General features: G+C 35.7%; 1 protein-coding gene across 2 annotated transcripts; it reads left to right on the top strand.

Moving 5' to 3' along the window:
• The first annotated feature begins 5,085 nt into the window (after window positions 1-5,085).
• On the top strand, window positions 5,086-53,662 carry LOC131149659 (persulfide dioxygenase ETHE1 homolog, mitochondrial). 2 transcript variants are annotated; one of them, XM_058100300.1, is made up of 11 exons: window positions 5,086-5,302; window positions 5,393-5,655; window positions 32,345-32,473; window positions 32,641-32,748; window positions 45,274-45,408; window positions 45,496-45,537; window positions 45,633-45,692; window positions 45,783-45,836; window positions 46,589-46,613; window positions 46,774-46,890; window positions 53,416-53,662. In XM_058100300.1, exons 2-10 carry the CDS (start codon window positions 5,413-5,415, stop codon window positions 46,878-46,880), a joined length of 903 nt encoding a protein of 300 aa, XP_057956283.1. In that variant the 5' UTR covers window positions 5,086-5,302; window positions 5,393-5,412; the 3' UTR covers window positions 46,881-46,890; window positions 53,416-53,662. The 2 variants fall into 2 exon arrangements, with proteins under 2 accessions (XP_057956283.1, XP_057956282.1); XM_058100299.1 differs by having other exon boundaries at window positions 5,086-5,655.
• The last annotated feature ends 18,427 nt before the right edge of the window (window positions 53,663-72,089 follow it).

A 72,089-nucleotide genomic window follows, 5' to 3' on the forward strand; every position in this document is an offset into this window, starting at 1 on the left:
ACTACCTTATTTGTCTTCAAGTCAATACTATCCACATTTACTTTATTTTCATTACCTAGCTCTTATAGTTTCAAAGATTGCACCCCTTTCCCTGCAACTAAACCCCATCAATCGGATCTTCTATATGAAAAGCTCTATACTGATATGTGCCAGAAAACTCAAGGAAAAAGGTAATTAATTCAAGTCCTTGCCATTATATATAATTGAATTTTTTTTTTTGCCATTATATATATTTGAAATTTTTTAGTAATGTAAACATCAAAAGGTTTTTTTATTCTCATGAAACTTCACCTTCAATAATCAATTTTCTTTATTATGCAACTATATTATTTGTGTGTTTTTCCACCCTAACCATGTAAACTAAAATGTGCATTAACAATATTTTTTATGAAGAGTTAGTTCATACACTCACACACAACATAATTATATTACTATTTTTTCATCCTAGAGAAGGTGAAGCTCGAAACAAAAAAAAAAAGAGAAATATTACGTTAAAACTCTCCAAAGTGAGTGGTGCACAACTCCCAAGAGGTCACCAAAGAATAGAAGAAAAAGGGGTGGTTAAATGTCAACATATCTATAGGGAAGGAAAAAGAAAAGTTACAGATTGGCTATCTAACAACACCATTTATCTGGGTATTAATTAAGTTGCATATGCATCTAGCAGCCCCTGCAAAAAAAAAATAGCATATTAATTAGAATTACATGAATTTTTTTTTAAGACAATAAAAAAAATCCCTTTAACTAAAAGAAAAAAAAAATTCATCTACAAGAATCTTGGGACTTAGTAGGATATAACTTGAGGAGATATAACATATTTGATAGATGAGCTTTGCTTGTAAATTGATAGATAAGTTTTGCTCATAAAATGATAAATTAGCTTTACTTTTATAAATAATAGATGAGCTATGCTTATAATTAACAGATAATATTTGCTCATAATTTGATAGAAAAGCTTTGCAACATACAAGCTTTACTTATAATTCATTGGTGAACTCTACTTAAAATGATACATGAGCTCCGCTAATAATTGACATATGAGCTTTGTCATAAAATGATAGATGAGATCTGCTTATAATTGATAAATCGGTTATAAGGAGCAAACTTTTAGGGCCAAAAAGACCAAGATCTAAGGAAGTACCTTATAAAGCTATGATGACTAAGCTTTATAGGGTTGTCTTATAGGTATACGAAGGCTAAGACCCACCAATAACCCAAAAAAAATGTGGAAGCAACTCTCTAGATAAAGGAGCACCTAGGCTCAAAGGCCTAAAAGGCCCAACAACTAGAAAAAATATGGGAGTACCAATGGTTAAAGCCCCATAACAAAAGAAGTAAAAGGAAAAAAAAATTATGTATCTTGACTTTAGGGTCACACAATCATTTGCACCTAACCTCAAAAAGACTTTCTTTCAAGCTTAGGAGGGGGGAGCATCTAGTATACGTGAAAAATACTTTATGCTCCACGTAGATTGAAGGTCATTGATTATGGGAAACTAATTTTCCTTCTATTAAAGAGGAATATTAAAAGGTGCAACTTAAATACGTCCCCGTAATAGTATATAACCCTTGATTGATGGAGTATATAACCATGATGCGACATTTAACTCATTGGGCCTATAAAAGGTAGACAGCAAGTAAGAGACGTGTTTCAAAAGGATTTTGGAGGGTACTCCAACACACTTCTAACATATTTCATAAAAGATACTATGATTACATAACCTATACACTATCTTGAGATTGACTTGAATGTCGGAGATTGCTTGAACAAAGGCCACTAGAAGTATTCCAAGCTATGGGGTTTTTTTTTTCTTGGTTGTAGGTTATCGCTATATTTTTTGGATGCAAAAATTAGGTTCAATTTTTTATGTCAACAACTTCAATGCTATTAGTAATTATAAATAAGAAATATTTAAAGATAATCATATATTTATTACTCAGTTAATTGTCTGAAAGTAACCATTATACAATCAAATGTAAAAGATTTGATTTCAAAACTAAGTTTTTATAGTGACACATCCAATATATTTTTTAGTTTATTTAAATATAACCCGTAAAAAATGGCAAAATACACTAACCTCTCCTGAGGTTTGGAAAAAAGATAGAAACCTCCCCAGAGGTTTCAAAAATGGCACAAACCTCCTCAAAGTTTTAAAAATCTCAATGACCTCCCCTAAGGTTTGTTAAAAACATACAAACCTCCTCTTGTATTTTGCAAAAAGACAAGTTTTTTTTTAGGGGAGGTCTATGTCTTTTTGGCAAATCTCATGAGAGGTTTGTGACATTTTTGAAACCTCAGGGGAGGTCTCTATTTTTTTTTTGCCAAACCTCAGAAGAGGTGAGTGTCTTTTGCCCTAATTTAAATCCATTACTAAAATTACAAAATTATCATATTTTTAGTAAATATTTTGGAAGTAAATAAGTGAGAAAATATTCACTAAAAATGATATAAACTCCTCCAATAACGACATTATTTTTTTTATAATAAGAAAATTTTTTTGACCGAAAAAGTCATCCGCAAGAATCTTGGAACATTGTAGGCTATCTCTTAAGGTGATACAATATATTTAATAGATACGTTTTGCTCATAAAATGACATATTAGCTTTACTTTTACAATTAATAGATGAGCTCTACTCATAATTGATTAATAAGTTTTGCTCATAAATAGTCAGACAAATTTTACTCATATAAATAACAGGTGAGATTTGCTCATAATTCACACGTGAACTCTGCTTGTAAATGACTCATGAACTTTGCTCATAATTGGCAAATGAGCTTTGTGATAAAATGACAGATGAACTTTACTTATAATTGATGGAAGAGCTCTAAGGAGTAGCCTTGTAGGGTCAAAAAGACTAAGCTCTAAGGATTTTCCATGTTCGTCTATGATGGCTAAGACTTAAGGGGCCATCTTACAAGTACATGAAGACTAAGACCCCAACAATAACCAAAAAAATAAGTGGAGGGTGCATTGACTCTCTGGATAGAGGAGAACCTCGGTTCAAAGTCCTGAAAAGGTCCAACAACTAAAAAAAAAAAGGTGGAGTACCACAACTCTAGAGCCTAATAACAAAAGAAAGAAAGGGAAAAAAAGGTATATCTTGACTTTAGGGTTTCAACAATAGTTCACTCCTAAGTCCTAAGCTCGAAAGAGTTTCTTTTAAGCTTAAGAGTGGAGACATTTGATATGGGTGAAAATACTCTGTACTCCACATGGGCTAAGAGTCATTGATTTAGGGAGATTTATTTTCCTTATATTAAAGAGGAATATTAAGATGTGTAGCTTAAATGCCTCCCACAATAACATACAACCCCGATTAATGAAGCATAATCTTGATGGGGCATTTAACTCTTTGGGCATTAGGGGAGCCTATAAAAGGCACACACCAAGGTAAGAGGCGCTCTAAGAAGGTACTCCAATGCACTATAAGTTATTTTATCAAAAATAATAATAATAATAATAATAATACAAAGACTATGTGACCTATACATTGTCTTGAGATTGACTTGAGTCTTGGAGGCCACTCAAGAGTATTCCAAGCTATACATTTTTTCGATGGATGCAGGTTATTGTGTGTGCTTTTAGGATGCAATAATCAAATTAAATTTTTGGTGCCAATAACTTCGATGACATTTGTTATTGTAAACCTGAAATATTTAAAGATAAACATATAACTATTACTCCATTAATTGCCCGAAAGTAACCATTATACAATCAAATATAGAAGATATGATTTCAAAAAAATTATTAATAGTGACATGTCGAATATATTTTCAAATTCATGTAAATAAAACAATAAACCAACAATACTAAAATCAAGAAATTATCATACTTTTAGAAATATTTTGAAAGTAAAATGAGCTAGAAAAAAATTACAAAAGACTAAAAAACAAGAAGAGTTGCTTCCTTGAATAAAAGTCTATAAATACTCAAATATATATATTTTTTGGATAAAAGACTCAAATTTATTAATATCTATACCTATATATTAAAAGTGAGTTTGGTGCCTCTTTAGTGCGACACATGTCGTGTTACATTGTGCTTCATTTGTCGTGGAATTGGGAGACGCAAGTCAACTTCAATTTCTTTAGAAAGCATGTGTTGTTTTAGAGTTTGGGTATTTCGCGTTGTGTTTGGATGGGACAAATGTGAGAGTTGTATTTTTTTTTTTAAAGTATTGTAGTATGTGAGGGCTGGGAAAGAATGCATTTTATGCAATGTGACCCTATTTTTTCCTTTTTCTCCTTTTTCCCTTTTTAAAATTTTTTTTTTTTAAATATCTACATTTAAAAGCAAATATGGTGCATTTTTGCATGCCACATCTCTCTCTCTCTCTTTAAAGAATGGTTTCTCATTTTTTTTTTCTTTGAAGTTATTTTTAAGCTTTCCAACTGAATTTTGTGCATCTAAACCATACAACATGTTGAATCTGTGTCCTTCATTCATTATTTTTCTTTATTTTTGTATTTTTTTCATATAAAGATCTGCCTCATTTTTTTATTTCATTCGTACTTCTATTATTATTTGTATTATCAACTAAAATTATGAATAGACTTTATTTGATTAAATTACACTTCCATTTTATGTATTTTAATTAGTACATCTGTAAACTTGAAGTTCATGCATTCATACTTTAATTTATTCTACTCTTAATTGTTATTTGCTTGTATTATATTTGGGAACATAAATTTTAAAATTTAAATTTAAATTGAATAAAATTTTAAATATAATTTTATACTATATTTTACTTAAGTTTAATATAAAATTTAAAATTTAATATCTATACTATTGTATTTTTGTTGGGGAAACAACTCTTCATGTGACAGTTTGCTACGAAGGCCTCTCCGGTCCCGCTAGAAATATGGGATAGCGACAATCCGTTAGTGTTGATGCCAACACCATTACGTTGTTTCTGGAAAATAGAGTTGGTAAAACAAGAATTCGAGGACACACCAAAGTAGTTTGCATATAAATCTGTTGCAATTGAAAATTGAATAATTTTTACGAATCGATCTTTGATCACGACTACCTAAAAAGAGACAAATAAAAGTAATTTAAGGGACTTTTCCAATGCGTAAGTAAGAGATGAGCTTGAGAGGGTTTTCTGAAATAGGAAAGTATGTTAAGGTAAGATATCTTAATATCTTTCTCCAAATTTCTATTTATATTGACAAACGTCAAATCCGGGTGTAATACTATTTATTAGCAAGGTGCGGAAGTCAATAGCTCCGATTATCTTGTTGATGTGAATCGCTTTCCTTATTATAAAATTGCTTCGATCGGAGGGTTGATTTGGGTGGTAATTCCCTACACAATGCTACGCTCTAGTCTCTTCCAAGTAGTTGGGGTATATCAAAATCAATTCCTTCTGCCTGCATTTTTCCCACAGATTTGCCCATAGATGCGTCAATGATGTTTGGATTGCATCACTGCCTTCGATTCTCTATCTCCCAATCTTTACAAACCCTAACACTTTCTACCCGCTCGATATCAAGAACAGTGAACTCGAAGGCCGGATTTCGAACGGTGGTGAGTTATGGGGCCTCCTCCGATTGTTCGAAGAAGTTCCTGTTCCGTCAGCTTTTCGAGAAGGCGTCTTCTACGTACACTTATCTGCTTGCTGATGTCTCACACCCTGATAAACCAGCTCTGGTTAGGTTTTTCTCTGTCTCTGTCTTTCTCTCTCTCTCTCTGTTTGGTTGATGATTTATGACAGCTGAAAAAGGGTATATATGATGGTTAAAATTTTGAGTAAAAGACAATCTACCCTTTTGAGATTTGACAAAAAAATACATACTTTTATGGGATTTCCAAAATTCAATTTCCATTAAGGTTTCAAAAATTTCAAAATTTCTTGTGATTTTGTCAAAAATATATAGTCCTCATATTTGATAAAAAAACGAACTTTTTGAGGGCTGTAAGTATCTAAGAAATTGAATGTTAGGGGAATTTTGTGAGATTTTTAGAATCTAAAGGAGGTTTGTAGAATATTTGAAGTTTAGGAAGGTTCTTGTCTTTTTGTCAAAACTGAAGGGAGATCAATGTTTTTTATCAAATTTTTTTTTTCTATTTCATTTCCTTTGTTTTAAACAATGCTTGAGTTATTTTATTTTATTTTAATTATTGGTTCATATTTTTGAACTCTGAGTTTTTTAGTAAATTGAATTTCATGAGATCGTGTTTTTTAGGTTTAGCTCTGTTTAGAGCAATATTCTTCTTCTTCTTCTTCTCAGTCTGCAGGTGGCAGGTGAAACCCCTGCCTACTCCTAACTTTATTGTTATTATTAATGTGGAATCCAAGTGTTGGTTGACAATGTAGGAAAATATGAACGGTAGTCTCATTACTCTACTTTTTTAGGTTGAGCTCTGTTTAGAGCAATGTTCTTATTCTTCTTCTTATTCTTCTTTCTGCAGGTGGTAGGTGAAACCCCTGCCTACTCCTAACTTTGTTGTTATTATTAATGTGGAATCTAAGTCTTGGTTGACAGTATAGAAAAAGTTGAGCAATAGTCTTATTACTGTACTTGTACAAAATGCACAAATTTGATAGTGACACTGGGTTACCAAAAAACTTTGGAACTAGTAGATCACACACACAAAATAGGTAGCTTTAGTTGCCACTGAATGGAATCCACCAAAGAGATACAAAAGGAAACTCACCACTCCAAAAATACAAATAGCTCACCAATTTACTGATACAAATTTAAAAGAAAAAGTTTTTCACTCACAAAGGCGATACAAAACTAAAGAGAAACAAGGCAAAGGCCAAAGTCACAAACTTTCATTCGAAAACACTCTATATCCTTATACTTGACTGGGTATGCTTGTATAAACTTTGAAAATCCTCCAAGCATAGGAAAATGCTACTTCATGTTTTCCAGGTAGAAATGATTTTGACCGAAAATACTCAAAATATTCTCCTAACACATTTTCTTTTAATAAGGAATATAGATTCATAGAAAGGTTTAAATTGGCAGAATGCACACTTAAATTCAAATGACTATAACTTCTCGTAGAAGACTCCAATGAATGCATAATTTAATTTGTTAGAAAGATCACTGTTTCAGCTTGAAACTAACAATTAATGTGAATATTTTGAATTTCTTTGTTTCTGATTTTTGTTGTTATGTTTTTTTTTTTCTTTAAAGGATGCCTCATCCTCTTTTCTTTGTAATTTTTTTTTGGTTTTTCATTTCAATGAATTTTTTTGTTGTCTAAAAAAATAAATTACTTTCTAAGTGTAGAACTTTTTGAAAGTTGAGCTCCAAATTGGGCCAAAAACCTGCTGGTCTACACCTCTAAGAATCAAATTTGTTTGCATCATTAAGTCACATCCCAACAGCAGCCCAAATTCACTTGAACTCATTCATAACACTCACGTGTCATGCTTCCCAAGTTGAAGAAGACTCTTCCTTGGGTTTAGGTGCTATCATCACCATAATAAGGAACAACAACAACAACAACAACAACAACAACAACAAAAACAACAACAAGACTTAAGTCCCACTAGGTGGGGTTGGCTACATGAATTATTTTTTTCGTCAAGTCACCCATTTGAGAGCATTTTTCTCTACTAGACTAAGAGCCATTAAATCCTTTCTCACAATTTCATTTCAAGTTATTTTACCTCTAACCCTTTTCATGCCAGAAACAATAACTAACACAGTTGCGGTCATCACCATAATACGAAGATAAATCTAAAATTTGGAAAATTCTTGAAGTTGAATCTTGTATGCATTTTCACCATTCCGCTTGAGATATTTGAATATAAGCTCTTGGCATGAGCTTTCCAAACTGGGTGCAAGGGAGTCTCCCTTACCCAAAATGAATCTAGACCAGATCACCTTCTTTGAATTCAACAATCTTATGATATTTGTTAGCTTGAGCATGATATCTCTCATTTTGCTTTGCGATCGAAATTTATTTAGCTCTTTCTTCAGCTTCTCCACTAAAGTTCAGAGTAGTTGGAAGAGGAACCAAATCCAATGGATTCAATGGATTATGACCATAAACAGCTTGAGAAGGACCGAGCAAATTCAGCTTGTGACAAGATTCCAATCTTGATATTCTTCTTAACCAAGCTCCTTAAAAGACTTGCCAAACTCGTATTTACAACTTTTGTTTGACCATGGGATGGCAAGTGATGCTAAATTACGGATGAGTTGGAAGCTTTGGCCCAAGTGTACACAAAAACTGACTTATAAAAACTTGGAATCTCAATCTGAAGTGATTGTTTTGGAATGCTGTGAAGTTTGACAATCTCTCTAAATTTGTTATTAACAACCTTAGTAGCATCTAGAGTCTTGCTACATGGAACAAGGTATGCCATTTTGGAGAATGGACAACCTTTACCATGTCTGAATCTTTGTTCCTCGAGCTTCTAGGCAATCCAAGGAAAAAATCCATACGCACATCTTCCTATGGAGCTTTAGCTATTGGCAATGGATTGTACCATCCTGTGTTTTGACTATGGGTTTTGCTGGCTATATGGCAAGTTAACCTCATGAAATCTCTTTTCTTTTTTAGCCAATAATAATTTTATTGAACAATTGTAAGTGTTTTGTCTTTGTCAAATTGTCGAGTAAGACCTACAGTTTGAAATTCAAATATGATACCCTCCCTTAAAGAACCTTGTGGAATGCACAAACAATTGTCCTTGAAAAGAAAAGTGTCAAGCACTCGAAATTGCTTAGAAGGTTCATTTGCACCTTTTACCTATATCTCTAGCTTGTATAGATCTTTTAATGCTCCAAAACCCACAACTTTCACTTACATAGTAGCTAGCAAACAATGCCTGCAACTCAAAAAGTTAGCAACAAGATTTTGAACTCCATATTATGCTTAATAGAAAACCTATAAGTTTGAAGAAATTCAACTCATGGTGCATGACAACTACTAAATTTTGTATGAGAAAACTTCAATGCTTCACCATAAAAAAGGAGCACATATGGCTTAGGACAAAAATATCGACTTTGATGGTCCAAAGCACGAATAATGGATTACGATTCTTTGTCATAAATAGAATATTTTCTTCTAGAACCACTGAACATTTCACTACAAAAATCAATAGGTTTACCTCCATAGCCAAGGAGGTAAACCTATTGATTTTTATAGTGAAATGTTCAGTGGTTCTACAACAACAACAACAACAACAAACGTTAGGAGTGTAGGAGGAGATTCTAGACAGTTTCCAATCACATTAGGTGTACATCTAGGTTCTACTTTGAGTCCTTATCTTTTTACTTTAGTAATTGATGAACTAACTAGAAATATCCAAAATGAGATCCCTTGGTGTATGTTGTTTGCAGATAATATCGTGTTGACTGGTGATAGTAGAAGCGGAGTGGAATCTAAGCTAGAACTTTGGAGAGCCACATTAGAGTCTAAAGGGTTTAGGATAAGTAGGAATAAGATAGAATATATGAAATGTAATTTCTGTAATGTAAGGAGTAGCAATAGAGAATATTAAATTGAATAATCAAGAGATTAATAGCATTGATAGATTTAGATATCTTGGATCTATTATGCATGTTGAAGGGGAAATTGAAGAAGATGTAGTATATAAAATTAAGATAGGTTGGTTAAAATGGAGTAGTGCGTCAAGTGTGTTGTGTGATTGTGGAATACCCTAAAAATTAGAAGGAAAGTTTTATAAGACGGCTATAAGGCTAGCTATTTTTTAATGGTTTAGAAAGTTGGGCAACTAAGAAACAACATGTACAAAAAATGAAAGTTGCTGAGATGCGTATGTTAAGGTGGATGAGTGGTTAAACATTAAAAGATAAAGTAAGAAATGAGCATATACGTAATAATTTAGGTATAGCACTAGTCGAAATCTAGATAGGGGAGGGGTGACTTAGATGGTTTGGGCATTTGAAATACAGGCCTAGTAGAGCACCTATGAGGAGGAGCAAGTTGATTATTGTTTTTGGCATGAAAATGGGTAGGGGTAGGCCTAAAATAACTTGGAATGAGGTAGTGAGGAAGGATTTAGTAGCCTTTAATCTATTAGAGGAAAATGCTCTAGATCGGGTGAATTGCTGGGAAAGTGTTCATGTAGCCGACCCCACCTAATGGGACTTAAGGCTTGTTGTTGTTGTTGTTGAACCATTGAACATTTCACTATAAAAATCAATAGGTTTACCTCCTTGGCTATGGACTGCACCGATTCCCTTAGAAGCACCACATTCAACTCCAAAACTTGATTAAAATCAAGTAGAGAAAGAGCAGGTGCTTTTGACACCTTTTGCTTAATGAATTCAAAGCTCTTACTGGCTTCATTTGTCCACTTTAAATTGCATTCTTTCAAACATTTAGTCATTGGAGCAATAATGGTCTTGAAATTCTTTATAAATTGGCGATGAAGAGGCACAAAGCCATGAAAACTCTGAATGTCATGGAGTGATTGTGGAATAGGCGAGTTCAAAATTGCTTCAATCTTGCTAGGATCCATCGTCTCCCTTCACCGTAAACAACATAGCCTAAGAAAACCAAGCTGTTATTGAGGAATTGACACTTATTGTCATACATCGTTTGATCTCTAAAGGTCTGACACATTTATTGGAAACAATCAATATGCTCCTTTTTGCCTTTCAAAATAATGTCATAAAAATAAAGTAATAAACTGCAATTAATCTGCCAATAACTGGTTGAACACATCATTCATTGGTTGCATAAGTATTAGGAGCATTGGAAAGGCCAGATGGCATAACTAAGCATTGACCATCCCCCTTGTTTTGGAGACTGTCTTCCATTCATCTCTCTGTATAGTTCTGATTTGATGATAACTATTTTGAGATCAGTCTTTGAAAAGAATTAGTAGCACCATGTAGCTGATCTAGTAAATCATCAAGAGGAATAGGGAAGGAGCAACCAAATCTTGCCTCAATTCTTTGTGTTGTTTTGGACATATTCTATAGGTGGAAAGCATATAACTAGGAACTAATCAACGAGATGCTAACTGTCTCGTATTGGAGGGAGACCTGGGGTATCTCTTGGGAACAACATCATAAACTCATCAAGCAAAGGTTGCACTTCAGGTGGCAACTCACTTATTTCTTCAATTCTTCAAACAACAAGAACATATGCCATCTACATCTTTGAAGTCTGAACTACCCAAAAACTTTTCTAATTCATAACAAGTAATAAAATTAATGTCCTCCCCTTTAAAAGGCTGTGGATGGGCAGAACCTCTCCCTCTTGGTTTTTCTGAATGAGGATTAGGGACAAAACCCTATTGCTTACCTTGAAATTGGACAAGCTTGGTAGATTCTTATCCCTAATGGAGATCAACAGCGACGGTTGGAGACATTTGGTCTTCCTAGAGGGATTTGATTCAAAGGGATGGGAAAAAGTGTCCGATGCAGCTGCAGTCATTGGGCAACGCCTGCTCGCTCCCTCCTTCTGGAAGTCCAAGGTTCTGTACTTTCAGTCTCCTTTCCTGCAGCTCAAACCTGGATATCAAGAAGTGTTCAGTCCCTCCTCTAGCTCCTTCAACATTGGCGATTCCAACAGCTTACCATTTGTGCCCCCACTGCATCTGCCCTCACTGTGGTGCATCCTTTCAAATGCTCCTCAGAACCGACCAGCCTCAAGGGTCACTCCAAGCTGGGTTGAAGATTAGAGGCACTCTATCCTTTGCGAACATAGTTATGAAGAGCAGGAGCTCCTCTGATTTTGGTTTTTTTGGTCTAAAGCCAGCCAACCCCAAATGTTTTTTTCCTCCTTTGTTGACCTTGGGACGGACCAAAGAAGGGTTTTGACAATATGTTCGAGGGGGATCTTCTCTTTGGTCTCCCAGCTTTTAAACCTTCTCCAACAGCCAATGCCAAAGCTTTCAGTTCCTTCACTCTCCATGGCTGGTCGTGGGGTTGGTGGCTGATCTGTAGAACCCCATCTTGTAGGTCCATCCTTCCCCTCAATAAAAGCACCCTGAGATACTGAGGAGAACTTGCAGGTTGCAGTCGCTGATTTATCCCTGATCCAGCTCCCACCCCTCCTGTTGAGGCTGTGCATTACAGCCCCAGCCCTGCAGATGTGTAGGACAGTCCCAACTTCGTGGGTTGTTTGGTTCTGATCCGAAGAGAACGCAATTTAAAGAGCAGGTCTCTGATTGGGTGCTACGGAAGGTGAAATTGGTTAGCAAAACTATTGGGGTATCTTTTGAGGGGTTTGAAGATGGGCTTTGAGATTATTTGAGGAAATTGAAAGAAAAGAAGGGAGGAGGAGTCAATTCCCAATTCCAAAAACCCATGGGCAGGAATAGGAAATTGGAAACAAGTAGGGAGCTAAAGCGTCTAGAATGTTTAGTTAATTGATAAATCGGGAGTTTGTACAAACCTGGTGGAAACAAGCAGCAGCCAGGATTGCATGGTTAAACAATGTTAAAGAAAATTATCTCTTGGAACGTGAGGGAGTTGAATGAAAAATCCAAAAGAAGTGTAATAAGGTCCTTTCTCAAGGATTGGAGAAGTGACATTGTTTGCTTACAGGAGACCAAAGTGGAAAATATGGATCTTCTTCTAACTAGAGATCTCTAGGGATGGGAGACCTGTGGATGGGTCTCCATTGGTGCTGTGGGTAACGCTAGAGGCATCCTTATTATGTGGAATCTCAATGTGGGGGAGTTGCTAGATCATTCCATCAACTCGTTTTTAGTCTTGTGTTTTTTCGAAAACTTGGATGACCCCTAGGGTCTATAGCCTAGGTGAAGGATCCCTTAGATATCTTTTTTGGTAGAGCTCTTGGAAATTAAAATCCTTTGGGATGCTCCTTGGGTTATCGGTGGGGATTTCAACATGGTGCTTTTTCCATGTAAAAGAAGTGGAGGCGGAGCAAAAAAGTAGTTGCATGAGAGAGCTTTTGGACTTCATAAATGCGAATGCCCTCAATGATCTTTGCCCATGGGGGAAACTTTTACTTGGTCCAACACTAGAGAGACACCCTCTTTCTCAAGGATTGAAAAATTTCTTATCTCTTTAGATTGGGACATTCATTACTCCAAAGCCATTCTGGGACTCTTTCCCTAGCCCACATTGTATCACTTCCCTATTCTTATTGATATGGGAGGTGTTAAATGGGGGGCCAGCCCCTTTCCGCTTTGGGAACATTTGGTTAAAGCACAATGGTTTCAAAGACTTAGAATTGGTGGCCCTCACCTTAGGTTGAGGGGAATGCTAGCATCAAAACTAAAGGGGTTGAAAGAAAAGCTCAAGGTTTGGAATAAGAGCACCTTCAGTAAAATATTCAAGCAAAAAAGACTACCATTTTGAGTGATATCAATGTTCTTGATGAGCAAGAGATGGGGTCAAGGGCTCAATACTAAAGGAAGGGAAAAAAGGGTTTTGTTGAAGAAGGAATTGTTAGAGATCATTAGCCTTGAAGAGATCACATGGAGGCAGAAATCTAGAGCCTTATGGCTCAGAGAGGGTGATCGGACTAAAATTTTCCACTGGACTGCAAATGCTCACCGTAGGCTGAACACCATTTCGAGCATTGAAATCAGAGAGAACACCTTGGTTGAGGAGGCAAAAATCAAAACATGTTTCACAAAGCCCTTTATTAAACTGAAAACTTTGTGGATGGAATTAATTTTAAATCGCTTAGCCCCTTTACTATGGAGTGGCTAGGAAGACCCTTTGAAGAAGCTAAAATCCTCCAAAGCTATAAGAGATTGTAATGGTGACAAAGCACCTGGCCTAGATGGTTTCTCCTTATCTTTTTTTTTTTTAGTGTAATTGGGACATTCTCAAACAAGACCTCACCACACTTTTGAAGACATTCTCAAACTAGACCTTATCCACACTCTGGAAGACTTATTTAGATCAAGTAGATTTATGTGCAACAATAATGCCACATTTCTTACTTTGATTCCTAAAAAATTTGGGGCTTTAAACATCAAGGACTTTTGTCCAATCAGCCTGGTGGGGAGTAATGTATAAAATTCTTGCTAAAGTCCTTGCCAAAAGGATCAAAAGAGCCATTTTGGAAGTTATTAGGCATCACCAACATGCCTTTATGGTTGGAATATGGATCATGGATGCAACCTCATTGCTAATGAGGTGGTGGTTACCTATTAGAGAGGAAGGAGAAATGGTGTGGTGTGTGAAATAAACTTGATATGGAGAAGAAAAACTGATGGCTCTATTCGTCTCTTTCTCTCTCTCCCTCACAATATTATTCCTCTTCCCCTATTGTGTTTTTACTGCGATGAAGTTTGGTTTAGGGTATCAATTCTTCAATCTGTGTTTGGACAAAGGCGAGGGGTATGAAGAGCTGAGTGGTAGATCAAAGGAAAATCCTTTAATCTATTCTTGGACAAGGGCGGGGGGAGTTCATCTTTGCTCATAGGAGAAGAATGTTATTCGCGTTAGATTGGTGAGGTTATCGGAAGAGGTTGTTTCGTGATTCGTCGAAAGGTTGTTGGTTTTTGGTCGAATGGAGAGGGGTTTTTTGGAGTTTCTGCAAGGGTAGTACAAACTACCAGCTGTCAATTGGGTGGACGAAGGTGGGAAAGTTCTTGGAGTTGGGGTTGGGCTGTAATCATAGGAGGTTTTATGTGTAGGTTCTTGGCGGTGCAAAAGGTGAGAGATGGCAAAGCTTTGTGAGTGTTTTCTATGACTTGGCAAAGGAGATACGAAAATATTTGGGCGAAATAGTTGCAGAAAGTCAGCCACATTTCAAATCGTGGAGGCAGGTCGTGCTGGAAGGTAATATAGATGGAGGCAAGGGTCGAAGTCGGCAAGCCGTCTCTAGAGGTCGAGCTATGGCGGACGATAAGGAAGATAGGTGCTGTAGGTGTGGTATGAACAAGGCTGCGCTTCTGAAGTCAGCAATTGTCATTGTTAATCGGCCAGAAACCACAACTGTTTGATAAGAGAAGAATGTCCACACAGTGTAGGTATCTAGGGTTTCAGAAGAAGTGTGGAAGCTAGCGGAGGCGGCTAGGGTTGTGCTTGGGGCAGACGAGACAAAGAATATCGGGCTGATAAGTTTTGTTTTTGTCTTGGATCTTGGCTAGGTAATTAAGAAGGAGCAGTTTCTTTTTTAACTAAGTTGGGCCAACTTATTGAACATGCCCATAGTAAAAAAAAAATAGCCATTCTTTGGAAACAAAGGAGGTTTCTTCTGAGTTGGGTCATTCTTAGATAGACCATTCATTTAAACGTGCCCTTGGTATGTGGACCAAGCACAAGAGGCTAGTTTGAATGTTCAAGGAATTGTTCAGTTCTCAATTAGTGCCCAAGAGGTTCCTTCCAATGCAGTTTCTCAAGACCAAAAAATGTTTGGATGGGAGTGATGGATCAAAAAAGAGCACTTGTTAAGCTGTTACGGAAGGATCCTCTGAGCTAGAGCAGCAGTTATCAAAAATTGGAGGACAGGTTAAGGAAGATCATAAGTTTCTTGCATTTCAAAACCTAGAATTCTCCTATTAATTAGTGTAGGCAGACAAGGGACATAACATTTATGCTGTCTTCCTTGCAGATTTTAGGTAAAAATCATACCTTGCAATGTTTAGTTTCAAAGCAGATTCTTGATGGTCAAGGGGGTTTGCGATATTCATAAGAAAAAAGCAACAATATGAAATGGTCAAAGAGAAAAAGGTGATAAAGGAAAGTTTTGTTTCAAACAATTTTGAAGTTTTGGTCAATGATTGTGTTTTGGAGCAAGAGGATGTTGCAGAAAAAGTTTACAGCGGTGATGGTGCTTTGAGTTAGGATATCTGATGCCTCAAACCTTAAGGCAAAGGGATCTAAGGGTCCCAAGGTTTATACTCGTTGGAAGATTGCGTAGATGGGTGTGGATACGAAAAAATTTTTCGAAGAAAAAGTAGTTGTGAGGTAGTGCCAAAGATGGTAAAAAGAGGAATTTAAAAGAGTTAGTTATTGTGGAAGACATAAATGCTAAGAAAAATATGGGCAATTCTTGTGATGGGGTTACCTAAGGAAATGAGGTATTGAAATGGGGAGATTTATTAGATAATGAAAGCGATGGTCTAAGTGAGTTTGATTGTGGTGGGTGTTTACTATTGGATGAAATTAGGGAAAAATATGGATGTGTTTGTAACTCCAATGACGATTTAAGGGACTTATCATATGTACACCCATCCCCTTTGAAAGGATTGGAGGGGTCCTTTATATTTGAAAATGACAATTTGGTTAATGAGCTACAGCGCAAGGACGGTATTTTACCAACACTAGTGGAGGACATTCCAGGGAAGGATTTTAGAAGTTCAGGATCTCGTGGATAAATTGGATTTAAAGTTTTGTGATCTTGGGGGAAATGAAATGCATCTTGATGGGTGTAAAAACAAAGCTAAAAAGAGTCATAGGGAGTTGGCTAAGTTGAAGAGTTTGGTGAACTATGAAGGAAAACGATTGAAGAGGGGGTTCCTTGTTTAGTAGTTAACTTTTCTTTTTTCTCGTCTATTTTTATTTTTATTTTTTCATTTCATTTTACTTTATTTTATTTTATTTTTTGGGATGGACTTCTTGTCCTATTTCATTATAATTTCTCTTTCTTTGCCTAATATACCTTCTTTTATTATCAAAAAAATAAAAATGATATAGAGAAAGCTTTTGATCATGTCAATTAGAACTTTCTTCTTTATCTTCATAGAAAGATGGGTTTTGGGCAAGGTATTAAATTTCTATTTCAACTCAAATTTCGAAGCTCCAAAAGTACGGAAATTTTGACAGAAATTTTGATTTCGATTTGAAAAAATAACGGAAATTAGTAGTGAAGCATGGAATTCTTTGTGAAACTTTAGAAATGGTTAAGAAACATAATAATATAAGTTTTAGGACTAATATATTACAAATTAAATACATCTATGTTTTGTATGAGGTGGAAAAGTTGTAAAATAGTATGTGTATTAAACAAATTTGTAAGATAATATACATTAAACATGTTCAGTTAATACAAATGAAATTCATAAATCATTTAAATATTATTTATCATACAAATAATGATAATTTAGACATGAATGGTTAAATAAAATGTTACCGTAAGTTTATTTTTTCATATAATTTCAACAGCACTTGTAATAATCTTTTGTTTCGATAAAATAAATAAAATAAATTAAGATAGAAATTTCAATTCACTCCTAAATTTCTCATTTGAATTTTGACAAAATTTCAGCGTATAGTTAAAATTTCGACAAGTTTCGCTAAAATTTCAAGATTTCGATAAATTTTGGATGATTCGTTGAGATTTCGACGGAAATTATGCAATACGGAAATCGATTGCCATTTCGATTTCGAGGGTGACAGAAATCGGAAATTTAGACAGAAATTTAGACAATTTTGTGGAAATTTAAGACCATGGTTTTGAGGAGTGTTGGTGTAGTTGGATCGCCCATTGCATAAGTACACCAAGCTTCTTAGTGCTCATAAATGGGTGCCCGTATGACTTCTTTGGTTCCTTCAGAGGTTCAAGGCAAGGGGATTCTTTGTCTCCCTTCTTATTCATTGTGGTGATGGAAGTGCTAAGCCTCATGTTGGAAAATTCCATTGATAGACGACTCCTTGAAGGCCTTAGAGTTGGTAGTAATGGTAGATCCTTGGAGGTCTGTCACCTTTTATTCGTGGATGACCCCATCATTTTCTGTGAGGATAACCTTCTACACATTCTTAAACTATGTTGCATTTAAGTAGCATTTGAGGCCATTTTAGGCTTGAAAGTCATCATTTTGATTGGCAACAGTTCAAGAGGATCTCTCCTTGTGGGTCTCTTGGGGTGCAAATTAGGACCCTTCCTTATCAGCTACCTTGGGTTACCTCTTGGATCCAGATTTAAAGATAAACGAGTTTGGGACCCCATCATCGAGAAGTGTGAGAAAAAGGCTAGCACGATGGAAAAGGAACTTTTTGACAAAAGGAGGGAGACTCACTCTTACTAAAAGCACCTTGACAAACCTTCGGTTTACTTCATGTCTATATCCTCCCACTCCTGTGTTTTGTTGCCAAAAGATTGGAAAGGACTCAAAGGAGGTTCCTTTGGGGGAACTTGAGGGCAAAATTCGAATTCCACTTGGTCAAATATGGCTCGGTGAAACAACCAATCAGTTAGGAGCCCTACATTTAAAGTCCCTTCACATCTTCAATAAAGCCCTTCTTGGGAAATGGTTTTGGAGATTCATTACTGAGAAGGATCACCTTTGGTAGAAAATCGTTGCAATGAAATATGGGCTTGAGCACAATGGGTGGATCTCTCGGGTTGGCAAAGGACCATACGGGGCACGAGTGTGCAAATACATTAGGAAAGGCTGGAATGACTTTTTCTCCTTCATTTGATTTCAGGTGGAGGAGGGAGACAACATTTATTTTTGGCATGATGTGTGTGGACTTACTTGGAGACTCAGTGTCTCAACATTTATTTTTGGCATGATGTGTGGACTTACTCGAAGACTCAGTGTCTCATTTCCAGTAATTTACAACATAGCTTGGGATAAAGATGCTTGCATTAGTCAGCACCTTGAAGCATCAATTCAATGGTTATCTTGGAATATCCCTTATTAAGATTTGATTAAAATGAATGACCTAACTTGAAAATAGGCCTCTTCCTCTCTTTATAGTACAAATTAAATGCATTCTAATGACAATAATACCCTTACTAACTCTCACTAATCAACATACTAACACACTCAATAACAATAATTACCAAAAGACATAAACAACCTCTAACACTCCCTCTCAAGTTGGAGCATAAATGTCCTATTTTCTTGGCTTGTTATAAATGAATTTAACATAAGCACCCCCCAACGCTTTTTGTAAACAAATCAGCAAGCTGCATGTCCAACTTCACATAACGGTTGTAATGTGCTTCTGTACAAGTTTCTCCCGAACAAAGTGGCAATCAACCTCAAAGTGCTTCGTCTGCTCATGAAAGACCGAGTTGGAGGCAATATAAAAAGCAGCTTGATTATCACACATCAACTTCATAGGCCGAGAATGCAAAAAACCCAATTCTTCCAACATGCTCTTCAATTAGACAAGTTCACAAGCAGTGTGAGTAATAGCTATATATTTTGATTTAGCACTTGACCTTGCAACCACAGTTTGTTTCTTACTCTTCCAAGAACCAAGATGGTGGATCTCTGATCTGAAGGCGATCCAGCCCAATTTGCATTTGTATATCCATGGATATAAGTGTGACCCTGATCACGATATAAAAGACCTCTCACAGGTGCACCTTTGAGATATCTTAAGATGCGAATTACTGCGTCCCAATGACTTGTCCTTGGAGAATCTAGAAATTGACCCACAACACTTGTTGTTGCAAAAGATATATCCAATCGAGAGACTGTGAGATAATTTAGCTTTCGAACAAGTTTGCGGTATTATCCAAGATTAGGTAGCAAATAAACCATATCTGACATTAACTTGATGGTAGTATCCTTGCGTGTATCAACCAATTTAGATCCTAACAAGTTAGTTTCATCCAACAAATTAAGAACATACTTCCTCTATGACACAATAGTTGCGATATGAGATCTAGATACTTCTATACCAAAGAAGTATTTTAATTGTCCCAAATCTTTGATCTCAAACTTAGTCTATAGAAAACATTTGAGACTCTAAAGATCTTTTTCATCATCACTTGTAATGATAATATCATCCATATAAACAACAAGAAGGATCCTACTCGATGAAGTATAACGATAAAATATGGAATGATCCACAGTACAACGTCGAAAAGACCAAACTATAAGTACTACAGTAATGAAACAACCAAACATGCTCTGGAAGATTGTTTTAAACCATATAAAGACTTCATGAGTTGACACACTAAGCTTGACCCCCCTGAGTAACAAACCCATGTGGTTGCTGCATATAAACCTCGTCCCCAAGGTCACCATGCGAAAAGGCATTTTTCACAGCTAGCTGATGCAGTGACAAGTGACAAGTAGTAGCCAAGGAGACATACATACATGTTGATGTAAGTTTGGCAACTAGAGAAAAAGTATCAGAATAATCCAGACTATAAAACTAAGTGTATCCCTTAGCAATAAGATGGGCCTTTTAGATGAGCCACAGAACCATTAGTGTTGACTTTTAAATGTAATCCCAGCAACAACCAACCAAAGACTTGTCAGGAGGAAGAGGTACCAAGCCCCAAGTACCATTGTCATGTAAAGCATTCATCTCTTCAACCATAGCATCCCTCCACCGAGAATGGGCTAAGGCAAACAGATTTAGGAAGGGTAGTAGATGATAGAGCGGTAACAAAACAATAATAGGAGGTGATAAGGACTCATAAGAAACATAGTTGGAAATGGGGTGTTGAGTACATGTGCGTTTACCTTTACGAACAACAATAGGAGGATCAACATCATGGGAAGTATGATCATCAGATGAGGAAACCAAAGGCGTGGTAGTAGAAGCTAGAGGGTACTCTCTTCCTTGGTTTCGCCGTCGTGAATACATTTGCAAATTAGGATGATCAAGACAATAAGAAGGACTCGAACTACATGGAAACTCAGATGGTTGGTTGGACAAGGATAGTAATGTAGAATTTGGAAGATTAGGCAAAAGGAAGAGACTCGTTGAGCTTAGAAGTGCTTAGTGACTGGGTGTAGTAAGGTGTAGACTCAAACAAGGTAACATCGGGAGAAACAAAGAAGTGATGTAGCACATGACTATAACAACGATATCCTTTTTAAGTACATGAGTAGCCCAAAAAGAAACATTTTATAGCATGAGGATCCAACTTATCCACCCTAGGAGTTAGTTGATGAACAAAGGACACACACACGATCAAACATATGAGGAGGAAGAGAAAATAAAGGTGAATTAGGAAAGAGAATGGAGTAGGTAATTTTACCACTAAGAATAGAGGATGACATTGTATTGATAAGATAACAAGAAGTAAGTACAACATCACTCCAAAACACTTTAGGTACATGCATTTGATAAAGTAAGGTGCGAGTGATTTCAAGATGATGTATATTTTTCCGCTTTGCAACCCCATTTGTTGAGGAGTGTGAGCACAGGATGATTGATGAACAATACCAAACTGAGTCATATAAGTAGTGAATTGTGCAATGAAAAACTCTTTAGCATCATCACTTCAAAGTGTTTGATCTGGCTAATCAAATTGAGTCTTTATTTCATAACAAAAGGCACAAAATACGTGCAATAACTCAAAACAATTTTTATTAAATAATAAATATAACCAAGTCATTCTTGAATGATCATCTACAAAGGTTACAAAGTACCGGAAACCCAACTTAGACACAACTCTACTAGGACCCCAGACATCTGAATGAACTAATATAAAATGGCTTGCAGCTTGTTTATTGACTCAGGAAGTGAAAGAAGCATGATGGTGCTTTCCCAACTGACGAGACTCACAATTGAGACTAGACACAGAACTCAAACTAGGAACAAGATATTTCAACTTTTCCAATGAAGGATAACCCAGACGACAATGAATTTGGAAAGGTGTGGCGGAAGCAGTGCAGGCAGTAGAAGGAGACAGCAGCTCAAAGTGATAAGAGTCCACCAGCTTCACGCCCTCCGCCAATTGTCTTCCGTCTTCAAATCTTGAATAACCATAGAATCAGAGAAGAATGTCATTGAACAATTCATGGATTTAGTAATTTTTCTAGTGGACATAAGATTGAAAGGAAATTTGGGAATATATAAAATCGAAGGAAGAGAAATAGAAGTGGGATTTACAGTCCCAATTCCCTTGACTGTAGTAGTGGGTCCATCAACAAAAATAACACAAGGTAAATTTGCAGGATATTGAAGTGTGGAGAAAAAGCTAGGTATACTTGTGATATGATCAGTGGCAACAGAGTCTATGACCCAAGGACTAGGAAGAGAAGTATTGGATGACGGGCATACTGTGTGATTACCTGTTTGGGCAAGAGATGCAATAGGAAAAGAAGCTTGTTTTGATGATTGATACTGCTGGAACTTGGAATAGTCTTCCTCTGACGTAGATATAATACATTGCCCCCCACTTTACCCCAAAGGTAAGGAGTCAGTGGTGGCTGCACTGGTTGCCCCCAAAGGTGTGAAGTTTGTGGTGGCTGCATTGGCAACATGTGAAGGTCTGCTGTGAAGATTCCAACACTGCTCAATAGTATGATTATTTCGTGAGAATGTGTGCTAAAGGAAGCACGAAGGACATGAGAATAAACATCGGCAAATGATGGAAGCTTGACACTACTGAGTATCTAGGACCGAACTGCCTCAAACTCAGGTCTCAAGCCTGCTAGAACACGAAGAACTGTCATCTGCTCCCTCTGCTTCTACATCTCATGGATGTCGGTAATTATAGGTTGCATGATGTTAAGCTCCTTATGAATAGGCTTAATCTATCCAAAATAATCTGCAATACTCCTATCTCCTTGTAACTGAAAGTTCGCTTGAGATAAATCATACATATGTGTAATGATTCTGGATAAAAGTTAGACATAATCCAAAATCTCCTTGCACGTATCTAGATGCATAACATCCATGCAGTCTGTGGCTCCATCAAATTCCATAAAAGGGAAACAATCAAGGCATCTTCTTGAACCCACACGCCTTTCTTCTCTCATCAAAAAATCAGATTGGAGCTGGTGGTCAAATTTCTCTAATCCTGCTAAATAAATCCGAACAACTTTAGACCATTGAACATAGTTCTTTCCATCCAACTTTTGAGTCGTTATTTGTAACAGGGATGTAGGAAACAAATTTTTGGAATTCATAGATTCCATCTTAACACTCACAAATCAACAACCACACCAAAAACAAGAACAACAATCAAAACTAATCGGGACAATCACAAACAATGTGAAGCACCAACACAACGATGGACGAGGTGAACAACTCTCCAACGGATGTAGCACTGCAACAGCACTCATAAATCAGCAACCACACCAAAAGCAAGAATAACAATCAATAAATGAGACAATCACAAACTATGTGGAGCACTGACACAACCACGGACAAGGTGGACTACTCACTGACGGATATAGCACTGCCACGGCCTCACAACTGAATATACGATTGCTGCCACAGCTCGAAGAAACTCTCAAAGAAGCCTTCACAAACCCTGAACAGAAATTAACAGAATAATGCGAGTGTATGGTCGAAAAAGGTTTAATTTGTTAGCAAAGAACTGGCCTAATTTCTTGATAATATAGTCTAAAGAAGGAATCAGAGCATGACAGAGGAAAGAAAAAATGAAAAGAGAAAAAAGTGGCTGGAACTTCACTCATGCGCCGGCGTTGGGTTCTGCCCTGCTGGCATTTGGCTGGCGTGTGGAGTGTCCTTGGGCGATGGGGTTTTGCAGGGTGGGTCGTGGAGGGGGGGGGGGGGTGGTCTGTTTATGGGTATATGGTTGGTTTTGTGAAATAATATGGGATGGAGGTGGATTTGGGAAGGACAGCTGTGGGAATGGTGTTTTCCATCGACAGCTGAGGGGAATAGGGTTTGGGTGGGATCACACTCTGATGCCATGTTAAGATTTGATTAAAATGAACAACCAACTTGAAGATAGGTCTCTTCCTATATTTATTATACATATTAAATACATTATGATGACAAGAATACCCTTAATAACTCTCACTAATTAACATACTAACACACTCAATAATAATATTAAAAGACATATACAACCTCTAGCATCCCCTTTCATAGAAATGTGGAAGATTGAGAACTTCACAAACTCAATGATTTTTACCGTCATATTTACAAGACCCAGCCTCAAAACACTCATGACCTTCCTATATGGTCCTTGGACAAGAAGGGGTTCTTCACTCTCAAATCCTTTTACAGGAAACTATTTATCCTGGAGTCAACCAACACTTTCTCCCCTTGGTCTCAATTATGGACGACAGCTGCCCCAAATAAGGTTGCGTTTTTTACCTAGGAAGCAGCTCATGGTAAGATCTTGACCATGGACAACTTGCAGAGAAGGAGCTTCTCCATTGTTAACAGATGCACCCTTTGCATGGCTGAGGCTGAATCAGTTGACCATATCCTTCTCCATTGCCCCTGGACTAGAAATCCTTGGAACATGGGTTTGATTCTATCGGACAAAGGTGGGTTACTGCTAGATCTGTTGGAGGGGAGCTTTGGGCCTGGAGAGGGATTCAGGCAATGAAGGAAAAGAGGAAGGCTTTGTCATTCATTCCTCTTGCAATTTTCTGGTGTGTATGGAAAGAGAGGAACCGAAGAGTTTTCAAAAATTCAATCTCAATGCTTCTGTTTAGTAAAAAGCAGTGGTTTCCTTCATTTACTAGTTGGCATAGTGGAATTGTAGTAAATGAGTTTAATATATTTTTTGATTTTTATGAGACCCCTGTAGGGTGGTTGATTTCTTATACTTCGGTTGGCATCCCCTTGATGCCCTTTTAATATAGAATTTTTTTATTAATAAAAAAAAGGCTCGGAAATGATTTCATGTTTAGAAGGGCCAATGACAATCTTCATGCGATCTTTCACAAAAAGTATTAAAGATTTTTGTAACCATACTGCAATGGATGGCCAAACAACAAATAACATGCAACTACTGTTATAGCATCACTCGAAACCTGATAATTGTACTTATTAATTGAAAACGAAACAAGACACCTTTTGGTTATCTTTACTTTGTGCCCTTTATCTAGCCACCTTAACTTGTAAGGATGAGGATGTGCCACCATTTCAAGTTGCAACTTGTCTACCATTTATGTAGATATGAATATGACATTAGCACAAGCTCCACTATCAATAATAACATTACAAATCTTCCCAATAGAACTTCCTGGTTTGAAAAATGTTGAACCAAATTAAATCTTCATCTTCTTAATGGGCAACCTCAAACTCCTTTGAATGACAAGGTAATCTGCTTGGTCAGCATAAGTTACGTAACCTTCTTTATTTGAGCTAAATGACAACCTGTCTCCATCTTCCATTTCTTCCTCTACGATAGAGAAAATTTTTGCAATTTGAACAATTAGAAGCAATATGTGCATACCCCTGACACATAAAACACTTCTTTAAGCTAGCATTTGATGAACTAGCTGACTTAGAAACAGCCCCAACATTTTACCCCTTTCTGGTCCTGTCGAAGACGAGGATTTTTTAGTTGTATTAAGCTTTGAAATGGATGCATTCCCCTGGTTTGAAGAGTTCTCCTTAATTCTAGACTTGTAACAATTCCTTCTAGTTTGTTGTTTTTCTACCTCCAGTGCAATTTTTGTTACATTATTAGGAGTTTCAGTAAGGCTGTAAGATAACAATTTTGCTGATCTCATCTTTCAACCCACCCTGGTAGCGAGTTATTGTTTGTTCTTTAGGTTCAATTACGTCATACTTCAATTTTAGCTGCTCAAATTCCATTGTGTACTCATCTGTCGATAGATTTCTTTGCTTCAGATTATGAAATTTTAGAATAATTTCTTGCCTATAGCATGAGTATCTTTTCTGGCTCCCTTCTCATTTTCTCCAATAAGGATCTTGCTGCTTCCTTCACGAGCTCGTTGCTTCTTAATATTCTCCCACTATAAAGAGGCATATTTTCTTAGTTTTACAGCAACTAGTTTCTCTTGGCATTCATTTGAGTACTCCTTGAAATAAAAGACCTTAATAGTTTGGAGCCAATCAATGAACTCACTAGGTTGCAGTGACCTTTAAATTCTAGAATATCCATTTTTCACCTCAGAACTTTTGGGAAACTTTCGATTTCTTCATCTGTGGTGATGAGAAGAACAGCCATCACTTGATTCATGATCAAACATGATAGACAGTATTAACATCAGCATCATCTTTTGCTGGAACCATTTTTAGTTCATTTTTATCAGCAACACGATTCTCATAATTCTCAATACAATGTTGGGAGTGTTTGGATTTGCCTCCTCATCTCATCCATTTCAAAATAATGAACATTTCTCTCATGTTGTTGAACACAAACAGCCATGAGAATCTTGGCTCTGAAACCAACTGAGTTGCAAGAAATGAGGAACTAATAGATGACACATGCACTGAATAGGTAGGTTTTCTCAAAATTTGATGGAATCCACCAAAGATATACAGAAGCAAAGAAACTCGCTTCTCTAAAGATATGGACAGCTCACCACTTTTGAAATACAAGTTTAAAAGATAAAGTTCACCACTCACATATGAGATAGAGAACTGAAGAGAAACATAGCAAGGCCAAAGTCTCAAAAATTTCATTGAAAAACACTCTACATCCTCATGCATAGTTGGGGTTGCTTTCCATAGACTTGTAACAGCCTCCAAGTATAGTAAATGCTACTTCACTTTTTCTGGGTAGAATTGACTTAACTTTAACTGGAAAAAGACTCAAAATACTCTCCTTAGCACGTTTTTTTACATAGGGAATACAAATAGATTCATAGAAAGTTTAAAATGGCTGATTGCACACTTAAATTCAAATGACCATAACTTCTAATAGAAGACTCCAATTAATGTGCAATTTTATCTGCTAGAAGGACCACTTTTTTCAACTTGATATCCATGGTGACGTGCATATTTTCCAGCTTTAGAACCATCTCAAAATCAGGCTCAAAGTTGGGCCAAAAACCTGCTGGTCCACAACTTCAATAACTGAATTCATTTGCGTCATTAAATCACATTCCAGCAGCCTAAATTCACTTGAACTCTATGAGAACACTCCTGTGTCAGATAGAGCCTTATCTTGTCTTCTGCAAACATTCAGTAGTATTTATTTTATGCAAAATCAGGCTTTGAAGAGTGTTTGTCAGGTTGACCACTTGACCCTTCGTCTCCTACTTTTTTTTCCCCCGCTTAATAATTTTTTTTTGGTAGTGGTTGTTTTTGAATAGCTTGATTGATTAGGTGGAAGCCAGAGGGCATGTGTTGCTGTAGGTACTAGGTACTGGGGAGGTTATTGCCTCTCATTTGCCGTATGCTGATGAGACCATTTTATTTCTTCTTGTTCACCTTCATCTTCTTTTTTCTTTCTTACTTTTTGATGAATAAAAGATCGAATTCAGTAAAAGACTGTAAAAGAGTGAATTCATTAAACAGCGCCTTGGGGGTGCCACTGCCACCCTAGTACAAGCAAAAGAGACTAAAACAAAAAACTTGAAAAGAGATAGCTAAGTGTCACCTATGTGACCCAATATCCAAAATCAAGTATTGTGTTTATCAAAAATATACGGGCCATTAAAGCAGGCAGTTAGAGTCAGAGATCTAGGCCATAACTTTAGAATTGTAAAGGATGTAGTTGTTCTTTCCAAGGCTCTTCTATTTCTCTCCCTCCGCACAACCCAAAAAAACAGTGAAGGGATCAAAATCAAGGTCTTTTATCTGTATGCACCTGACTGAATGCCTTTTTCAGCCCATGTCTCCTTTCTCCAAGATCCTAGTTATTACCCAAAATTGGTTGACTGAAGCAGAAGCCAAGTCCCATATGTTTTTAGTGCAAAAGTAGTGTAGCAGATTGTGATCCACAGATCAAGGGTCTCTTCACACAAAAAATATATATTTATATTTACCATAAATTCCCCCTCTTTTGCAAATTATTTTTGATTCGGAAAGAAACTTTATTGAGAGAAGATTTAATGTATGAGGAGAATAAGGTTTTAAAAGCAGAAAATAGGAAAGAGGATAAAAACTAAAAATGAATACAAAAGAACCTGGCTAAGGGAATCATGCAAGCACACTGAATACCAGAGAAACAAAAACTATTAAAACAATCGAAAGAGAATTTTCTCATTGTGATCCTCTTCCAAATTAACTGTATAGTTGAGTATGAAAAAATGCAAGCATTTCTCTTTAAACAGACCTCCCTGAAAACAGTAAGAACTGCACACCAATGATCACTGGGTACAAAACAATAAATACAAACCCAAGTTCATTTCAATAATCCACCTGCCTTTAAAGACTTAAAACTGACTAAATATAATAAATTAGTTTCCTAAATTCTAGAATACAAAAATTCCTAATTTGCTACATTTATTGTCAAAATTAGATTAAAATGAATTAGAAATAAAATTGAATTCTATATCTTTTCTGAAATGATACAAAAAGGTATCCGGGGTGGTCTAAATCTCCAGAATGAACATTCTCTCGCCATCAATCTTCAACATAGAAAAGTTTGACGTTGAATGAAGGTGGACTTGGAGAACAGGAATGAGTCCAAGACAACCCCACATCTTCATACATCATGGCATCTGAGATAACAATTGAGATTGTAACTCATAATTATTTGAATCAATCTTGAGACTGATGGTGTTCGCATGATCATAGATCATGTCATACTCAAAATGGCCAAGGCCTTCATGGTCAACAGTAACAGAATAACACTATTAGCATTCTTGAAAAAATTCACCTCATAATCAATACAATAAACACATGCAAGCTATCTCTAAAACCTGCTTTTTGAAAAATTATGCACTGTGTGGGTCTTGGGAACATGTAATCCCAGTTGATGAACGATCTCCACTGCACTTGCCTTCAGATTTTCCCACTATATTCTGCACATATGTATAAACTGGAGGTTTATTGAGGACGTGCCCGATCAAGGTATCCTTCCATTTCTCTGTATCTATTCTGAAAAATTCATCAGGATGATATACCATTATTCTTCCGGCTTAACATGTTGAAAGAGCTGTAATTCAGAGCCCTTATTCAGAACATTTTCGAAAGAGCTATTCCCTGCAGCAGCCTTACCTTTTGGTTTAGTTTTACTTGAAGATTAACCCTGCAGTTGAGGCACTTTAAAAGAATTTTATAAAATCTTCCTAAGGCTGCACCCAAGTGACTTTCCACCGCTGTTGGAGAATCCTCAATAAAACGATCCATGGAGCTCAAAGATCAGATAATGGGAATTCATTTATCAAGCTATGAAACAAATATCCAAAGGAAATTAGAGAATCTGGACAAATCAACTGCCAGCAGAATCACCAGATATTCAAGAAAAAGATTTCAAAAAATGATCGGAAATCATTACAAATTGAGGAAAAAGAAAATGGATTAGAATCTCCTGTCAAGGATTAGTAAACCAGTCTGTCTATTCAGCGATTGACAAAAATGAGCCAGGAATCTAGAAGCTGGCGCAGGATAATTCAAATATCTTAATATTCATTGAGAGCACAATCAAAATATCCTCCAAAATTTTTATCTTTCTCTGTCCCTAAAGGATCTTTATGATGGGCCAAGTTGAAAATATTAGGGAATTGATCCTTTAGCAGGGTAATCCACGCCAAGTGGCATCCCAAAAGATGTTGCCATTTCCAAGTTTGAAGTGAATAAAAACAAAAAAGGTCCTTTGATGCCCTTCCTAATCCATTTTCAAATGCCTACTCTATATGGCTCCCTAGCCTCCTTTTAGGTCCATCCATTGTGATCCATGCCATATTTTGCAATAATAAATTTCCTCCAAAAATGCCTCCAAAGCCATTTGCTAAAGTGGGCTTTGTTTGACAAAGTTAGAACTTTTAGAGGGTGTGCTTCTCTTCGGAGGCCTTTGATTGACTTGGATGTTCCTTTGGGCTGTATTCTTAGGTCTTTGGATTGTTGCCAAAGCTTCTAAGGTAGTGTTTGGGAGCATGGATTTCATGCTTTGGATTTGGATTTTGATAAAACTCAATACAATTTTGTACTACATTTTCCCCAAATCCATTCAAATCAAAATCCAAGGCCTGAAATCCAAAATCACTAACGTGTAAGTCTCATGGCTGGAAAGATGCTTTATGCTCTTAGGGTGGGTGTTTCACTTTGATTCTAGATTCCTCCGTTCTTTATTTTCTATCCTTTTTTAGGATTCCAACTTGGGTGGCTGCTCATTAGAGAAGATTAGAGGGATTTTCTTTGGTTGGGTACTCGGTTGTGGGTGAGAAGAGGAATCACTTAGCTGGGAGACTGTTTGTAGGTCCAAGGCAGAGAGTGATTTGGTTCTAGACAATTTGGTTTCTCCTAGTGTTAACACTGTTAAGTGGGTTATGGAGATTTTTCTTGGAAATTGATTCCCTTTGGCATAAGCAGATCAAAAGCAAATTTATTTTGCAAGAGAATGGGTAGGATGGTAATGTTGGTGGTAGACTTACTCATTCCTTATAAAAGTCCTTGAAAGCTCATTTTGCGGATATCCTCTATGTTTTTCCTCTATATTACTTATATTTTTGTAATGGATCTCATAAATCATATCTATTTTTGAGAGGATGTGTGGGTGGGGAATACTTAATTTTATATCTTTTCCCCTCATCTCTACCCTCTTTAACAGCTATAGAATGGAATCCTTCTTCTGGGAAATTTTTCATTTTTGTAGAAACTTGAATGATTTTGAAGCAGTTAACCTTTCCTTATTGTTTAGTTTGTTGGATGCCCTCCGACCTTCATGACGGGAGGATTCTCGAGCTTGGACCTTGAATGGTGGTTCATTCCCTTTTCATTCATCTAATTCATTCTCCTATCTCTTTTTCTCTTACGTATTTGAAGAGCAAACGTTCCTTTTACAGTCAAGGCATTCGTTTGGTGGCAGTCTTTAATAGACTTAAAACCATACGAAGTAAGAGGCCTTATAAGGCTTTATCCCTGGATATGTGTGGAATCTGTTTGAAAATGCTGAGACTCTTTCACATCCCTTTTTTTCTTGCTCAGTGGCTTGAAAGTTGTTGAGTAGATTGATTAACCTTTTTGGTGAGAATTGGGTGAGCCAGGAGCCATTGAAGGCTTTCTTGTGTATCTCTTTCAGAGGATTTTCGAGGAGTAAGGATGCTTTAGATTGTGGCATTTTGCTATTTTTTCTGTGCTTTTGGGGCTGTCAATAGAAAGGAATGCATTTTTTTTCAATGGACAGTCTCCAACCTTGTTGCAGCTTTGGGATAGTATTGCGTTCATGCCATCTATTTTGGCTTTCTTTGTCTTTTGGGTATTATTTTAAGATCTTTTAAAAGAGATAGATGACTTTGTTGACCTAATAATTTATTCTCTTTTCATCTTCTTTCTTTTTGTTTGTATTTCCTCTTTTTCCCCTCTGATTTAAGAGGATAACTTGTCCTCTGCTTTGTTCCCCTTTTCCATCTTAATAAAAATTCTTTTCTATAAAAAAGGAATTCACTTTTCTTCATTTGGTTATTGAGGTCTGAGGATAAGAAGAAAGAAAAGAAAAATGTATGGTAAAACAATGAGTGAAATTTTTAATTATTCTCTCAATTTTTTTAAAAAAATTTTCATTCATGTTTAAATAAAATTTTCTCTTTCAATATTGTTTGAGAACGAGAGAAAATGCAATGAAATATTTTTTTTTCATTATTTTTCTGTTTTGAAATCTTTGATCCAAGCAAGGTCTTAAATTTCGATTTCAATTTCGACTCAAATTTTGAAGCTCCAAAAGTACAGAAATTTTGATTTCAATGGAAATTTCAATTTCAATTTGAAAAAATAACAGAAATCAGTAGTGAAGAATGAAATTCTTTGTGAAACTTTAGAAATGGTTAATAGACGTAATAATGTAAGTTTTAGGACTAATAATTGCAAGTTAAATGCAAATATGTTTTGTATGAGGTGGAAAGTTGTAATATAGTATGTGTATATCAAACATATTTGTAAGATAATGTGCACTAAATATATTACATTAATACAAATGAAATTCATAAATCATTTAAATATTATTATTATTCAAATAATGATAATTTAGACATGAATGGTTAAATAAAATGTTGTCGTGTGTTTATTTTTTTTATATAATTTCAAAAGCACTTGTAACAATTTTTGTTTCGATAAAAATAAATAAAATGAATTAAGGGAGAAATTTAACTTCACTCCGAAATCTCTCATTTGGATTTCAAGGAAATTTCATTGTATAGTTAAAATTTCGGCAATTTTTGATAAAATTTTGAGATTTCGATAAATTTCGGATGACTCATTGATATTTCGACGGAAATTATGCAATACGGAAATCAACTGCCATTTCAGTTTCGAGGGTGACGAAAACCAGAAATTTCGACGGAAATTTCAGCAATTTCATGGAAATTTAAGACCATGAATCCAAATGGAGGCTTAAAGGCTGCTGGCCTTCTATTTCTTGCTCATGAATGTGATTGAAATCGTGAACAGCTGCACAATGCTTGGTAAATCAAATCCTACTTGGCCCTTTCAGCTCATTGGAGCTTCATGTATGCATCCTATGACCATTGATTTTTTTTTTTTCAACTGTGATTATTGAAGCATTTTAAAATTAATTATATCCATATCCTTATTCCTAGAATAATTTCTTTTCTTGTGAATTATGGAAAAAACACTGAAAATATATTCCAATAAGAAATTATAGTTTCTTTACTGACTTCTGTGACTTGGGCTGCTTGTACACTATTTTCCTTGTTGGCACATACCTTGAGCCGTATGCTGACTGAATTATATTTTCTTTGCAGTTGATTGATCCCGTAGACAAAACAGTGGAAAGGGACCTTTCGCTAGTTAAAGAGTTGGGTTTGAAGCTTATTTATGCTATAAACACCCATGTCCATGCTGATCATGTCACTGGAACGGGCTTGATAAAGGTTTTCAATTTCTTTGATTTTATGTTTTTTTTTCCCTGTTGAAGTTCCTTGCCAAAGCACATTTTGACAGAAGTTATTCATTTGGTGGCATAGAACCATGAATGAATTTGTACCTGTGTTATGTCATGCATTTGCTATGCATCATGGTAAATGTTTTTTGTTTGCAGAATAAGGTTCCTGGTGTCAAATCTATTATTTCAAAAGCTAGCAATTCCAAAGCTGATCTTCTGATTCAAGCTGGTGATAAAGTATGTTTTGGTGATCTGTTTTTGGAGGTAATGCTGCAGTTTTTTATAGTTCTCTGGTCTATTTGAAAGTAGAATAGGGAAATTGTCTCTGATATCTGTGCTTTTATAAAATTTTGAGCTCTCTCTCTCATGGTTTTAAATTCCATGAAATTATTGAAATTTCTGCTTTCCAGCATCCTTGAAATAAAAAAATGGATGTCAATTTCAATTTTACAAAATTTCTGTTGAAATTTTCATAAATCAGCCAACATGCATTGAAATTTCAATGAAATTTATCTAAAATTTGACAATGGAACAAAATTTCTTTGAAGTTGAAATTTTTCTTAGTAAATTTTCTTTTTTGTTGAAACTAAAGATTATTACAAGAAGAATATGAATGGTACCTGTTAAAAGCTTGATATACAATGTTGACACACAACCTAATAGCTTAAGCTTTTAGGTAAAGTAGTAATCTAACATGGGCTTAGAGTTGGTTACTAGGATTTCTTGGGTTCTAGTTTTGTTGCCCACGTTTGGTGTTTGAAAATTATTGTGTTCCCTGTGATGGGTGTTATCTATCTTAGATTCTTGTGTTCATCTCCCTACGTGCTGTCAGGCTGCACATGTGGGGGAGTGTTAAAGCTTGATATACATTGTTGCCCAACAACCTTCTAACTTAAGCTTTTAGGTCAAGTGATAATCTAACAATTGTGTTCCTTGTGATGGGTGTTATCTATCTTAGATTCTTGTGTTCATCTCCCTACGTGCTGTCAGGCTGCACATGTGGGGGAGTGTTAAAGCTTGATATACATTGTTGCCCGACAACCTTATAACTTAAAGCTTTTAGGTCAAGTGATAGTCTAACAATGCCTTTCCAACTTTTTAAATTTTATGCAAAATTGAGCTTGGATATTGACTCGTAGATTTTAGTTGACCTTTTATGTGGAAAACTGTAAATTAGCTGTATTTGCATAATAACTAATGTTTAATTAATTTTTGGATTTTATTTTATTATTTGAATATGAATATGTTTGATTGGTTATTATTTATAGCTATTACACCTATTACAGGCCATGATGTATTTAATGTTAGAAAGGAATATATTATCTCAGTTATTTGATGGGGCACATGATGCCGGGTTGCTAGAAATGAGGAACTAGCAGTTCATGCACCCACTCAACATAGGTAGCTTTGTTCACCACTCAATGGATTCCATTAAAGAGATACAGAAGTAAGAAAACTCACCACTCCAAAGACACAAATGATTCACCACTTTAGAGATGCAGAGTTTAAAAGATAAAGTTCACCACTCACAAAGGAAATATAGAACTATAGAGAAACAAGGCAAGGCCAAAGTCTCCAATTTTCATTCAAAATCACACTCTAATATGCTCCTACATGCCTCAGATGCTTTTGTAGACCTGGAGCAACCCTTCAAGCTTAGGAAAATGATACTCCACGTTTTCTAGATAAACATAATTGACTTTGACCGAGAAAAAAAGACTTAAAAGAAGAGTTTTCTGATATAGGGAATATAAAGACGCATAAAAATCTTAAACTGGCAGACTGCACACTAAAATTCAAACTACCATAACTTCAAGTAGAATACTCCAATTAATCTCTGATTTAATCCATTGAAAAATCACTTCTTCAACTTTAATTCCATATACAACGTGCATATTTTCCACCCCTTCAAGAACTGACTTTGTTTGCATGATTAAGTCACCTACCAGCAGCCCAAATTCACTTGATTTAGTTGGGCACGCTCCTGTGTCATGCTTATATGGTTGAAGGCGACCTGTTCTCGAGTCATATATGCTATCGTCTCCATAATAAAGAGATATATCAGCAACATTAAAATTTTCTAAAACATCATAATCAGCTAGAAGTTCAATCTTGTAGGCATTTTCATCAATCTGCTTGAGAACTTTAAAAGGAGCATCAGCCTTGGCTTGAGCTTTCCAAAATTGCCCTGACCTTATCCAAGGTGAACCCAAACCAGATCACCTTCATTGAATTCAACTAATTTCCTATGCTTATTGGCTTGATCACTATGCTTCTCATTTTGCTTTGCAATCTTTGGGCATATCTGTTCATGCAGCTTCTGAATTTGTTTAGCATTTTAGCCCTTTCTTCTGTCTCTCCACCAAAATTATTAGCAGTCGGAAGAGGAACCAAATCCAATGGACTTGGTGGACTCTGGCCATAAACAGCTTGAAAAGGACTGCAAACCAGTACTTTGGCTAGTGAAACTATTGCAAGTAAATTCAGCTTGTGGCAAAACAAGATCCCAATCCTTAATATTCTTTGTAATCAAACTCTTCAATAGATTTCCTAAACTCTTATTTACAACCTTTGCTTGACCATCAGTTTGGGGATGGCAAGTGGTGTTAAATGAAGGTGACTTCCAAGCTTTCTACATAATGTGTGCCAAAAATGGCTCATAAACTTGGAATCCTGATCTGAAGTGATTGTTTTTGGAACATTATGAAGTTTGACAATTTGTCTAAAGTACGAATCAGCAACATTAGTAGCATCTAAAGTCTTGCTACATGGAACAAAATGTGCCATTTTAGAGACACGATCATCCACCACCATGACAGAATCTTTTCTTTGCAAGCCCTTAGGTGACTCCAAGGACAAAATTCATATTGACATCTTTCCATGGAGCTTAGCTATTGGCAATGGAGTGTATAATCCTGTGTTTTGTCTATGAGTTTTGGCTATATGGCATGTTCTGCAATGCTGAATAAACCTAGTGGCATCTCTTTCCATCTTGGGCCAATAGTAATTTTCTTGAACAAGAGCAAGTGTCTTACCTCTGCCAAAATGTCCAGCATGACCTTCACTGTGAAGTTCAAAGATAATAGTGTCCCTTAGAGAACCTTGAGGAATGCAAAAATGGTTCTCCTTAAAAAGAAAACATCTAGCACTAAGAAATGCTTAGATGGACCATTTGCACATTCTGCCGATATCTTTCTGAAATCTCCATCTAGCTTGTACAAATCTTTCTACACTTCAAAACCTGTAACTTTCACCTACACAGCAGTTAGGAAACAATGCATACGACTCAAAGCATTGGCAATAACGTTTTAAGCTCCAAATTTATGCTTAATAGAAAAGATGATTGTTTGAAGAAATTCCGTGCATGGTGCATGACACCTACTAAGTTTCTGGAGGCTATGAAGAGACTTTAATTCTTTATGATCAGAATAACGCACAAATGGCTTAGGACGCAAATATTGATTCCAATGGTCTAAAGCACGAACAATGACATAAAATTCTTGGTCATAAACAAAATACTTTCTCCAAGAATCAGTAAGCTCTTCACTGTAAAAAGCAATAGGTTTACCTCCTTGGCTAAGGACTGCACCAATTCCCTCATTGGAAGCATCGCATTCAACTTCAAAGAATTGATTAAAATCAGGTAGGGAAAGAGTAGGAGCATTTGTCACCTTCTTCTTAATGAGTTCAAAACTCTTCTCAGCTTCATTTTTCCATTTAAAATTGCCTCCTTTCAAACATTCCGCTATTGGAGCGATAATGGTACTGAAATCCTTGACAAAATTGCGATAAAAAGATTCAAGGCAAAGAAAACTCCGAAGATCATGTAGTGATTGTGGAATAGGGCAGCTCATAGTTGGAATCAATCTTGCTAGGATCCATCTTCACTCCTTCACTAGTGTTAAGATTTGATTAAAATGAATGACCTAACTTGAAGATAGGTCTCTTCCTCTATTTATAATACAAATCAAATACATTCTAGTGACAATAATACCCTTACTAACTCTCATTAATTAATATACTAAGACACTCAATAATAATAATACTAAAATAGATAAATAACCTCTTAACACTTCCCCTCAAGCTGGAGCATAAATGTCATATGCTTCTAGCTTGTTACAAATGAATTTAACACAAGCACCCCCTTACACTTTAATAAACAAATCAGCGAGCTGCATGTCCGACTTCACATAAGCAGTTGTAATGAGCTTCTACACAAGTTTATCTCGAACAAAGTTGCAATCAACTTCAATGTGCTTCATCCACTCATGAAAGACCGGGTTGGAGGCAATATGAAGAGCAACTATATTGTCAAACATCAACTTCATAGGCCGAGAATGTGAAAAACCCAATTCTTCCAACATGTTCCTCAACCAGACAAGTTCATAAGTAGTGTGAGCCATAGCTTTATTTTCTGATTCAACACTTGACCTTGCCACCACAGTTTGTTTCTTATTCTTCCAAGAAAGCAAATTACCACCAAGATATAGTATCCTGTGGTGGATCTCCGATCGGGAGACGACTCAACCCAATTTGCATCCGTATACCCATTGATATAAGTGTGACCTTGATCACGATATAAAAGACTTCTCCTAGGTGCACCTTTGAGAGATATCTCAAGATGCAAATTGCTACGTTCCAATGACTGCCCTTGGAGAATCTAGAAATTGACTCACAACACTTGTTGCAAAAGATATATCTGACCGAGTGACTATGAGATAATTCAATTGTCCAACAAGTCTCCGATACCAAGAATAGGTAGCAAATCACCCATATCCGGTATTAACTTGCTGTTAGGCTCCATGGGTGTATCAGCTAGTTTAGATCTCAACAAGCCACTTTCATTCAATAGATCAAGAACATAATTCCTTTGTGACACAACAGTTCCGATACTAGATCTAGATACTTCTATACCCAATAAGTATTTCAACGGTCCCAAATATTTGGTCTGAAACTTAGTTTGCTCAAAAGGTTTGACACTCTTAATACTTTTATCATCATCACCCGTCTGTAATAACAATATCATCCACATAAACAACAAGAAGGATCCTACTCGATGAAGTATGACGATAAAACACAAAATGATCCACAACACTCTGTCAAAGACCAAACTCAAGTACTACATCACTGAAATGACTAAATCATGCCTTGAAAGACTGTTTTAAACCATATAAAGCCTTCTTGAGCAAGCACACTAAGCCTGACTCCCTATGAGCAACAAACCCAGGTGGTTACTCCATATAAACCTCCTCCTCAAGGTCACCATGCAAAAAGGCTTCTTTCACAGCTAGCTGATGTGGCCAAGGAGATGAACAAACGTACTAATGTAAGCTTGGCAACTGGAGAAATAACCCCAAACAGCTTTAAACCATTGAACATAGTTCTTTCCATCCAACTTTTTGAGTCATTATTTTTGGCAACAATGTAGGAAACAAATTTTTGGATTTCATAAATTCCATCCCAACACTCACAAATCAGCAATCACACCAATGTCAAACAAGAAGAACAATCAAAACTAATCGTGACAATCACAAACTATGTGAAGCACCGACACAACCATGGACGAGTTGAAAGACTCATTGACTGATATAGTACTGTGACAGCCTCACAGCTGAACGCTGCCACTGCTCCAAAAAACTCACGAAGAAGCCTTCACAAACTCTGAACAGAGATTAACAGAATGCTGTGAGTGCATGGTCAAAGATGGTTGAATTTTTGAGCAAAAAATAGGCCTAACAACTTGATAATATTGTCTAGAGAAGGAATTAGAACATAGCAAACGACAAAAAGAAGAAAAAGGCGGCTGGAAATTCACTCACACGCCGGTGCGTGGGGTTGGCTCTGCCAGCATTTGGCCGGCGTGTGGGGGTTATGGGCTCCCCCAGCGATGGGGTTTTGTGAGGTTAGGCTTCAGGGGCATCTGTTTATGGGTGCATGGTTGGTTTTGTGAAATAATGTGGGGTGAAGGTGGATTGGGGAAGGACAGCCGTGAGAATGGTGTTTTCTAGAGATGGTCGAGGGGAATAGGGTTTAGGTCAGACCATTCTCTGATACCGTTTTAAGATTTGATTAAATGAATGACCTATCTTGAAGATAGGTCTCTTCCTCTTTTTTATCACAAATTAATACATTCTGATGACAATAATACCCTTACTAACTCTTATTAACATACTAATAAAATAATAATAATACTAAACGACATAAATAACCTCTAACAAAGATCTTTTCAATAGTTTGAAGCCAATGAATGAAATCATTACATTGAATTCTTCCTTCAAATTTTGGAATGTCAACTTTCACATCAAAATCTCTAGAAAATTTTCTATTGTTTCTTCTACAGCAATGGAAGAAGAGTCATTACTTGTGACATGATCTAGAACATGATGGAAGGGATTAACAGCACCATCACCATCACCATTGTTGTAACCATTTTTAGAACTATTTTCATCACCAACATGATTCTTATAACATTCAAGTTGTTGCTATAGTTCCTGGATTTGCCTTCTCATCTCATCCATTTCAAGATCATAGATATCTCTATCAAATTGTTCTTACATAAAATGACCATGGTCAGCCATTGTTGGATGGTCTAAAGCCTTCTCAACCCCAAAAGCTAGCTTAAGGGTGAGACTTTCCCTCACACTTAATAACTGACCACCAGCCCTTTCTACAACCGATGTGGGATAACCCAACAATCTCCCCCTCACACATCGGGATCTCTCTCGGCAAGGCATTGGGGTCTCCCCCAGCGTGGCACACTAGAGAGAATGTTGGTGAACCAGGCTCTGATACCAGTGTTGGGTGCCCTAGGGCCTTCTCAACCCCAAAAGCTAGCTCAAGGGGTGAGACTTTCCCTCACACTTAATAACTAATCACCAACCCCTTCCACAACCGATGTGGGATATAACCCAACAGCCATAATAGTTGGGCTTTGATACCAAACTGGTGTTGGGTTGCTAGAAATGAGGAATTAGTAGTTCACACACAAAATAGGAAGCTTTGCTCACTACTCAATGAAATCCACCAAAGTGATACAGAAGCAAGAAAACTCACCACTCTAGAGATACAGATAATTGACTACTTTAGAGATGCAGAGTTTAAAAGATAAAGTTCACCACTCATGAAGGAGATATAAAACTGTAGATAAACAAATTAAGGCCAAAGTAATTTTCATTCGAAATCACATGCTAATATGCTAATACATGCCTTAGATGCTTTTATTGACTTGGAACAACCTTTCCAACATACGAAAATGATACTTCACATTTTATAGATAAATATAATTGACTTCAACAAAAAAAAAAAAAAAAAAAAAGGCTCAAAGGAAGAGCTTAACATGTTTTCTGACATAGGAATACAAAACAGGCACATAAATGCTTAAGCTGGCAGAATGCACACTAAAATTTAAGCTACCATAACTTCAAGTAGACAACTCCAATTGAAGTCTAATTTAATCCATTGAAAAGATCGCTTCTCCAACTTTATTCCATGTATGACATGCATATTTTCAACCTCTAGAATCTTTTCAAAAATAGACCTGCTGGTCCACCACTTAAATAACTGACTTTATTTGCATGGTTAAATCACCTTCCAGAAGCCCAAATTTACTTGAGCTAGTTGGGGCACATTGCTGTGTTAGCACAGGGGTTATTTTTGTCCATCATAACTTTTTATTATTAATTCTTAAACAGGCTTGACCTGGGGCTGTATGCTACATAATGCCAGAAATCTGGACTGCATGTTTCTCCTTTTCTCTTCTTTGTTTTTCTTCATTCCTCACTTTCTCCTTAACCCTAATTGCTGTATTTTATTCTTTAAATATTCAATTTGTTTTTGATTTCTGACGTGATATCGGAGCAATAAGCTCATTTGAATCTGAGAAATCTGGTTGTTGGTTAGCCTCTTTTCCTTCTCGAGTGAGAGATCTTCTCTCTGGTTTGAGAGCAGTTTAAGCTTTTCCTTTTCTTGCTGTTCAGTCGTGTGCATCCTTCATTTGGTGCTTTATTTGATGTCTTCTATTCATGATGTAAAAGCAGTCTTAATTTTTTCTTCTTAGAGGATATGATTGTGACTTTTCTCTGGTTTGAAAGTTGTTTAAGCCTTTTTTTCCCAACTGTTCAGTTGTATGCATCATCTATTTGGTGCTTTATTTGGTTATCTTCTATTCATAATGTAAAAGCAGTCTTTGTTTTTTTCATCTTAAGAAATATAGATTGCTAGTTGTAATGTGCCCCTGTTTAGCTGTAGTTGTTGCTGTTTCTTTGAAGGACTTCATGATTACCCTCGGAGTGGTGGTACTGCTGCTCTGTGATCGTGGATGCTGTTTATAATGCGCTATTGCTCTGCTTTGGCAGTGGATGCTGTTCCTTCATGCCTTTATTGTGTTATGTGCTATACTTATTCTAAAGTGTTGCAGCAATTATTCTATAGTCATGGCTGCCTCTCGAAGATTATGGAGTGCCTGCTTATGTATTTCTTTTTGCTGTATCTGCTTTGTTGTGGCCATGGATAACAACTACTACAAACAAAGTGTTAAGTCCCACTTGGTGGGTGGGCTACTTGTATTCTTTTCCGCCAATTTACATGATCGGTCACTATCTCATTCCAAGTTATTTTAGGTCTTGTACCCCCCCTTCTACTATCTCACTCCTCCTTGGTGCACTGTTTGGCCTACACTGCACATGCCCAACTTAGATCTGCCCTCACCATCTGAGTTGTCTGTTCCTTATCTTATCTTCTACATGATCTATGCCTAACTTACCGTGAATTTGTTCATTCCTTAATTTATCATTTAACATTAAACCACTCATCCACCTTAGCATTCTCATTTTGGAATTTTCTACTTTTTGAATATGTTTTTTCTTAGTTGCCCAACATTTTGATCCATATAGTATAACTAGTTTTACTATTGTCCTATAGAACATTTTTTTTAATTCTAAGGATATTCTACGATCACACAACACGCTCTCAACACTTGTCCATTTTACTCAACTTGCTTTAACTCTATGTATTTCATCTTCTTCAATTTCTGCTTCATCATAGATCCAAGGTATTGAGATCTACTAGTGTTTTGAATTTCTTGACCATTGAGTTTAATCATATCTCAAATATATGTCATACTATGATTGAAATTACATTTCATATATTCTATATTTCTACTTATCCTAAAATCTCTAGATTCTAAAGCTTCTCTCCATAAATTCTTACTTAAATTCTACTCCACCATAATTTTCATCAACAATATCATCTGCAAACAACATGCAACGCGGAACTCATTTTGGATGCTCTAGTAAGTTCATCCATCACTAGTTCAAATAGACAAGGGCTTAAAGCAGATCCTTGATGTACACTTATTGTAATTGGAAATTTCCTAGACTCTCCATATGTAGTCCTAAAGTTAGTCATTACTCCATCATACATATCCTTAATGACTTTAATATACTTACTACATACGCCCTTTTCCCTATCATACGCTTTATTTAAGTTAATAAAAACCATATGCAAGCCCCTTTTTTTCTTTAAAATATTCCATTTATCTTCTTAAAAGATATATGTCTTTTGTAGTAGATCTCCTAGGCATAAAACCAAATTGATTTTTTGAGACTCTCTTTTCCAACCTTAATCTTTGTTCAATTACCGTTTACCATAGTTTCATTGTATGACTCATAAGTTTAATTGCATGATGGTTATTACAATTTTTAATATCTCATTTATTTTTGTATAGAGGTATCAAAGTGCTTTTTCCTCCATTCATCTAGCATTTTCTTAGTTTTTATATTGTGTTAAATAAATTATTTAACCATATAATTTCGTTATGACGCAAGCATTTCCAAACTTCGATTGGGATGTTATTTGGTCTTATAGTTTTTCCATTTTTCAATTTTTTTTTAATGCAAGCTTAGCTTCTTTAGCTCTAATTTTGCGAATAAATCTCATATTTTTAGCCTTTTTCTCATTTGTTAATTCTAAGTTTAAGCCCTCTATTTGGTTTTCATTAAATAGTTTATTAAAGTAACTTCGCTATTCTTATTTTATGTCTTCTAACTAAACCAAGACAATATCATCTTTTTCCTCTTCTTTTGGTATCTAGATAAATTATTATATGATCTATGTTTAGCTTCACGAATGGCCTTTTATGCATCTTTTCTTGCCTCTTGATACTTATAAAAGTTTTCCATGTTTCTACGTTTTTTTTTTTCTTTTCATTTTTGACTTTTTAGACATTTTGATCCTACCACCAACTTCCTTTACTATTTGAGAATTTTTCTCTGGATTCATCTAAAATATCTTTTTCTATCTTTTTAATAAAGCTAGCTATTCTAATCCAAAGATTGTTTGTATCTACGCTATCCCTTATTTGTCCAATCACCATCTTTGATAATTTTATCTTTAAAATTTATTGTATTTTCTCCCTTAATGTTCCACCTCCTAGTTATCTTGCATTGACTTATATTACCCTATCTCTTCCATTTTTTTAATTCATATATCTTACACTAAAACTCTATGTAGTGCAGTTAAGCTTTCACCTGGGATAACTTTACCATTATTGCATAATAAATGATCTACCATCCTAGTTAAGAAAAAAATCTATTTGACATTTATCCACTCTTGAACATTATTTAGTGTTCTTCTCTCTTCTTAAAACAAATATTCATTGTAATAAGTTCATATGACATTGCGAAGTCTAAAGATTAATTACCCAGACTCATTTTTATCTCCATGTCTATGTCCTCCATGTATCCTTTCATAACTTTTATTATCCTTTCCAATGTGTCCACTAGCTCCTATGAATATTTTATCAGCCCTTGATATCTCTTGTAAAGTATCCATATTTTCCCGAAATTGTCTTTTAAGGTTTTTTACTAAGCCTATTTGAGGAGCACAAGAACTAATGACATTTATTATCTCTTAGCCTAAGACCATCTTGATTTTTATGATTCTATTCCCTACTCTTTTGACATCTACACACTATCTTGTGGCCATCGATGCCTCTTGAAATTCTCTGGTGCTTGCTTTGGTTCATCCCAGGTTGCTAGTTTGGTGCTGGTATGTGCAGATTTGTGGTGGTTATTGGGCATGTTCTGGCCACTACACACGCAGAGCCCCTACGGATCCTTTTAATGTGCAAATCACAGCCATCGAATTGGATGGATCCTCCAATTACTTGTTGTGGTCTCAAGTAGGACAAACATATATTAACACAAAAGGGAAGTCCAAGTATGTGCTACATTCTCTGCCATCTCCCGACTCCCAAGGATTGTGAAGATTGGATGCAAGAGAATGACAACTGTTCGTCTGTTCGTTGAATAGCATGGGGCGACAAATTGCTGCGGATGTGATGTTTCATACAACCACCAAAGTTGTATGGGATGATCTTTGTGAAAGATTCTGACAAGATAAATATCAAACACATATTTTTTCTTAGTATGAGAAGTTTCTAAAATTTGACCAAGAAAGGTGGTCCATTAGTGAGCATTATAGCATTCTCAATTGTATGTGGGATAAACTCCCAATATCTACCAACCAATTAGTTTCTGCATTGAAATGATTTAGAGGCAATGAGCAGGGTTCTTGGCTGCTAAATTTTTGTTTGCGTTGAATTATGAACTTCAATCCATTCATGATCAAATTCGTGAATCCATACCATTAACGAATGAAGCATATCAAATCATCAAAGATGGTTCTTAGTCCTTTTTTCAAGTTTCTTGCTTCAATTGTTCAGCCATGATCGGTACTGCCTCCAACCATGGTAAGAAAACTGCTAGAGGATGAGGCTGAGGTTTGGAGGGCAATCTTGGCTGCAAAATCCTTTTTTGCGTTGAATTGTGAGCTTGAATCCATTCATGATCAAATTCGTGAATCCATACCATTAACGAATGAAGCATATCAGATAATCAAATATGGTTCTCAGTCCTCTTTTCATGTTTCTTGCTTCAATCCTTCAGCCATGGTCATTACTGCCTCCAACCATGGTTAGGAAAACTACTAGAGGATGACACCGAGGTTTGGAGGGCAATCATGGGAGAGGTAATGCATCAGGACAAGGAGTTCGTCATGTCAATTCTTGTACACATGAAAACCATACTATTAATTGGTGGGATCTCAATGGAAACTGATTTGGGCCAAGAAGTGTCTTGGGAAGGGTGATTTCAAGGACTAAAAATTTCAATTTCAACAAAAAATTTAAGGGTCTCGATTTACAAAAAACTTGATGGAATTTTTTTTGATTTTAATAGAAGTATCGATTTTGATTTAAAGAAACATAGGGAAGTTATAATAAATTATGAAAATTGAGAATGGAACTTTAGGAAATATTGATGGAAATTTCAAGATTGATGTCAATTTTGATTTTGATTTTAAAAAATGATGCCAATATGCAGCAAAGCATTTGGAGCGATTCTTTTTCCATTTCTTGTCCCTGTCCTTTTAGATTGTGCTCTAAGCCAAACAGATTTATTTCTTTCTAATTGGAGTGGCTTTCTAGTATCTTGGAATCTTCATTTCAGGGGACTTCTGAGCCAAACAGATAGTGTTCAGACTTGCCTTTTTTGTGCGTTGAACCAAGCTAGGTTGGGTGATAACTGATATTTATGCACCTCCAGTTTGAGGGTGGGTTTTATGGCCATTTTTGTCCTAGTGTAGTAACAGGTACTTTTGTCATCAAGAATGAAAATACAGTGTGAAGCTTGTTTAGGAGAAATCTTCTTCTTTGACTGTAATCTATTTTCTTCTCCTCTTCTCTTTTATTCATCTATTGTTAATTTTGTTTTTGCTTTTTGCTTTTTGCAGGTTCGCGCTACTCCTGGTCACACATTAGGATGTGTTACCTATGTTACAGGAGAAGGGCCTGACCAGCCTCAACCAAGGATGGCTTTCACTGGTGATGCTTTACTGATACGCGGATGTGGGAGAACGGATTTTCAGGTTTAGAATATTAATATTTATTTCTCTACCTTTAGCTTTCACTAGAGTCAAACTGCATGGTTTTTAAACTCTATGGTCTAACTGCAGGGGGGAAGTCCGTATCAACTGTACAAGTCAGTGCATTCACAGGCAAGGACATGAGATGCCCAGAAGGCATATTATATTTCACACACATGTACCAATAATTTTTCCACTAGAACTTATGCTTTCAACTTTACATACAGATTTTCACATTGCCCAAGGATACATTGGTCTATCCTGCTCATGATTACAAAGGATTCACTGTATGGAACCATCTGGTGTCTATTGTTTCTAGAATGTTTGATACAAACTAGCTAATGTTTGCTTATGCAAGATTTGTGTTTGAGATTTAGGTTAGTACTGTGGGGGAGGAGATGATGTACAATCCTCGGTTGACAAAAGATGAGGTAATTCTTCTGGATTGATGCATCTTTTTCTGCTCTCTTTGGTTAGTTTGTCTAAATTCCTCTACTGTTATCTAGTTATTATAGAATGTGATCCTTAGGCTGTAATGCACGACATCATCAACTGTTAACCTTTTCAGAGTCCATCTTTCCGTGGTTGACTAAATAATTTTGATTTCCTTTTAAACTTAATGGCTTTTTTTCCCTGTTACAAGCTGAGTAGAATTCCATATTAACATTCTCATGGAGCTTAGCCATCAATATTTCAGTTGTAATTCTTGTCGTGGATTTTTAAGCTTTAGTTTAGTGGCTGATTGTTATGCCACCCTATATGACTTCACCATTTTAATGTACAGCTTGGACATTTTGATTGACAAATAAATGTGTGCCTTCCTTTTTCAACAATGAATGATAAAAATAAGAAGCAAGAGCCTAGCCCGAGATAACCAGAGCTCCTCTAGCTCTAGCTTTGACGCAGCATGCTAAGGATGATAACTCATTCATATGAGTGATATGGACCACAACTCTTGTTGTTTATGTCATGGATATGTGCCAAAATCCAAATTGGGGAAAAAAAGTCAAAATCTACGATAATGTGGGGTTTGAAGTAATATCTGTTTAGTCAATCAATTGTCAAACAAAATTATTTATGTTTGTAATTACTAGACATCAACTAACAATTGTTGATAGAAAGAAAAATAATTAAGAAGATGATCTTTTTCTCATTTTTTTCTGTTTTTGTTCTTCTTTTGCAGGAAACCTTTAAGAATATCATGGAAAGTAAGTAAAGCCAAGCTGGTCTTGCAAATTTGTGACATAAATCTGTTACACTTACTATAGACTTCCTTTGTTTTTTGTTTTTTATTTTTTATTTTATTTTTGTTTATTTTTGTGTTTTTAAATTTTTTATCCAACTACTAATAAGTGTTAATTAATACAGATTTGAACCTAGAATATCCAAAGATGATTGACATAGCTGTCCCTGCAAATATGGTCTGTGGCTTGCAAAATCTCTATGCAAAGCCTTCTGAGGCTGTGTCAAAGTAGGCGTGACAAGGTATGGTAGTTTACTGCAATCTTTGAAGAAAGTATTTTGGTGAAGATTCAGAAGTTATGCTATTTGCATTAACTTTTTGTCTGGCTAAGACTTCTAAGTTAAGCCCAATGTTACTTGAAAATGTAGGCCCAAACATGCATTTTTTTTTTTTTTTTTTCCCAATTCTGCTTGTGTTGGGTTCAACCCTTGTTGCATTGCAAAATTAATAGTGTGATGGTGGGATATGCAACCACGGATGTTGGTTGAAGTGGTATTCGTGCAGAGTGGATTCCATGGGTAGAGCTACTATTTTTCTATTGACTTACAAGAGAGCTCAAGCAAGGCATGTGAACAAATAGGGACTCAGTTTAGGTAACTTTGGAGTTTATTTAGTGAATTTGCCTGCGAAAGGCTACATTATCTTGGCACTATTGTGTTGGAATATATGATAACTTATGTGCGCGCCACTTAACAAAACTATTTTTCTTGAATGATAAATAACAATTATGAGTTGTCTAAATTTTAACAGCCTTCACATTTTGGGAATTCCGAGTCTAGGTGTGTAATTGCATTTTGTTTTAGGACTCAAATAAGACCAACGAAAAATAGCAGTAAGGCCTTTGAAAGAGACATTGAAAAAAGACAATTGATGACTAGTTTATGAACATGACTTTTAGATCTTGATGGATTCACTCAAAGTTGGGTATGGACAATTTCCGCTAATTGGTGGAAGAGAATCCTTCAAGTTAGTGTCGATAGAAAGGAAAATTGTAAGCACATGGATAAGGTGGGGGTAGGAGGTTTCATTTGATTGGAAGAGAAAACTCAGTTACACAGCCAATGGATAAGGATCACCTTATCTGCTGCAAGATGGGTAGGTGAATATTTGCTATCGCTCTAATTGAAGTTGGAGACGGTCATGCTCTATAGGGCAAATTCAATATTGGGTGGCAATTAAATCAAATAATTATGGTTCTTTTCTGGAACTAGGTCTATGATAAGGGTCCATCGATCTTCATTCCTGGTGGCATGGAAGGGGAAGGATTGTGTATATTTCTGCACGAGTTTTGGGAGCTGGAGCTCGTAGGGTTGGAGGAAATGAGCAAAAATCAAGGCTTAATATTTGGGGAATCGTGGTCACCAGAGTTGGAAGGAGGTTCTTTCTGGTTTCTCAGAGAAAGCAAAGGGGTGTTTGGATGGTGTTGTGAGAGTTGTGGAAGTTGTTGGCAAGTTCTGGAGCAGTGGCAGCTGGTGATCCCGTAGGCTCTATGAAAACTAAGGTTTGCAAGAGGAAGGGGACGAACATGCATGCAGTAGAAAGAAGGGCGGGCCTCAATTGGGTTGGTCCTGGATTAAATACACCAAAATATTTTGGCCCATGTGCTGGAGAACAAGTCATGGTCTTGCCAGGGGAATGTGGCACACTTGTACATGTTTTTAGCAATAGAAGCCAAATTATCGATGGGCTTTCTAGGAAGTCTTACGCGCCTATAGGCTTTTTAGCACACTAGGGGTTTTTTTTGTGCTGCAGTGAGACAGCCTGTTCTTTTAGGGCCATGGCCATCCAACTTCGGGGGCTCATAATACTTTTGAAGAGGAGAGAACAAATAAGTTCTCAAACTCAATTCTTCCCTCAGAACACTTGGAAGTATGGAAGCGGATCATGCGGCAGTGGGTGTCAAAACAATGGAGTGCAGCAGAATCAGCCTTGCTCAAAGTGAAAAGAGGGTAGGGAAACAGCATTGCAGAAACCTCTTCTCTGACTGGGGTGGTCAATGGGAAGGAGCTACCCAAACCTTTTTCCAGAGGGCTGAGAGATGGGGGAAGGGAAGCAATGAAGAGTGTTGAGCTTACCAGAGAGGCTTCTAAGGATGATGGTTGTCAAGAGGCCCACATGGTAGATAATGATATTGCTGTTCACTTTGGGAACAAGAACGGTACAAGTTCCAGCAATGATAAGGTGAGACTGATTGGGATGAAACATCCTTAGGTTGCCAAAAAATCAACAAAGCCAAAGGTTACACTTGTTTGAGGTGTAAGAGTAAGGATAAAGGGGTTGGTTCAATTGAGGGGAGTTCTAGGTTACTGAGAGGCCAATTAAATTCTTGATAAGAAGTGATGGCAATTTTTACATCGAGATTGAAGTGGGATGAAAATAGATCTTAAAAAAAAAGGTTAGTGAGGAAACCCCTACTGAGAAGAAATGGAGAGATGTGTTAGTTGAGGAGGGTGATTTGGATAGTGACTGATTTTGATGGAGGGCTACTTATAGATGAGGTTCACGAATAAGGAGGCGTTTGATCAAGATTATTCAAATTTTATTTGTCTGCCTCCTTGCAGTCTCCATCTCCATAGGATAACTTAGAAGGAGATCATGGTTTGGGAAATGATGAAGAAAATGAGGCGGAAGACGAGTGAGAGTGAAGAGATCCATTTCTCTATTTCTTTTGTCGCATTTTCAAAATATGGTGGATAAGAAGGGCTTGCGGTTTGTTGATTTGGAGCGTAAGGAAGTCCTTGGATGGTGGTAAAACTAAGGCTAGGAAGGGAAAATGAGAAGGCTAATTTGCAGTGCTCTATCAACTATGGCGAAAAAGGTTTGAAATGAGGTTTTCTTAAATCATAGGTAGCACTTTCTTTATGGGGTGGGCAGGTATGGTGTGGGTTTTGTTTGGAGGGTGGGCACTTGTGGTTTGGGTAGTCTTTTTCCTCTTCTTTGTTTTTATTTTCTGTTTTGAAGATATCTTATCCTCTCTCTCTCGTGTTATCTTTTTCTCTTAATATATCTTCTTTTGTTATCTAAAAGTATTTTAGGACTAAAATGAAGTCCTGCTTAGCATGGATGAAAATATGACATCATCTGGTTAACTTAAGCTTGAGGCAGTTTAATTAACTTAACTACTTATTGCTTGATTAAGGATTAAAAAGGATTAGTGGATTATTAAATAAGTAGGATAAGTGGTATCATCAATTGAGAAAAAAAAATCAAACTGATAATAGTGGTTAGACTTAAATAATCATCTCCCATAAAATAAACTGAAATACTTGAACTCAATCAATTAGGGGTGTACAAGCCAAAAATCGGACTGAAACTGGACCGAAATCCTCTTTGGTTCAGTTTTTCGGTTCTCAGTTTGGGTGTTTAAAAATAAAAATTCAATGTTGGTTTTGATTTCTAATTGAACCGAAATGAAAAATTGAATAAATAATTATGTATGTTAAATTTTATATAATATTAAAGGTAAAATCGTATATATATTCATAAATATTTAATCATTTGACCATAATTTCTAATTCCACCCTATCAATAAAAAAATTCTTTATTTTTTTTTTGAAAGAAATAAATTTTACTTATAACTTAGAATAATAGTAGGTTATTAGAATGGGAAAGGTATTTTATATAAGTGTTGAGGCTCCCCCACCTTTTAAGTTTTTGATGTGGAATGAGTTCATTGAGTTGCCGCCCAGTTTGGCTTCCACAGGACCGCAACACAAAAAGAGTGCTGCCTGCCTGCCCACTTGCCAAATGCAATTGCATGTCCGGCCAGCCTTTGCAATGTACTCCAATCCTACATTGGTTGGAATTGGGAAGTGAATACATTTTCCTTCCTATAAATACTGGTTTTGTCCTGACCATGGAAGTTTGGCTTCAGCCCAATAGAAGGCATGGATATTTAGTTTACATATTGTTATTTCAAAATTTTTAAAAAAACTTAACTTAACTAAACCGAACTGAAAAATTGGCAGTTTGGTTGTATTTATTTATTGAGTGACGGTTTATGGTTCGATTTTGGTTTATAATTTTTGAAAAAACCAAGGAGCTGGTTTTGCCAATAAACGACTTGAGTAAGAACTGATTACAACCCTAGAATCAATATCAATGTCATTCTTGAGAAACTTAACCATCTTTAATGAATCAGAAATAAACTGAATACTTATTGAAGAAAATACAATAGAGGAGAAGAGGAGTGAGAGGGAAGATGAAAAATGAAGAGAGGAGAAAATTGCAATCGGTAGTCCTACAGTTGCGTAGAGCTCCAGGTCATCCCTCTTTATAAGTTCAGAAAAGATTGTAATGGGATAAATACCTCCATATCAATGGGATAAATAGCCCCATATCAATCTCATAATTACTAAAATAATATATCCCTTTCTAACACTCCTCCTCAAGCTGGAGGTGTATGATTATCGCCACAGAGAAGGTGGGCTTACATAAAGCATTTGTGAAAACATCTCCTAAATGATTATTTCACAAATGGAGGCCTTGCAATCTTCTTTAACACATCACAATACTTCAATATGTTGTCCTCTCTTGAACATTGGGTTGTTAGCAACATAAATGACTGCTTGATTATCATGAAACATATCCATGGGTTTTGTTATCTAGGTAAGTGACTTCAACCACACAAACTCAGTAACATTATGAGGCATAACTTGATATTTTTCTTCAGCACTAGATCCTATTGTGGTAGTTTGTTTCTTGTTATGTCAGATAACAAGATAACCACCCACAAACTGTACAATATTCATCAAATAATAGGCCTTTGATCTTCAGTTTAGCTGGCCCAATCTGTATTTGAGTATTCCGTAATGTCACGATTTCTATTATATTTACGTAACAAATGTGTTCCAGGAGAGCTCTTGAGATATGGAATAATCTTGCAAATAACGTCCCAGTTTGAGTGCTTGAGATTTTCCCCATGAACAGACTCAGCACCCCACAGAAAATGATATATCATATCCAGCGACTGTAAAGTAGATCAACTTGCCTGTCAACTACCTATACCGAAGTTTGTCTTCAAAATTTGGTCCAATGTCCCTAAATAAATTTATGTTCGGACTTATAGGAGTATCAACTAGTTTTGCTCCTAGCATACTAATCTCATCTAGCAAGCCCAAGGTTTATTTTTGCCAAATAGGCACAACTCTTTCTCTTTCTTACACCATATTTATATGAATGCCAAAAAGAAAAAGAAAAAAAAAAGAAGTAACATAGAGTACCCAAGTCCTTTATTTGAAACTTTTTTTGAAGCTGCTATGTGACACGTACAATCCCGCTAAATTTGTCAAATGAGGCTCAAGAAGATTGCTTAAAACCATAGATGGCTATACCTCACCACTTTCCTTTTGAGCAACATACGAGAGGTTGCTGCATGTACACCTCATTTTGCAAAACTCTATAGAAGAAGGCATTCTTTGTGATAACCATACTCTTTAGGCCACGGTAAAGTTAAACTACTTTCATAAATTAGCATGACTTTGTTTTGTTTTGCATTAAATAAGTTCATACTAGCCATATTATTCATTAATTGAGTTAACTGATATTGGAAATTCCTTTTGACTTATTAGTGGTGGGAGGGGCTCTAGATGAAAGGAAATTATAAGGAATATGCTAAAACATAAACAACATTAGAGTTTGGGCAAAGAAAGAGAAAAAAAAAGAAAAGAAAAGGCAGGATGGGGCACACCTCTGGCAGCACTACAAACCCGCAATAGCCACCTGGCAGCTTAGCAAGCTGCTAGTGTCAGGTGACAGCACTGCAGGACCCTTGTTACCAGATGCTGCTGTTCTGCCATATTTCCAACCTAGAAGGAGACACTTGGCAGCAAGTAGCGGCTGTCTTGATCTTTCCAGCCCTGCAGAGCGGCCCCAACTCACAAAAGAATACCCCAAACTCCCGCTGTAAACCCTAGTTCTAGAGAGAGAGAGAGAGATCTGTGAAAATTCAGGGAAATTAAGAGAAAATCAAGTGAAAATACCAAAAATTGAGAGGGAAACTTAAACTAAGTTTGAAGAAACTGAAAATCAAGGTTGGTGTTCTTAATTTTCATTTATTCACCTAGAATTTTGGGTATCCAAAGGAAATAAGGGGTAGAAACTTGCATGGAATTGAATCTTAGTAAGGACTTTAGGCTTCTTTCGCCCCCCCCCCCCTCCAATTACTTGATATGGCTCTTTGGTTATCATAGCTGCATATTTTGTCTAGTTGGGAAATTTTCATGTGATAGATATTCATCTCGTAAGTATGATGGTTTTACTTACTATGTATAGGTTGTGTATGCAAGTGTTGAATTGCTATTGTGTGAAACAACTAGCACTACTTGTTGTTTTTGGTTGTGATATTTTGGAATTCAAGCAAGTAGGGATTGTCTTCCTTGGGTGAAAGGCCCTAAACCTTTGGAGGGCATTTTTGCATTAAGCGGTGGTTGGCCAAGCTGGACTTTGGCACTTGTTGGTATTTCTGTGTTAAGCAATGGTTGGCCAACCTGGAATTTGGCATTTGTGTGGGATAAAATGTGCAATGCTGCTATGTTAAAAAAAGTGCAAATGCATGCTATTTGGATGTTTTGCAATGGTAACTTTAGGTGAACAAATTGCTTAGAATAAAGAGTAATGCACATTGCTTAGAATATAGTGTGTATTCATGCACCTTATGATTATGCATGCATATAAGAAATCATATGTTAAAAGTATTAGAATCTTTATTTGAATAAGGAACAATTAAAAATGTATATGTTGCTTACCCTGTTCCTTTACAATTTCAGGTTTGAACTGAAGGAGAGCTCCACTTGTTAAGTTCTCCAAGAAATTGCCATTTTCGACATGTATTACAGATTGGCAAGGGGATGATAGAGATACTATGCTTGTATTTTGGTTGGCAGTTACGTATGTAGACTAGGTAGTGTGAAAATGTGTATTAAAGTACAATCCAATGTGAAGAGTTTGACACGAAGTAAATGTTTTTAGTATTAAATATTGTATCTTATGTTTTCAACAAATATTCACTGGTAATGAGTCTAACTTGTTTTAAAGTGAATTTTTTTATAAAACAAATTCTTGCCTAGGCCTAGTGTGGTAGTGCCCCCATCGGATTTTAGATGGGGTCATAACTGGTCTTGTGTCAAAAATAAGGACGTGATAGAGTGGTATCAGAGCTTTGGTTACACTGGGCCTTAAAGTAAGAGGGGAAGATAATATTAATTTGAGTAGCACCGGCCGAGTCCTTTTACTTGCATGTGGTAGGTCATTTATAGATTATGGTAGGCAAATTTAGGCATATATGTAAGTATAATGAGTGTGGCTTTGTTAGGATTGTTACTGAGTACACTTGATGTTTTCCTTTTCCTTTAAAGAGTGAGACAAAGGGGTGGTCGAACTTCTTCAACCCCACTAGAACAGGGTGTCAATTCGGAGCGGAATGATGGCTCAAAATAATCAACCGACTCAACAAAATAACCATGAAAGTTAGTTGAATCAACAACCAATAGTGGAGTGAGTGATAGGAGGGACATTGCTGAAAAATGAAAGTATATGGTGAAGGAGTTTTAAGACATTAAACCTTACTAGCTTCATAGGGAACCTCGAACCATTGGAGTTAGAGAACTGGCGGCGGAAGGTCAGGAAACTTTGTGATATGCTTAGAATTCTAGACGAGTATAGAGTCATTGTTGCGAGTTTTCTATTTGAAGGTGAAGCTAACCATTGATGGGAATTTGTGCAACGGTTGAGAGATGTTGAGGCTATGTTCGAGGTTTACTTTGAAACAGTTTTTAGTGAGAAATATCTTTGTAAGGAATTTTGAGAAGCCAAGTTATCGGAATTTATGCTGTTGACTCAAAGGAATTTGTCTGTAAGCCAATAAGAAAGCCAAGTTTTTGAATTTTCACTATTTGAACAAGAACTAGTAAGCACTGAGGAATTGAAGGTTCGAAAGTTTGAAAGGTGATTGAGACCTATTAGGTCTAGACTTGGGCCCTAAGAATTGAGAGTTTTGGGGAAATAGTAGAAAGGGTTGCCTTGGTAAAACAAGATATTGAAGACAATAACTTTATGAACTAAAGAAAAGGACCTCATTTAGAAAAAATTCGGGTCAACTGGAAAGAAGTCAAAAGTTTCTCTAGCACCACAACAAAGTGCTCAAATTGGTGGCCCCTTCCACATGGTTTTGAAGTGTTTTGGGTGTGGATAAGAGAGGCATGTAAGGAGGGAGTGTCCTATCTCTCAATCTCTAACGATGCCACAAAGACAACAACCAGCAACTCAATTCTCTTGGTCTTAATCATATCAACCAAATCCTTCCCCAATTTTGAGTTTTCTTCGATCTTCGGTGCAACCAACCTAGTTGAATTTTCTTGCAAATTCATCTGAACTTGAAGTTCATATAATGGAAAGGGGAGGAAGGCGCAAGGAAGATTTTAAACCATTGCACCATCCCAACATGGACATCAACCAAATGAGGAGGTAAGTAATGTTGTGGTGGAAGGTATGATTCTTTTACACAACACTTGGGCAAGAGTTTTATTTGATTATGCTTCTACCTACTTATACACCTTTGCATCCTCTGCTAATATGTTGTGTTTAGAATCTGACCAGTTGAGTAGCTTCACCAAGGGAGTAAGCTATAAATGTGAACAAGATATGCTAAAATTGCATTTTACATATCGATGAACATAACTTCCCATTGATTTACTAATCATGGATATTAAAGATTATGATGTAATCCTAGGAATGGAGTGGTTGCCCATTTATCATGTTGATTGTTTCCAAAAAAAGAAAAAGAAAGAAAAAGAAAGTAGTACTTAGTCCAAATGGAGTGATAGTTTCCTTCCAGGGAGACCAAACTTAGAAGGTTGTCATGTTTGTTATCCAGATTGCTTGTGAAAGGATGAGATTTTGGCAAATGTCTGGGGTTGGTAGCAGCAATGAAAGAAAATACACAAGTTCATGAAATATGAACTTCTTTACCCATAGTTGCTGAATTTCTAGATATTTTTTTCCAAATAATTTACCAAGACTACTTCTAAAACGAGAGTTTGAGTTTACTATTGATTTGGTGTCGGGGATGGAACCTATATCGATTGCTCCATATATAATGGCTCTACCTGAACTAAGGGAACTTAAGGTGCAGCTTTGATCTCCTCAACAAGGGATTTATCTGGCCTATTGTATCACCATTTTGTGTACCTGTATTATTTTCTAAGAAACATGATGGGTCCTTGTTGAGACTATGCATTGATTATAGGAAGTTGAATTAGGTTACTATCAAGAATCGATATCCACTTCCAAGAATTGATGAATTATTTGATCAATAGGCAGGATCCAAACATTTTTCAAAGATTGACTTGTGATCAGTTTATGACCAACATGAGGATTTGAGAATCAAACATCCCAAAGACGACATTCTATACATGATAAGGTCATATGAGTTCCTTGTGTTACCATTTGGGGTTGCTAATGCACTTGCCGTGTTCATGGATATGATGATTTGAGTTTTCAACCATACCTGAATCAATTTATTATTAGTTTTTATTGATGATATTTTGATATATTTAAAGACTCAAGAAGAGCACAAAGAGCATTTGTGATTGCCTTTACAAACATTATGGCAGCATTAATTATATGCAAGGTCTTAAATTTCGATATCGACTTAAATTTTGAAGCCCCAAAAGTACGGAAATTTCAATAGAAATTTTGATTTCGATTAAAAAAAAAAACGGAATTCAGTAGTAAAGCATAGAATTGTTTGTGAAACTGTAGAAATGGTTAACATACATAATGTAAGTCTTAGGACTAATATATTACAAGTCAAATACATCTATATTTTGTATGAGGTGGAAAAGTTATAATATAGTATGTGTATCAAACATATTTGTAAGATAATGTAAATTAAAGATACTAAGTTAATACAAATGAAATTCATAAATCATTTAAATATTATTTATTGTATAAAATAATGATAATTTATACATGAGTGATGAAATAAAATGTTGCTGTAAGTTTATTTTTTTCAAAAGCACTTCTAAAAATCTTTTTTTTTTTCGATAAAAACAAATAAAATAAATTAAGAGAGAAATTTCACTTTACTCCTAAATCTCTCATTTGAATTATGAGGAAATTTCATTGTATCGTTAAAATTTTGACAAGTTTCGCTAAAAGTTCAAGATTTCGATAAATTTTAGATGATTCGTTGAGATTTCGACAAAAATTATGCAAGGTGAAAATCAATTGCCATTTTGATTTCGAGGGTAATGGAAACCAAACATTTCGAAGAAAATTTTGACACTTTCATGGAAATTTAAGACCATGATTATATGCTAAATAGAAGAAATGTGAGTTTTGGATAACTAGTGTGGAATTTTTGGATCATGTCATAGCCAAAGATGGATTATCTATTGATCCTTCCAAATTTGAGGTTGTATTGAGTTGGGGAACCCCTAAAAACGTTGTTGAAATCTATAGTTTCTTGGGTCTATCAGGGTGTTATTGTAGGTTTGTGCAGAATTATTCTATAATAGCTATGTCATTGATTGAGTTGACAAGGAAAGGAAAGAAATTTGTGTGGAGTGAAGGATGTGAAAGAGTGTTTCAAGATTTACAAACATTGATTGACAACAACTTCAATATAAACTCTTCTAGATAATGAGGATCACTATGTGGTATATATAGATGCTTCCTTGAATGGACTGGGATGTGTGTTGATGCCAAAGGAAAATGTGGTTGCATACGAATCACGACAACTGAAGCCTCGCTAATGAAATTATCCAACTCATAACTTGGAATTAGTTGCTATTGTGTTTGCATTAAAATTATGGCGTTTATATTTGAAGTGTATTCAAATTATGGTTTTAAATAACGATCGTTACTTAAATGGAAAAAGAGGGGATCGAAATTGATACAGATCGATATTGCGGGGAGGAAAAAATTCACAGCCATAACGGTCCATAATGGATGTTATACGCAATGTTAGACTTCATAACGGTCCGTTATACTAGTCGACAGTCTGACAATGGCATTCTCGGCCACTCTACTTGTAACGCTCGTAACATCCATTACGGACCGTTACACTGGCTAATAGTTTGACAGTCCCATTCTTGGTCACTTTTCTTGTCTCCTTCGAATCCACCCATGATTCCCTACTTTCCCTCTCTCCTAACCACTCATCCTTGGCAGATTTACCATTCAAAAGACTAAAATAAAAAAATTGTACCTTTGATTTATTGTTGGAACTTGGAAGTCGAAGAATAAGAAGGATTTTTCACTGTAGTCGGCCATCACCTCCTCCATTTCTCTAATCTCGATCTTCAAAGCCTCATATTTGCCCTGCTCAAGTGGTCGCAGCCTTGCAGCAGCTCCGTGAGTTGCCAATAGCCCTACAATAGCTCTGCAAGTCATCAACAGTATGTCTACATCTTGCAGCAGCTCCCTTCTCCAGTTGTCACCACTTGCTAGCCTCATCTCTGTCTTCAAGACTCGAGAGTTAAGACTTGAGACAAAGAATTGAGATTTCGGGGAATCTGGTCCAGTGCACGCAGTCCTTCAATTTTGACTTTTGAGTCTTCGAGTATTCGTCGCTTTGAGACTCCTCTAGGCTTAGTAGTCGAGTGCACTCAGTACCCACCTTGGTCCTTTATTCGGTGATCCTTAATCCTTACTTTTCTTAATTCTTATCTCTCACTTTCTCTCTGATGTGTCCTTAAAAGGCACTATTTTAGACCCTCATTTACTTATGTTTTGTCCTTATTTATCTTTTATTTACCCTTTCTTATCATAGTTCGGACTTATGCATGGTTTGTTCATGTTTTAGGAAAATCAAGTTAAAACCGAGGAGTTAAGCCATGCAAGAAGCCAAGGGAGTAATTGGGAAGCATAAAGGTTCAATTAGATGCTCAACCAAGCCCCTAAAGCTTCAGTTCATCAAAGAAAATAGGACCCTGCTCGACCATGTGGTGCGACTAGCAAGCACAGGGGGCGACCACGTCATAAATTGCAGACTCCAGAGTTTAGATTGAAGTGAAGATGCTGAGAGGTTCGACCATTAGCGCAACTAGGAGACCCTGAGGGGGTGACCAGGTTGTTGAACATGGGACTTATTGAAGTAGAAATCCTGAGAGTCTCGACCAAAGGGGTGACCAGGAGGTTCTCTAGGTGCGACCAGGTTGAGGAAGTCTGAAGTTTGAACCCTAGAATTCTCAAAAGCCTCGACTAGGGGCACAGTCAAGGGAAGACATGGGTGCGACCAGGTTGACAGGCGCAAGCCCAGCAATCTTCTTCGCGATATTTTCTACAAAAGTTTCCAGATTTGAATTTGAATCTTTGTAAACCCTTTTGGGTATAAAACCTAGCTTCGACTATGTGTTTAGGGTTCCCCTTTGGCCTCTCTTTGGTTAGTGATGGACCTAGAGTGTCTTTGGGTGCCACTTAAAGTAGATTTACTACTTTCCTTTCAATTTCCTGTACTAGTTTATGCTTGGATTCTTCGAAGGCCTGTGACAACCTTCGAGTTCTAGGTGCTTCCACGTAGATAGTTGGTTTTTGATTGTATTCCTGATCGCTAGTGACAGGCCTTTGAGCTGTAATTGAAGCCATTTTTCAATACATGTTCTTGGTAGGCTCGCCAAGGCTTGGGTCCTTAACTACCAAAATTAAAATTTATAAACCTAACTATCCCAAGTTCCGTAGAATAGTGAGTAAGCCAGGTGTCGATCCACAGGGACTGCAGTGCAGTTATTAACCACTTCCAGCATAGTTTATTACAACTTTGTGTAAAAAGGGAAAATGTGAAATTTTGAAAAGGTTTTTCTAACAACTAATTAAATCATGTAAATCTATATTAGCACTACTCCTAAAAGCAGGTCTTAGATTATGATTGTCGTGTGCGCTAGCTATATATCTGGTCAGTTGTTTGTCTTAGACTAATGGTTAAGTGAACCATTCGATGGCATAGAGTAGAGAAGGTGCACCAATCGTTCGGAGCACAATCGGGAACTAGGGAATACTCTATCACAACGATCATGGGATTATCCTGTACATAAACCGTAGCCTAGTTCGTACAAGTGACTGAATCCCTAGTTAGGTTATCCTTTACCCTAGGGTTTTAACACAATCAAAAATATAAACTTGCATGAAAAGTAAAGTGCAGGTATTGAAAGTGCATGTATTTAAATGAAAGCAGTAAAGAAAGCATGTAAAAATGGCTTCAATTGCAACTCGAAAGTCTATCACTAACGATTGAGAATACAACCAAGAACCATCTACCCTAAGCGGCAACACAAGGATCACAAAGGTTGTCACATGCCTTTAGTGATTCCATGCAGTGTCCATTAGATCCTCATTGAAAAATCTATGTAATCATTATGCATTTCTATCTTGAGAACAACCCAAGAATATACAATAAACCTTAAGTGATGATGATTCTTGGATAGTGGTTATGCAAGAAGAATTAAATCAGTTTGAAAGAAATAAAATATGGAACTTAGTTCCTAGACCCACTGATCTTTCAATAATTGGAACCAAATAGGTATTTAGGAATAAAAAGGATGAACACATCATAGTAGTATGTAATAAAGCTAGACTTGTAACTCAAGGATATAATCAAGAAGAAAGAATAGACTACGATGAGACCTTTACTCCCGTAGTAAGAATGGATGCCATAAGGAATGTTACTAGCTTATGCATCTCACAAAGAATTCAAACTCTATCAAATGGATGTGATGAGTGCATTTTTTAAATGGATTTATAAATAAAGAAGTTTATGTGGCACAACCTCCAGGTTTTGAGGATACTTATAGCCTTAATTATGTGTTTAAATTAAAAAAAAAGTACTATACGGACTAAAACAAGCTCTTAGAGCTTGGTATGAGAGGTTAAGTAGATTTCTATTATATAATGGCTTTTCTAGAGGAAAAGTAGATAGCACATTGTTTATTAAAACTAAAAATAAAGATATGCTTATCATCAAAATCTATGTGGATGATTTCATTTTTGGTGCTACCAACAAAGATCTATGTAAAGAATTTTCACAATGTATGCAAGATGAATTTGAAATGAGTATGATAGGAGAATTGACTTACTTCCTAGGACTTCAGATTAAGCAAACTAAAAATGGAACCTTCATAAATCAATCAAAATATATAAAGGATATGCTTAAGAATTTTGATACGGAAGGTTGCAAACCTATAGGAATCCCAATGAGTACCTCTATAAGTCATGATAAGGATGAAAAAGGAAAATCAGAAGATATGAAGTATTGTCGAGGTATGATAGGAAGTCTACTATATTTGACAGCTAGTAGACTGGATATAATGTTTAGTGTATGCATGTATGCCCAGTTTCAAGCAGCCCCTAAGCAATCTCATCAAATAGTCATCAAAGGAATCCTAAGATATTTAATAGGTACTATTGACTTAGGTCTATGGTATCCTAAGGACACTGGCTTTGAGATAATAAGCTTTTCAGATGCTGATTATGCTGGGTGTAAAATTAATAGACAAAGCACAAGTGGTGCTTGTCACTTTCTAAGAAAGTCTCTTGTGTCTTGGTTCTCCAAGAAACAAAATTTCCTAGCCTTGTCTACCGTTGAAGCTAAGTATGTGGTAGCAGGGAGCTGTTGTGCGCAAACTCTCTACATGAAGCAACAATTAAAAGATTTTAAATTGGAATATTCAGCTATACCTATAAAGTGTGATAATACCAGTGCCATTAAAATCTCTAAAAATCCTATATCACACTCAATAACCAAGCATTTAAACATAAGACATCACTTTTTAAGAGATCATGTACAAAAAGAAGACATTATTTTAGAGTTTGTAAATATAAGTGATTAGTAGGCAGATATTTTTACCAAACCTCTTCCAGAAGATAGATTTATAGCTATAAGAAGAGAACTAGGATTGTTACAAAGCAGAGAAGTTGTTTAAAGAGGATATTGAATGAGTAGTAAAGTAGAGTTTGAATGGAAAGTGAGGTCAGACGACTAGAAAATTAACCACAATTGACTGATAACTTTTTTACTTTCTCAAAATTTCAAAATTAGTAAAGTTAGGCGACTGACCATCTGAGCCTCAGTCGACTGACTCTCTACTGTTTAGGAAAATTTAAATGCACTAAAATTGTCAGGTGACTAACCCTCGACATCATTTGACTACTTGACGGTACTTTAAATAACTTATGTGCTCGAAACCCTAATTTTTTCAAAACTCCAGGCACCTGACCCTGTTTCTCTCTTCTCCTCTACTTGTTCTCTTTTAATCCCAAGTGCCTCCACCACTCAAAATCCTCTATTTAAGTTTTGAAGAACATTTTCCTACATCATTCTCTCACTATTTACTAGGGTTTCACAATTCATCTTCTTAAAAATGCCAAGAACAGAGCAAGTGGAAAATCGTGGTTCTACTTAAGGAAACGATGACAACAATATTGAGTAATAGCTTGTGGCTCCACATGCCAAGCGGATATACAGAGAACATATTCGTTCAGCTGAACCCATTTTTGGTAAAGTCTTGGATACTGAATTCATTGAAGAAACATTTTTTTGAAATTTTATCCATGTTTAAGGCATTAGGATGGAAGAAATTTGTCACCTATCAAGCTAAGGGTGTCTTTCCCAACTTAGTTAAGCTTTTTTACGCTAATATGGTTAAAGGAGAAATGGTAATCACTACCGAAGTTATGGGAAATGGATTGCCCTTACTCCACAAACCTTGGCAATGTCACAAGGTTCTACCCCTAAAGAATTTCCACCACTAATTATGACTGAGGAATTGGTTTATTTTGGACATCCTCCACTATATAAGAAATTAAACCTTCAAGCTTAGATTCTCCAAAAGCTAATCACATACAACATTTTACCTCAAGTAGGATCACATGACTACATTTCTTACTTAGATTGTTTCTTCATGTGGTGCTTACTCAAAGGAAAGAAGCTTGATTTGCCAAGCTTAGTTCTAAAATGGATGATCTATAGGCAAGAAGCCCACTGTGTAATTCTACCATATCGAGGAGCTCTGAATCTTATTTTTGCAAAACTAAATGTCTCTTCTCCAAATGACTTGTTTATCAAGCAAACCCATTATGATTTTTTCACCTCTACCGCTCTTAAGCAAATGGGTTATAAGAAATATGAGCAAGGAAGGTTTCCTAAGGGCAGAAAGCGCCAAAGGCAAGTTCCCGATCCACAACCATAACAACCAGCACCGCAACCTGCTCCTCATGCTGATGATGCACTATCATAGTTTATTGCTTATCACCAACAGTTTACAAATTTTAGTGGAGAAATGAGGTCTTGATTTAGCTCACTTTAGGATAATTTCGTATCTCTTCAAGTTAACTACTCTTCACTAGATCAACGACCTTTTTGGATTGAACAACACATGGCTGAATTATCCTCTTCACATGGAAAAGCTCCTATGGATATAAGCTTCATTGATGCTCTTGATGAAGATGAAGAAGAGGAAGATGAAGATGATGATGAAGAAGAAGGAGATGAAGAAGAAGGGGAATATGAGGATGAAGAAGATGATGATGATGTAGATGCTGGAACTGTATAACTTTACTTTTATTTGAACACTTTATGGTTGTATTAACAACAACTTTATGTGTGTTGTTGATTTTTTTAGATTTATTGCATATCAGGTTAAGCATGTTATGTCATATTTATCTTATGCGTATGGTTTCTCATTGCTTTAGTTTTTGTTTTTGTTTCTTGATATCTTACTCTTTTTTATTGATGTCAAAAGGGGAAGAATTTTTGGGCAAATATTTGAGCATGATATTATTGAGCATGATCCTGAGTTCTGATATGATATATATATTACAAATATTGACATTGATTTTTGAAACATACACTAAGTTGGTAAGTATGAATTCATGATATATATTACAAATATTGATAAGTTGATGCTTATTGTAAGGGGGAGCCTTCTCTTAAGCTTACCCATTCTTGCTCCTAATTTGTCATCATCAAAAAGGGGGAGATTGTTGGCCTAACAAGGTTTAATAATCTTATTTTTATGATAATAGAGCAAAGGAACTTAACATATTTGGCTAAGTGATGATGTTTCATAACTCAAATGGTTTTAGATCAAGATCAAAGTAACCTAAGTGGTCAATGTCAAAATGCTTGACAAGTCTGTTAAAAGCTCGAACTTAATGCAACAAGATCTTATAAAGCTAAAGAATGTTGAAGAAAGAAGTCAAGATAGACTTAAAGAATGGAAGCAAAAGCATGAAGACTTAGCGTTTAGAATGTATAAGTTTTTGGAAGTCTCATGTAAGTACTTCATAAATGTCAATATAAATGGTTGAAGCTCTTAGGGAACATTATTGAATTAGAGAACAAATTTTGAAAACCCTGGAAAATGTCTTTAAATAAATCTCAATTAAGTTTTAAAAATCAAAGGTTTAAAGTGTTGAAAAACTAAGTTTTCGAAAAATCGCAAGCTCAGGTGACTGACCTAATTGGATCAGTTGACTGATTTATTTTTTTATGCTAAATAAATTCAGCAAACAAAATAGCATCATGCGACTAACCTTATCGGTTCAGGCGGTTGACCCCATTCCGTGTTTAAAAAATTGCTGAAATATAAAGGATCAGGTGACTGACCTCGATAATATCAGTCGACTGACCTTTAGTTTTTTAAATTTAAAACAGCAAGGGAAAGTTTCCAAAACTGATTGCTTGGTTGCCAAACTTTGTAAAAACTTGGGGAATATTGTTAGTAAGCTTGGGGAACACGAAATATTACTTTTTATATCTATAAATACATACTAAACCCAAGGATTACATACACCAAAAATTACCAACAAGCAGCTATTGATATAGTTCTCATACTTTCAAAGAGTTCTTGCTAAAAACTTTGCAGAAAGTTATTGCTATGATTTTGCTGAATTAAAACTTACTGTTCTTGTGCTCTAACTAAGTTCTACAATCTAATAAAGAACTGTGGTGATATTTACTTTGAGCTTCATCTCTTTATATTGTTTATTTGTTGAAATAAATTGTGCTTTTAACTGGTACAAATCTGCTCTAATTGAGAGTATTCATTATACAACAACAAAGTTTACTTTTCTCTTGTTGTTTTTGATGATTCAAGGTTTTTGAATCCTTGGCTAACGAGAAGGGGTATTCTTGTTAGAGAGGGATCTCCACCTGAGAAGGAGAGCGGTTGTAACTTGGTCTAATAGAAAGTTGGAATCCTCACAGCGGTTGCTTGGGGCAAGGACGTAGGCTGCAGGTCGAACCTTGTAAAAATATGGTTCTAAGCTCTTTTTCCCTACTATATTTAAATTCTGCAAGTATATTATCTGCATGGATGATTTTTATATCTTGCTAAACTTTGGGGAGTGTTGGAATCTGATTTTGAAAGCATATTTAAATTCAGCATACATTTGTTAGTTGGTCGACTTGACAAATTCATCAAAGTCTTGATTTTGAATATTAAAACAGCTGCAAGGTGTTTTAAATTAAAATATTTCAAAAATAAAATATCTGAAAATTATATTGATTGGAGTAAAAGAATAAAATATGAGTTTTTAAATTTGAAATCTGAGTTTTATTTTTTTAAACTATCCTAATCAGATTTTTGGAATTTAATTAGCTGAGTATCAATATCAAATATTTGAATTTGAAATTGAACATTGGTTAAACTTAATTGATTATCAATAGTATTGTGGTTATTGGTAAATTGCTAAAAGTATATATTGCCAAGATTAAAATTCAACTAAGGAATTTATAAATACAAAGTAAGTAAAGACATTTTAAGAAACCCAATTCACCCCCCCTCTTGGGAGTTCACCTTACTTTTCAACACCAAATAGCTGTTAAAAGGATTTTACGATATTTGATTGGTACTATAGACTTAGGTTTATGGTATCCAAAGGACACATCCTTTGATGTTATCAGCTACTTTGATGTGGACTACGTTGGGTGCAAAATTGACCGCACGAGTACTAGTTGTACGTGTCACTTCTTAGGATGTTCTCTGGTATCTTTGTTTTCTAAGAAATAGAATTATGTGACTTTGTTTACCGTTGAGGCTGAATATGTAGCCACGACAGTTGTTGTACTTCAGTATTATACGTGAAGCAACAACTTAAAGACTACAAATTGAATTATGGGTCTGTGCCAATCAAGTGTGATAATACCAGTGCCATAAACATCTCTAAAAATCTAATATCCTACTCAAGAACAAAGCACATAGGTATAAGACACTTTCTTAGAGATTATGTGCAAAAGGAGGATATCAATCTTGAAATTGTGAGCATGAATGATAACAATTGATTTGTTGTTTTGCAAATTGACGACTCGCGGATAGAGTTATTGCCTTACGAGAGGGTGTTCGTGCTAGAGAGGGGTCTCCACCTTCTAATGGAGAGAGGTTGCTCCACCTATTGAATAGAGTGGGTAAGGAAAATCCTAACAGCAAGTTTCTTAGGAAGGATGTAGGCGGGAAGCCTAACATTGTAAAAAATCCATGTGTTCAATCTTCGTTCCCTAACTCTTTTTAAATTCTGCACTTATTAACTGTTGTGTATGTTTTAATTTTATTGGGAAAATCTATTGAATGCCAAGTCTGGATTTGGATTACTTTGATTAATTAAATCAGTTTGTAAATGCTTTGTATGGTTTAGGAACCTGGTTGAAAATCAGTTAATTGTTGAAACTCTGAATTAAGTTTGATTGGTTGAGGTAAAGTTAGTTTGTTGATTCGATCAAGCATAAGAAAACTACTTGCTTTAGTTTTATATTTTAGTCTTGTTTTAAATATATGCTTGTTCATTGATTAAATTCAAAGTTGGTATTTGAACTTGCTGAAGGTAAAATTCACATTGTGCTTTTAAATTTCATATATACCTAGGATTGCTTATTGATATAGTTGTTCGCTGCTTATTTGTTTTTGTAGTGATTGAAATTAATTAAAAGGTTTAAATAAACCAAACTTCTGCATAATAAATTTTTAAAATACCCAATTCACCCCTCTCTTGGGACTATGCCTGTACTTTCAATTGGTATCAGAGCATAGGTTGGAGCAAATCCTAATAGGTTGTTACACAAAGATCGTAATGCCTAACATAGGTGTATCCCCATTTTGTGAAGGGAAATCCTCATCTAGACCCCCATTTTGTGGTGTGAATTACACCTTCTAAAAACAACGAATGAGAATATTTTTGGAAATCATAAATTGGAGAGCCTGGAGAGTGGTAACCTAAGGGGACTATGTTCCTTCTAAGACTGTAGAGAACAAAGAAGTTCCTAAAGAAGAAAACAAAATGAGTGAGACTGATATGAAACAATTGCAAATAAACTCTAGTGCTATAAATTTCTTATACTATGCATTGGATGGAAATGAGTTTAATAGAATAATGGGATGTAAGACTGCAAAGGAAATTTTGGACAAACTAAAAGTAACCTATGAGGGAACAGTAGATGTTAGGGATAGTGGAATAGACATGCTTACGAGTGAGTATGAGGCCTTTAGGATGAACCTAGAGGAATTTAGATCAAGTATGTATACTAGGTTCACTCACATGATAAATTCCCTAAATGCACTCAATAATAACTATTCAACAGATGAAATGATTAGGAAAATCCTTAGAGGATTTTCACCTATTTTGGAACCCAAGGCCATTGCCACAACTGAAGGCAAGAACTTAAAGAACACTACCCTAGATGAACTCATTGGGTCACTTCTCACCTATAAGATGGTCATAAATTAAAGAACAACTGAAGTTGGCAAACATAAGAAATCCATAGCTCTCAAAAATTCCAAAAAAAGCTTGAGTGACGAAGAAGATGATGAGATGAATGATGATGACCTAGCACTATTCACTATACGACTAGGTAAATTCTTTAAAAATAATAAAATATTTTCTAGAAAATTTAGAGGATAAAAAATGGACAAAGGTGAATCAAGTAAGAAAGAAAAAAAGGCTAAACCCCCAACTTGTTATAATTGTAAAAAGGTAGGCCACATAAAACCTAATTGTCCACAACTCAAGAAAGAAGCTAAGAAGAAAAAGAAGAAAGCAATGAAAGCCACTACTTGGAATGACTCTAGCTCAAGCAGCTTGGAAACTGACTCGAGTGATCAAGAAGTAGCTAACCTTTGCTTCATGGCGATAGATGATGAGGTATACTCCTACTCAAACTCACTTGTAGAATCAAGTGATGAATCTTGTAATGATTTGCAAGTATGCCATCTTATATTGAAATACAAATAAAGTTGTTTTCACTACATAAAAGGTTCATTAGGGTGTCCAAAAGAAACATCACATTAGAAGGACAAAATGAAATGCTGATGAACAAAATAGAGTCATCTCAATTAGCTGAAAGAGAGAAGAATTTATATATTGTTGAATTGGAAAGTAAAATTAACAAAATGGCCAGAGAACTAGTGAGATTACAAGCAAACTATAAAGATGTGAAATATTCAGAAATAACTAGTTTGGAAAGACAGATAGAAGACCAAACTAAAATCATTTACAACTTCATAAGAGGAAAAGAAAACTTTGAGAAACTAGTTGGATCTCAAAAATGTATTTAGACAAAGCGGGAATGGGATTCAATGGAATTGAAAATAAGAAGAAAAGAAAGAGAACCTCCACGTGGGGTATTTTGCAAATGCTTCTAAAAACTATGCTAGCTCCTCCTCAAATACATATGCACACACCACAAGTTTCCTATGTAAGAAGAAGGGACACATAAAATTTGAATGTCCATTTAAATGGAAAAATGTTAAAACCAAAAAGGTGTGGAGAGTCAAAAATACCTCTAAAATATACCTAAAAGGACCTAAGAAGGTTTGGATACCAAAAGTAATATCTTAAATAATTTTTGTAGGTGTGTTTTAGGTCTAGCCCATCAAAAGACAAGTGGTACTTGGACAGTGGATGCTCAAGGCATATGATAGGAGATAAGTCCAAGTTCAAATCATTGACCCTAAAGTAAAGCGGACATGTCACCTTTGGAGACAATGCTAAAGGTAGAATTATCGACATCAGAAAATTTGGTAAGGAACCCTCCTTGATAATTGAAAATGTATTGTTGGTTGACGAGTTAAAACATAATCTACTTAGCGTTAGTCATTTAATTGATAAAGGTTTTGATGTGACATTTAAAAAGGACAAAAGCATAGTTGAACATACTGAAAACCATGAAATATTATTATTTTTTATTGCAAATTGGATTGAAAACGTATACTGCATAAACTTAGAAAACCTAGAATCTCAAGATGTTAAATGCTTCATAACCTTAAATAAATCTAGTTGTTTATGGCATAGGAGACTAGAACATACCAGCATGGATTTGTTATCCAAGTTAGCTAGAAAGAACTTAGTTAAGGGTTTACCCAACAAAAAGTTTACGAAAGACAAAGTCTATGATGCTTGCCAACTTGGGAAGCTAAGCAAGACAACCTTTATGAAGGTGCAATTGATCTCTACTGCAAGGCCATTAGAATTAATTCACATAAATTTTTTTGGCCCCACTAAAATAAAAATCTTAAGAGGAAAGTAATACACATTCATCATAGTTGATGACTATTCCAGGTTTACCTGGGTGTTATTCTTATCCTCCAAAGATAAAGTGTGCAAAATTCTAACCAACCCATGTAAGAAAATGAAAAATGAAAAAGGGTATGGTGTTTTACACATTAGAAGTGATAGAGGTGGAGAGTTCAAGAATAAAGATGTTGAAAATTTATGTGACGAAAATGGAATTTCTCACAACTTTTCAGCACCACATACACCTTAACAAAATGGAGTTTTTGAAAGGAAGAATGGATCACTACAAGAAATGACTAGGACTATGCTAAATGGGCATAACCTACCTACATACTTTTGGGCTGAAGCGGCGAACATGGCGTGTCACGTGATGAATAAAGTTTCCATTATGGCTAGTCTAGATAAAACCCCTTATGAACTTTGGAAAGGAAAAAGACCAAATATTTCATACTTCTATGAATTTGGATGTAAATGTTTTGTCATAAATGATAAAGGGGACCTAGGAAAATTTGATGTTAAACTAGGTGAAGGAATCTTCCTAGGATATGCTGTAAATAACAAAACTTTTAGAGACTACAGCAAAAGAACACTACCTGTTGTAGAATCCATACATGTAGAATTTGACAAAGCTAATTCTTTCTCTTCTAAATCTACTAATGTTGATGATCTAGACATAAGAAAGAGTTTAGAAGATCTAGCAATTCATGAGATCAAGGTTGAGAGTAATGAAAGCAAAGTACCATCCGATGATAACTCTCTAGAAAAATCTGAATTGCCTAAGGAATGGACATTCGAGAAGAATCAAACTAAGGACCAAATAATAGGTGAACCATCATGAGGGGTGTCCGCTAGGTCTACATTAAAGAACTTGTGTAATCATTGTATGTTCTTATCTCAAGAGGAACCTAAGAATATAAATGTAGCAATCAATGATGATTCATGGGTAGTAGCCATGCAAAAGGGACTAAATCAGTTTGAAAAGATAAAGTTTGGAAGCTAGTTCCTAGACCTGTTGACCATTCAGTAACTAGTACTAAGTGGGTCTATAGGAATAAAAATGATGAAAATGGTATTGTAGTCCATAACAAGGCTAGATTAGTAGCACAAGGTTATAATAAAGAAGAAGGTATTAAATATGATGAAACCTTTACTCCTGTAGTTAGCATGAGAGCAATTTGTATGCTACTAGGCTCCACATCCCACAAAAACTTCAAACTTTATCAAATAGACACTACAAAAAATCAGGGTATTGGTGACAGATCAAATCCGTCACTAATAGTCATAAATTCATCACTAATAGTATTGGTGACTAATTTATGAGTATTAGTGACGGTTTTAAAATAGTTTCTATATGTACCGTTACTACTAACTTTTAGTGATGAATTAAATATGTTGTCAGTAATAATGGAGTATTAGTAAGGGATCATAACCGTCACTAAAACCCTAATACCTTCACTATAAATTCTAGAGTGGCTCAACTCAAATTCATCACTAATGCTAGGATATTAGTGACGGATTTTTAATTCGTCACTAGTAGTTGGGTATTAGTGACGAATTACAAATACGTCACTAATACTTTACTATTAGTGAATGATTCAGATTCGTCACTAATACCCTAGTATTAGTGAATGATTAAAATTCGTCACTAATAGTAAGGTATTAGTGATAAATTAGAAATCCGTCACTAATAGTAAATTATTAGTGATGAATTTGAATCCTTCACTAATAATTAGAAAAATTAAAAAAATCTTTAATACTAATTTTTTTTAATTATCAATTCTTATATAAAAATCTATAATTACATTTTTGAATACATAAACTAAAACCATAATTACTACAAAACTCACAAATCATTCAAAATTTCGAATTTAAATACAAATTCAATTAAAATAAAGAAATAACATATGTTCAGATAACAAAAATTATTTCAAAATATTAAAAATTCAAATACAAATACTAGTACAAATTCAAATTAAAATACAAAAACTCCATTTTTTTCAAATAACAATAAAAATTACAAAGAAATAGTCAAAAGTTGCATCTGACGACTATAGTGCATGCATGCATGCCATAGTGCTGATATTATGATAGCCACGAATCTTACAAATTAAGATTCATTAAAAAAATTTTAGTATACAAATGGAGGAGAGTTGGCGCTCAGTATAATCAGAAAAAATAATTATATGATATAACAAATTTGCAAAGATTTCATAGTTATGCATATTACACAATTTGTACGGTAGTAATATCAATAATGAAAAAAATAATGTCAGTATTTAAAGCTAAACACTGAGTTCACATATTTCCATTGAGTTGCACACTTAAAAGGTAGCCTGTAAAGTCGAAGGGATGAAAGGGTCTTTGAATAACCATAAGAAGATACATACAACTATACTTGCAACTACTTATATATATTATGCGTAATTACCTTTTAATTTTTTGAAAGGTAAAATCGAGTGAATTCATTAATAAACAAAGCTCAAGTCAGAGGCTTGAGGATACAAAAGTGTAGGAAGACCCAAAACAGGAAACCAACAAGGCAATAAAAATAGTGAACAGCCAACAAATCAACAGAAAAACTGAAGAAAACACCAATAATAGAAAATGCTAAAGCACCTGAATCAGAAATCGAGAATTTGATAATGTTCATTAACCATACGTGTAATTATTATCTTAAAATTGAGACACCTTTAGTTATGAAGGTTGTTTTATCTTTTTATTTTTTATTTATTTTTTTATTTTTTTGTGATAGTGTTTAAAGTCTTTGCTAATCTGGCAAAGTCTTTGCTAATCACATTTAGTCATGAAAATTATTTTATAATTTTTTTCTATGATGGCATTTAAGACCTTTCAAATAGTTAATTACTTTTTTAGGACATGAGGTTAGTCTTTCTTTCTACCCTAATCTCCAATTAAATAAATTTATGTCGAATATTTGAGT

Source organism: Malania oleifera, chromosome 2 (assembly GCF_029873635.1).
Source record: "Malania oleifera isolate guangnan ecotype guangnan chromosome 2, ASM2987363v1, whole genome shotgun sequence".
Classification (NCBI taxonomy): domain Eukaryota; kingdom Viridiplantae; phylum Streptophyta; class Magnoliopsida; order Santalales; family Ximeniaceae; genus Malania; species Malania oleifera.

What these genes read in the sequence shown, in the direction of transcription:
- LOC131149659 (XM_058100299.1), top strand. Translation starts at nt 5,413, where the DNA reads ATGATGTTTGGATTGCATCACTGCCTTCGATTCTCTATCTCCCAATCT. An exon ending in ATGATTACAAAGGATTCACT is followed by an intron (nt 45,693 to 45,782) that starts GTATGGAACCAT and finishes TTTGAGATTTAG; the next exon opens with GTTAGTACTGTGGGGGAGGA. An exon ending in CTCGGTTGACAAAAGATGAG is followed by an intron (nt 45,837 to 46,588) that starts GTAATTCTTCTG and finishes CTTCTTTTGCAG; the next exon opens with GAAACCTTTAAGAATATCAT.